General features: G+C 47.7%; 1 protein-coding gene across 3 annotated transcripts; it reads left to right on the forward strand.

Moving 5' to 3' along the window:
- Positions 1-6,760: 6,760 nt before the first annotated feature.
- Positions 6,761-60,163, forward strand: CMTM8 (CKLF like MARVEL transmembrane domain containing 8). 3 transcript variants are annotated; one of them, XM_064169813.1, is made up of 4 exons: positions 6,769-7,122; positions 44,906-45,079; positions 54,602-54,718; positions 59,791-60,163. In XM_064169813.1, the coding sequence occupies exons 1-4, from the start codon at positions 6,952-6,954 to the stop codon at positions 59,872-59,874; spliced, it is 546 nt and encodes a 181-aa protein (XP_064025883.1). In that variant the 5' UTR covers positions 6,769-6,951; the 3' UTR covers positions 59,875-60,163. The 3 variants fall into 3 exon arrangements, with proteins under 3 accessions (XP_064025884.1, XP_064025885.1, XP_064025883.1); XM_064169814.1 differs by lacking the exons at positions 54,602-54,718; positions 59,791-60,163 and adding an exon at positions 54,075-54,569 and having other exon boundaries at positions 6,761-7,122; XM_064169815.1 differs by lacking the exon at positions 44,906-45,079 and having other exon boundaries at positions 6,767-7,122.
- The last annotated feature ends 785 nt before the right edge of the window (positions 60,164-60,948 follow it).

Genomic DNA, 60,948 nt, shown 5'->3' on the forward strand with positions numbered 1-60,948 from the left:
CGTGCTCTGCCATTCTATTCATGCCTGCTGTTGCCTGCTGCCATTGCTTACTGCCTTATTGTTTGCCTGGAAGCTCCACTGCCTTGAGTTTACCAGGAACAGGCTCTAAATGCCTGCACATGTTCAGCCTGCATAGCCAGTGTGACATCGTGCTGAGACTGCACTTCACAAGACATCTGCCTGCTCCTGAAAGCCTCCTGCCAAGATGGGAAGTCCTGGAGATGCACAGACCATCCAGAGGAGCCAGGAGACAAGGTCAGAGATTGTCTGCCTCCTTTCCCCAGAAGCCTGGGAAGAATCAAGTCTCAGCAGCTGACAAAGCAGAGTTCCCTGAAAGCGTTTGGGTACTGTCTGGGGCTGTGGCTGGCCCCACGAGTTGGTAATAATCATTTTGTGAGCTAACACTTAAATGCCTCTTTGTAGTTCACCATTGCCTTCTGCCATGAGCGGGAAAGGGCTCCTTGAGTCCATCTAGTGGGCAAGCAGTATCACAGTATCACCAAGGTTGGAAGAGACCTCACAGATCATCAAGTCCAACCCTTTACCACAGAGCTCAAGGCCAGACCATGGCACCAAGTGCCACGTCCAACCTTGCCTTGAACTGCCCCAGGGACGGCGACTCCACCACCTCCCCGGGCAGCCCATTCCAGTGTCCAATGACTCTCTCAGTGAAGAACTTTCTCCTCACCTCCAGCCTAAATCTCCCCTGGCACAGCCTGAGGCTGTGTCCTCTCATTCTGGTGCTGGCCACCTGAGAGAAGAGAGCAACCTCCTCCTGGCCACAACCTCCCCTCAGGTAGTTGTAGACAGCAATAAGGTCACCCCTGAGCCTCCTCTTCTCCAGGCTAAACAATCCAACACAGTACATTGACTGCAAGTGGTATTTGGCTGTAAGAACATTCTCTTCCAGCTCAATTAACGGTTATGTATTTTGCTGGTTATTACCAGATCTAGTCATTATCTGTAAAGTGTTTCCATGCCTTTGCAAGAACTGATTCTTATTATTAAATTAGTGGTCAGGGGTGGTGAGAGCTCTGAATATCAAAAGTAATAAACAAGATTAATTTTGGACAATATAATCTTGCATTAACTGATTTCCCCTTCCTAACAAACATGTACACTGAAAGGCTGTACTGCTTTTTCTGATCACGGTTTGTTTCATAGTAGCTTACAAACAGAGGTTACAAATGACTGCTCTTTAAGAGCTTCACCAGTCCTCCCCTGAAAAGGTTAATTTAAAATTCAGGAAATGGGCCACCTTCTTCTCTCCCAATAGTTCTGAAATAAAAGGTTGATTGTTCAAGTAGCAGCATTGAGTTATTTTGCTTCTGATGCTATCTACATGTAAAAATATCTAGCTTAAGCTTGGAAGGTCTGTGTAGGCTTTCCAGTTCTAGCCTTCGGTGCAAGGATGCAAACCTGCAAACCAAAAACAATCAGAGCCTCACAATTAACGTTCAAAATGTAAGCTATTATGTTGTCAACTTAAAGAATGGAAATTGCTTCCTGGAATGGCAGTGATATAGAATAGATTCTGGAGTGTTTGCCTTTTTTATTTCAAGTGAAACTCACTCTTTGAATATGTTTGCCAGGGATTAATGTGCTAAGGAAGTCAGAGTGGCAGCCAGTGCTCAGGAAGGTGGCTCAGAAATGTAGCTGTCCAGTTCCAGTAGCATGGGTTTAGGAAGAGCAGGTCCTGCCTGACCAACATGATCTCTTTTATGATCAGGCTACCTGCCTGGTGAATGTGGAGCAGGCTGTGGATTTAGTCTGATTTGACTTCAGCAAAGTCCTTGACACTGTCTGCCACAACAAGCTCCTGGCACAGCTGGCAGCTCCTGGCTTGGACAGATTCACTCCGAAATGGGTCAAGAACTGACTGGAGTGCTGGGCCCAGAGCATGGTGGTGAATGGTGCCACATCCAGTTGGCAGCTGTCACTGGTGGTGTGCCCCAGGGATCAGTGCTGGGCACAGTCCTGTTCAATATCTTTATTGATCTGGACCAGGAGATTGAGTCGAGCATCAGTGAGTTTGCAGATGACATCAAGCTAGGAGCAGCTGTGCAGCTGTTGGAGGGTAGGAGAGCCCTGCAGAGGGACTTGACCAGGCTGGATGGGTGGGCGGAGGCCAATGGGATGAGACTGAACAAGACCAAGTGCAGGGTTCTGCACTTCAGCCACAACAATCCCAAGCAGAGAAGGGAGACAAAGCTGGTGAGGGGCCTAGGAGCACAGCCCTGTGAGGAGAGGCTGAGGGAGCTGGGGGTGTGCAGCTTGCAGAAGAAGAGGCTCAGGGCAGACCTCACTGCTCTCTACAACTACCTGCAGGGAGGCTGTAGCCAGGTGGGGTTGGGCTCTGCTGCCAGGCAAGCAGCAACAGAACAAGGGGACACAGTCTCAAGCTGTGCCAGGAGAAGGTTTAGGCTGGATGTTAGGAGGAAGTTCCTGCCAGAGAGAGTGATTGGCATTGGAATGGGCTGCCCAGGGAGGTGGTGGACTCACCATCCCTGGAGGTGTTGAAGCCAAGCCTGGCTGGGGCACTTAGTGCCATGGTCTGGTTGATTGGCTAGGGCTGGGTGCTAGGTTGGACTGGATGAGCTTGGAGGTGTCTTCCAATCTGTGTGATTCTATGATTCTGTTGAATTAGACATGATACTAGGCCTCTATAACAGACATTGAAAATATACTATATGAGTAGATTAATATTGTTGAAAGAAAAAACAAATATTTTTCTGTGTTTTGGTTTACTTTTCTTCCCACTCGGCCTGGGATGCTCATATGATAGCTGTGCAGACCAAGAGTGATGAAATTGATTGTTCAGATTGTGATAGTCAAAAGAGAAACAACACTGACCTTCAGAAGTTTAGCAAGCAAAATAAACACACAATTTTTGTGCTAGTTTGAGGCAAATTGGGATAATGAGAAAAAATAGATTATAGGCTGTGAAAAGGAAACAATGCTGGTGTCTACTTCACTCATAGGCTTGCTGAGATGTATAAAAACAAAACCACAAAACACAGGTAAGACAGAGTGGGAGGGACAGTGTCCGTGTGTGTGTGTGTGTGTCTGTCACAGCTGGTGTCCTGGGCTGCTTCTGTGTAATCCTTCTGCTTTCTAACATCCCTGGCTGATCCTCCAAGCTCACCTGGCATATCAGCCAAACTCTGGAAGAAGGTAGAGGGGTGGGGAGAAGGTGGAAGGGTGGTTGGGAGCTCCTCCTGGGCACTCTGGTTTCTGGCAGGGCTGTTGTGTTTCTGTGTTATCTTTACCTTGTCTATTTCTGTCTGTAGCTGTAACTGTTGTAACTCTCTGCTTGTATCTTGTGCTGAGCTGTGAATACAAAGCTTCATTCCTTAACTTTCCAGCTGGTTGAGCCTAGTCTGGGTGATTTCATAAGGGGGGTTTGGAGGAGATGACTCCCAAACCATCACAGTTTTAGCACCGTGCATTATAGCTAGGACTACTGAGTAACATCCTAGAGACGTGGTGAGAACCAACATCCAGTGAAAAATAAACTGCTTCTCAAAGGGCAAGTGATGTGAACGTCTCACACCATTTGAGATGTGTGTCAGTTTTGCTATTGGCATGGATTTTAGCCCCATATTTACTCACTTTTGCTTACTGATCTTTTAGGTGGGATCCTGAAAAGATGAGTCTTTCAGAGGTGAAAGTCAATACTGTTACAATGGATCCTCACAAACAGCAGTTCAAAGCAGACCTGGCATTGGAAGGAGGCTTGGCAGTGCTGAACAATCAGATAAAGCACTTTTTAGTTACAAGTTGGCTGAAAAAGACCAGTGCACAGATGTGTTCTCTTCCTTTAAAATCTCAGCTCTTACTTCAGCAAAAGGACTAAAGCAGCAATGCAACTGGCAGAGAAATGCTGGTGACTCCACCAAAACACATGACTTTGCCGAAACATGTGAAGTTCCTCTTCCATGACTGAGATGTGTTGAATGATTTGTGTTGTTTGGGTTTTTTTTTCTTCTCATAAGATGAGATGCCAAGTGGCTGGCATCTCAGCTCTGATGCCCTGCAGTTCATCCTTGTAAAACTCAGCCACTTTTCTTCTGCCGTTTTAAGTGCAGAACGTCTTGCGTGCGTCTGAGTATATGGAGGCTCCGCAGAGACAGAGCAACACACATCCCAAGAACTGCGTGGAGCCTCTGCTGTGACACATACTGTGAATGAAGACACAGTCACACACAAGGACCAGTTTCTTCCTGTATGGGAGCCAGCAGTGTGCCCAGGTGGCCAAGAGAGCCAGTGGCATCCTGGCATGCATCAGGAATGGTGTGGTCAGCAGGAGCAGGGAGGTCATTCTGCCCCTGTACTCTGCACTGGTTAGACCACACCTTGAGTGCTGTGTTCAGTTCTGGGCTCCCCAGTTTAAGAGGGACGTTGAGATGCTTGAGCGTGTCCAGAGAAGGGCAACGAGGCTGGGGAGAGGCCTTGAGCACAGCCCTACGAGGAGAGGCTGAGGGAGCTGGGATTGGTTAGCCTGGAGAAGAGGAGGCTCAGGGCAGACCTTATTGCTGTCTACAACTACCTGAGGGGAGGTTGTGGCCAGGAGGAGGTTGCTCTCTTCTCTCAGGTGGCCAGCACCAGAACGAGAGGACACAGCCTCAGGCTGTGCCAGGGGAGATTTAGGCTGGAGGTGAGGAGAAAGTTCTTCCCTGAGAGAGTCATTGGACACTGGAATGGGCTGCCCGGGGAGGTGGTGGAGTCACCGTCCCTGGAGCTGTTCAAGGCAGGACTGGACGTGGCACTTGGTGCCATGGTCTGGCCTTGAGCTCTGTGGTAAAGGGTTGGACTTGATGAGGTCTCTTCCAACCCTGATGATGATACTGTGAAATTCTGCCACCCTCCTCCTCCCTTCTCACATAATTCCAATCAACCAGGCCATGGCACCAAGTGCCTCATCCAGGCTTTTCCTGGACACCTCCAGGGACGGTGCCTCCACCACCTCCCTGGGCAGCCCATTCCAATGCCAATCATCACTCTCTCTGTGAAGAACTTCCTCCTAACATCCATCCTAGACCTCCCCTGGCACAAGTTGGAGTAGATAATCTCTAACATCCCTTTCAATCTAAGATGCTCTGTGATTCTGTGATACTGTGAACAAAACGTCAAACACAGATAAGCAGGAAAAAAAATGTTAATCTTTATTAATTATTAGGTACAATGTATTTAGACTAATTTACTGTTACAAAAAAAAAGTTTTAGGAGATGTCCTGGGTTTGGCTAGGATAGGGTTAAGGTTTTTTGTTTGGTGTGGCTTTTTGTTAGTTTATTTTGTTAATCCACAAGAAGCTGGGAAGGGGCCACAATATGAGGTGTTCAATACCATACTGATGTCATGCCCACTATATAAGGGAAGGGCTGTCTGGGGCAGGCATGGGTGCTTTGAGCGGGATACTGTGGTGGTGGTGGGTCAAGAATCAGAAGTCAGGCAGCTGGGCTAGGCCATCACAGTCAGTGCTGTGGTTTGTATCTCTCACAGTATGGACTATTCCTTCTCCCTGATTCTCACTGTATCCTTGTGCTGTTCTATCAAAATTTCCTTATCTCAGCCTGCAGGGTTTTGCCTTTTTCTCCCAGTTCTCCTTCCTATCCCATTTAGAGGGAGGGGAGGGGCAATTGTATGAGTGGCTGGCTGGACCCAAACCACAACAAGAGAACTATGTTCAGCCATAGAGCCTAAATTGTCTGTTCAAGCAAAGGCTGGATGAGGCACTTAGTGCCATGGTCTGGTTGACTGGCTAGGGCTGGGTGCTAGGTTGGACTGGCTGAGCTTGGAGGTCTCTTCCAACCTTGTTGATTCTATGATTCAATCCCTTGCCGAAAGCTACCACTGCAAAATGCATCCTTTGTCAGGCAGTAGGAGAGCAGCAGTAAGCTATTCAAGAACAACAGCCCCCAGACACACGGGAAACGTTTCCACCGGGCTGCCGCACGCAGGTGTTCTGCTAATGCACCCGGGTCACTGAACGTTGAACAAAGAGCTCCAAGCTGCTTGCTTGTTGAAACAGTAGCCTTTTTGTGGAGCGCAGCTCCACTTTAGAAGCTCTTAGGTGACTCAGAAATGTATGGGTCGTTGGCTGCTTGGTTCGGTTTTGTGCTTGTTTAAGACTACTCTGGAGAGGTACTAAACCGTACTATTAGGGAACAGCTCAACGCTGTCGGGTAGTAGGCTAGCGACGACCTCGTGCTTTCGACTTTCAGTGACTTTCGTGGCTTATAAAGTCTTTCACACCAGGGAGATGGCAGCTAAATCCCCGATTTTCAGCTCAGGGAGGTCTGCGGTACCTCCTCGCCTCTCCTTCCCTGCCTGGGGCACTCGGCGGCGGCTCCGGGCGGCGGCAGGAGCCGGTGTGTCCCCTCTGTGCCGCCCGCGGGGCCGAAGGCGACGCTCTAGATGGATGGCGATGGCAGGTGGCTGGGGCGGACCTCCCCACGCCGTGCTCACCTGTGAGGCTGCGGCATGGCTTCCCGCGGGGTTTCTCCAGAGAGCGGCTGGCTCAGCTTGGCTCTTCGACCACGCTGGAAGCCGATGTGACCCCAAGGGCTTCGGGCGCACGGAAGTCCCAGGGGTCAGGATATGGCTCCAGAGGACCCGCGATGCCCCCGCAGTGGAACCTTATCTCCCGCTGGGGATCCCCCTCCCCACCAACCGCGGGCCGCGCTGCCGCACACTGCCCGCCGCGGGGGCAGCTACGTGAGGGCTCCTGGGCTGGCGGCGCCCCGCCGGGGCCCGCCCCTCCGACAGGGGCCGGCCCAAGCACCCTCCCCGCGGCGAGGCGAGGGGCTGCCGCGGTGCCGCAAGCACACAAAGCGGTGCGCCGGGACCCCGCTCCCGCCGCCGGTGAGGAGGCAGCCGTCCCTGTCTGCGCCCCGCGGCCGGGCTCGGCGCTGGCCCGGGCGGCTCGGGGCAGCCCCACGGCGCCGACGATGGAGCCGCCGGTGCCGCCGCCTCAGGAGCAGCCGTCGCGCCCTCGCTCCCACACGGTCACCACCACCAGCAGCTCCTTCACCGCCAACCTGTCGGCCAGCTCCAGCACCCTCGCCTACGACAGGGAGTTCCTGCGGACTCTGCCCGGGCTCCTCATGGTGACAGAGATCGTGAGTGACCCCGGGCCGGCGGCGACCCCGGCGGAGCCGGGCCTGGCCTGGGGGTGGTGGGGCCTTGGGCGGGTGCAGGGCGCTGAGGCGGGTTTTAGTCACCGCGGTGGAAAGGTCTGGCTGTGGTTTAGAGGCTGCTCTGTCCCCACGCAGCTGAGCGGCGGGAAGGGACGCTGGGGAGCAAGGGCGGGATGCGGGGGAACGCTCTCGTCCTGCGGGGAGCTATCGGCTCACGCCGGAGGAGTACGGGGCACGTCCATCCGTAACCCTGGGTGGTGTCTGTGGTGTCATCAGCTCTCCTGGCAGGAAAATTAGCTTTGGCAGATTGGCAGCTGCTTTTTGGAGACTTTGCTTTAGCTACACTGGCTGCAAGCGCTTCGTACTTCACAGAGCAGCATTGATAACCGCGATGTGAGCTGCTGCCTTCATCGGTGGGGAGTAAAAACTTACTTCCTTATGCCTTGCTGACTGGATGCACCTGTGCAGAGCGGCGTATCAGCGAACAGCCTTTGGCTTTGACAACGATTTCATTTTTTGCAGATGCTTTTGGAGGTGCCAACGACTGTAGAGGCGGCCAGGCAGTGTAGGTTCAGCCATCAGTCGTATGGCAGACAGTGACAAACACAACGCTGCGAGTCCTCTGCAGAGCTGCCTGCTCTCAGTGTGCTAAGCATCTCCCCTTCAAACTGCTTTTCGTTTAAGCCCGCTGTTAATAGTTAAGGAGCTGGTTGCCACAGCTAGGTTTTTGAGTGTCCTGTGCGATGTTTTTGCTTTGATGGTGCAGCAAGGATTAATTTATCCGAGCAGATTAATTTCCAAGGCTTGATAAGGTTGTGCTTCACTGGAGCAGTGGAATGGCTGTTGGTTTTGCTGACTTCAAAGTTGGAACAACCAAGCAAAGCTTTGGGCAGACGTGCAGCATGGGGCTTCTGTCAGGAACGGTGCCATGCGAGAGGGGATGGCTGCTGTGTGGGCAAGTAGTGGCGCTGTGTAAAGTCAGAGCCTGCTGTTAGTTGGTGTGCCGGCTTGGGTGGGAGTTCTGGCAATCTTAGGTGACTGTAAGCTCTTTTCAGTTGTAAAATACAAGAGATGCTTCATTGTTAGGGTTGTGGTAGATCTGTGAATAAAGTAGTCAGGTTTTGGAATAAAAGTGGCTTTCTGTGTTGTTGTTTTTCAGTTATTAATCACAATAGAATTGCAAACCTCCTTGGACTTTGTCTGAAGCATGATCTTACTGTAGATTGTCAGAGAGGTGCCCAAGGCTTTTCCCAGCCCCTTCTGGAATGTCATGTATTCAGCCTGGCTTTGAATACTGCAGCAGCTGCCCTTACTTACATTGAGCTGCATGGCCATAGGGCATGCACAGCCTCCTGCTTATATGTTGTTGGAAGGGTGCTTTCTAGGTTGTGTTGAGCAGTGAGAGTGTTTGTGTAGCTTTCCTTTCTAAACAGAATGGTGGTGATTTTTCAGGTGTGCTTGGTTTCCTATCAGCCATTCCTGCCTCCTGAAGTAGTTATAAGATTCAGTCACCGTTTTTACATACTTGAGTCCTTTAATATTGACATTTAGAGCCGGCTTTTGTTTAAGTTTCATAAGTACTTAAGTGAGAACACTATTACCAGCTTTGGAAAGAACCTCAGTGCACTAGAACTTTGTAGACCAGTGTAGAATTGTGTCTGCACTACAGGCTTCCACAAAAGTATGTATTTTTATTGATCAGCAGATGTGCAGCTCCTGGCCAACTGAAAGGAGCCGACAGCAGTCTAATGTACTTGGACTTACAGTGGTTTGTGATGATGTAATTTGAGCGAATGGAGGACAGTTAATACGAAGTCAAAGGCAGTAAGGGAGGTCCTACAGAGCAGAGTACTGCTAGATACTGCCTTGGAGGAAAAACTTCTTAATCTTCCTTGTTTTAAAGCTGGTAGAGTAGCTGTTCTATGAAATTAAAGGGGAAAAAGCAGTGAACACCTTGATATAGAACTGAAATAAAGCCAGTTATTAAAATAAAACAAGTGAGTTTACTTGTGTGTCTATCTATCTATCTGTGTCTATATATGTATGTCATTGATTGGGTTTTGACCAAACCTTTTTCACCAGTTTTGTGTGTTCTGGGCTGTTGTTTGGGTTGGTTTTGTTTTCTGAAAGAGTGCTTTAAGAGAACATGACTAATTTGATACAAGATGTCTATTTCAAAACCGGCTGTGCATATTCAGCAGTAATGGAGCTGCTGTTCTGATCGCCCTCTATATCTAAAAAACTGGGGTTTGCCTGCACAAATTAGCTCTTCAGTGTTTTTCTGATCCTCAGTACTGATCCTTCAGGTTCACAGCACAGTCCTTCCACTGAGAATCTGCAAATCTGTAGCTGGGACAAACTCCTCTGTGTATCTGTATTTCAGTCTTAGGAGTTTGCAGCCTGGTAGGTCATTTTCAGTCCTGACACCAAGCTCTAAAGTGCAACAGCTGTGCTGAGAGAACCCTTTTGCTTCTCCTGCTCCTGCTCTGGAGACATCTGTGTGGCAAACAAGAGAAGAGGACTGTTTTCAGTAATACACGTTTATTAGGGTACTGTATTAAAGCTAAGATAGGAGTGTTAAGCAATAGCAGTACGTGTTCTGAAAGTTCTCACCGTGGGACTGCTAGGTGTTTGGTTCTCACTGCTGTTTGCCAGTGACGTGCATGCAGCAAGAGGACTGCATCCTGTGACTCCTGACTCGGAAAACTGAACTCTTCACTTTGCAAAGGGCAAATTGTGCTGTTCTCCAGCCAAAGAGAATAGGAAAGCACAAAGTTACTACATAAATCAAAGCTTTCTGTCCTTGAAAGGAAGGATTTACCATTGCAATGGGCTGCCCAGGAAGGTGGTGGAGTCACCATCCCTGGAGGTGTTCAAGAAAAGACTGGATGAGGCACTTAGTGCCATGGTCTGGTTGACTGGATAGGGCTGGGCGATAGGTTGGACTGGATGAGTTTGGAGGTCTCTTCCAACCTGGTTAATTCTATGATTCTATGATCTCAATTGGGATTTACTCTTCCCTAGTTTGGGTGCTGTGAAGGTGAATTAAGTGCTGGGTGGATTTCCACATGCGCTGGTAGCCAGCCTGTTTCTGCACTGAGGCTGTGCTTTAATGACACAATAAATTCAGTCTAACAGCTCCTATCAGGAGATTGTTGCAGTGGTGCAAAAGTCTGGTCTGTCACTAAGTCAGGATGCTCTTTCATCTTTGTCAAAAGGAGTTAGCTTTCTCAGGACAGGTTTTATGATGGATCAGGGTTATCTGTCCTTTACACAGCTGCTTTAAAACCAGTACAGATCTGGGACATGGTTGACTTTGGTTATTCTTCAGTAAAGGGGTCATGTACCCAAATGTGCTTCATCTTAATTATGTAATACTGTTTGGTCTAGCACTACACAACATCTAGCATGAATGAACACAGAACTGCAGTCTGAATTACCTGGTGCTGACAGATTTCCATGTTCTACGTCTGTCTCTGTGACCAGAGAGCATGCAAGGTTTCCTGCTGCTTACTGGGGAAGGACTGGAGTCAGTTTATTACAGTACAAAGAGCAAAATGGAAAATGCCACTAGACTTCAGAAAGAGTCCTTTGGAAACTCACATAAACCACAGCTTTGGTGTGTGGAAGCTATATCCGGATTGCTTGTACAAAGAAGGAATGCCGCTTGTTGAACAGGGCAGGGGCTTCTGACCTGAGAGACTTGAATTCACTGGTCTTAGTTGGCTGCTAACACCTCTGAATGACTTTGGCATTGGTGGAATATGAATACATATCTTTGTAAGGCACACCAAGCTGAAAAGTAGTATATAAGATACAAAGTCATGTTACATGGCCTTTAATTCAGATGTCAAACACCCGAGTTGACACTGCAGTAAAACTATATCCTAAAGAAAATAACTGATGCTTATTAGCATAGTGTGACTCACATGCCTACCCCCCAAGGAGGATTTATGTTTTCAAAAGTGGCAAGTTTAGCACTTTCCAGAACTCTTTTGACTGTTTCCTTTCTGTGTAATGGTAGCCCAGGTATTTGTCTTCCTGGGGATTTTATGGACAAGAAGAATGACCACTAGCGATACCTTCTCAGAGCTTCACATCAGCTTCTAAGTCAAGCATCATAAATCACTTTGCAGAAGTGGAGAGTTCCGTGGTTGCTATAGATATTTGAACAATATTTACTGTCTAGCAGAATGGCATTGATTCTTTCAGTGTGTTGCTTCATTCCACTGTGCTGTTAGATACAGTTTCTCTTCAAAATCACCCTGCTGATTTTAAGGCTTGTGATGGTTGTTTGTCCTTAACAAAAACATATACTACACAGCTTGTAAAGGTTTGGAAGGTTATTTTGCTGCTGCAAATGACACTTTCTGATGGTGTAAATCTTAGTAAATCATAATTACAGTTGCATTTCTTGCTGTGATTCTATGCAGGTTATTCTTTGAGTGAAATACTCAGAGTAAGACCTGTATTTGCAATAGAAGCCTGAAGTAATTTACTTTATTGTCACCACGTAAAATTCTGTTTTGAAATTACATTTTTGGATAACTAAAAATATAATTTAACAAAAAAAATCACTACTTTGTTGTTCTTCAATCATAAGACCTTTGAAGGCCTAGCTGAGAAAATAAATCTTGGGGAATTAATTTATTTTAGTAGAGTGGTTAGCTGTTGAAATTTGTGTCAGGTTTAAATTAGATTGCTGAAACAACTGGACATGTCCAAATATTTGCTCAATAGTCTTTTCTACTCTTTTCTCAGAGATGCATCACAGTTGCCTACAGATACTTAGGTTTTGAATTAAGTTAGCTGTGAAATCGTGTAAGTGTTAAGGCAAACAAAAGTAATACAGTGGGACCATCTACTGTGAAAAGGCTAAAAGACAAAATTGTACTTAATTTTTTAAGCTCTTCTTGCATTTAACTTTTCCCTTTAGTCTTATGCCCACTCTGAGTGCAGTTCAGAGTTTTGCCTATAGATCCCATGTGCCACTTGCACCCCTTGCACTGGCCCTCAGAAACATGGAAGGAGTTTCATAAAGCCCTTTTTCTCACCTGAGTAGCAGCAAGACTTTCTTTTTTTGTGAGGAAGGCTTTTTTTCTTGGTGGCTTTTGTTTGAGGGTATTTTTGGTAGTGCTGTTTGGTTTTGTTTCTTCTTATAATACATATTTCAATCCAGTCACAGTATGTCTGCCTGCATGTAGCTAACAACACTGAGCTATCTTCCGATGTGTTGAAAAAAGTGCTTTGCCCAGAGCAGGGTCTAAACATGGTTTTAAACTGATACACTTTGAATTACTGAGTATCCTCTACTCCACAAGTCATTTAATCCAGTAGCTTCATCTTCCCATGTATAAATGAGATAAAGCACAATGTAAAGTTGAAGCTCTCTCCTTTGCTCTTGATCAGACAAAACTCTAACTGAAGTCAGGTTTCTGTTCTCCCTATTTAAGTGCTGTTGTTCCACTGACAACCTTTGTGAAACTGTCCTTAGTGTAGTGGGGGTACACACCCACATGATTTCCATCTTCCCCTAGGATCATATAACTGTTTAAAGTTCTGTTTCCGTAGAGGTCTTTGGTCTCCTGAACGTTATCAGGGTGTTTCCTTGGGAAGAGGGAACAGTTTGGGGAACACGAGAAAGCAGAAGCTTTGAAAGGTGCTGTCTTGAATGTGCTTCAAGTGCAAATGAAAACAGTATTAGGACTGACAAAGTGAGAGGGTGAAAATACCTCTGAAACTGAATGTAGGTGTTTCACAAAAGGCCAAAAGTGCAAAATCTTCTCAATCACTCAAGGTTTAGGTGGAGTATGTAAGAAATGTCTTTAGCTCTTCATGGGAAGAGTGCTTTGATGGCAATCTTAAATGTCAACTTCGTTCTTGGGTGGTTAGTCAAAGTAATTCTTCTCCCTCACTCCTCTCAAACTCTGGAAACAATTTCTTTCTTTTTCACCTACAGAAATTCTTATACAACCCAAAGCTAATTCCAAATATGTTTTTTGTGTTCAGTAGCCTGTGTCTGTCTGTTGTTCAAGTGTGCAATGCTCCTGTTACTGCTAATGCAATAGGTGTAGCTTCCAGGTGCTGTAGCTGGGTGAGGATGAGTGCTAAGCCTAAAACTCACGGTCTGATGACAAAGGTTAATGAACCAGTTACAAAGAGCTTTGGATTAGATCCCTGAAAGCTGTCTTTTTCCAGCTAGGCCTGTTAGTCAAATAACAAAACCAGGAATGCTTTGGAAGACTTTTTTTTTTCCTTTCTCCTGCAGAAGTCCCACATGCCATGGTAATTATACCATGGGGACCGAGTTGCTTGTGAAGACAATAGTACTGTAAGGTACAGCAAATAGTGGAGGTGTTTGATCTTCTGCTTTGTCCTAGAACGAGTCCAGATTCCTGGCCCTCTTCTTGGTAATTGTTGTCTTGTCTTTCTTTTGTTTTGGTTTGGTTTTTTCTCCCCTCATCTTTATATATATATATATATATATATATATATATATATATATATATATATATATATATATGTATGTATATATTTAACCTCTTTCCACACTGCAGTTCCTGCCTTCTCCCTGGAATGATTTATTCCATGTTGTTAAGCCCTGAAATGAGAAGGCTGTGGAATCCAGTCAAAACCTGCGTGATCATGTTATTTTTATCAAGAAACTTCCGTCGCAGTCACTGCACAGGAGAGCTTTTCTGGGAGTTACTGGGATGTTGTGCCTGCAGCGCTGGAGGAAGGCATGTCATGAGTAAGGAAAGGGATTATTCAAAGAGAAAGAGTGGCCCCCTGCCTAATTGCTTCCTTGGGAAATCTGATTGTTATCTTCTGCTTGCACTATAGACAAGTAAGCCTGGCATTTCGAGTGAGCTCGTTTTTTGTCTTCTTCTCTGAATCTCCTGCTTTGGGTCTGAGATGCAAAAGAAATTCTTATTTGCAGCCGTAGTTGCTATGTAGTTGTAGTTGCTGTGTAGCTGTAGTTAGCAGTTGCTATGTTCTGGAGAGGCAAAATGCAGTGCCATGGCAAGTGCTGGGAGGGAAAGGGTTTTCCAGTGAAGTTTGGCAAGAAGTACTTTTGAGCATAATTTTAGTGTGCCATCTGTGAAATTCAGACACTACACCTCTTTATCTCACAGAGATGTGAGATGGTTTACTAATGACCTGTGAGATAATTCGGTTAACAAAGCATTTTTAATGAGCCTATGTGCATACAGTGCCCTGAGTTGCAGGCAGAGAAAGAGTCTGCTGGCCACACATGTAAGACAAAATAGGAGAAGGCATTAGTAGTGCAGAAGGCTCTCCCCTCTGTTGGTGCACACAGGTGGTGATGTGGGGAAGGGAGAAGTATGTAGTCATGTAATTACAGACTGTATGTAATACATACTTGCTTGATGCTGGAATTAAGATGTGTAAATACCTTCATTTTTGGTGTTGTTGCATAGTAATGGAAAATATTTCAACACATGCTTATGCCTGTCTCTCTTGTGCACTCTTTTGTCTCTTGTCACAAGACTTATCTCTCCAGCTCTTGTGGGTGCTGGTTTGTTTGGGTTTTTTTTGTCATAGAATCATAGGATCAACCAGGTTGGAAAAGACCTCCAAGATCATCCAGTCCAAACCAGCCCTATCCAGTGCACTAGACCATGGCACTAAGTGCCTCATCCAGGCTTTGCTTCAACACCTCCAGGGATGGCGACTCCACCACCTCCCTGGGCAGCCCATTCCAATGCCAGTCACTCTCTCTGCCAGGAACTGCCTCCTAACATCCAGCCTGGACCTGCCCTGGCACAGCTTGAGACTGTGTCCCCTTGTTCTGTTGCTGCTTGTCTGGCAGAAGAGACCAACCCCACCTGGCTACAACCTCACTTCAGGTAGTTGTAGAGAGCAATGAGGTCTCCTGTGAACTCCTCCAGGCTGCACACCCCCAGCTCCCTCAGCCTCTCCTCACAGGGCTGTTCTCCAGGCCCCTCCCCAGCCTTGCTGTCCTTCTCTGGACACCTTCCAGCACCTCAACATCTCTCTTGAATTGAGGGGCCCAGAACTGGACACAGCACTCAAGGTATGGCCTGAGCAGTGCTGAGGACAGGGGCAGAAGAACCTCCCTTGTCCTGCTGCCCACACTGCTCCTGAGCCAGCCCAGGATGCCATTGGCTCTGCTGCCCTCCTGGGCACTGCTGCCTCAGCTTCAGCTACTCTCTACCAGTACTCCCAGGTCCCTCTCCGCCTGGCTGCTCTCAGCCACTCCTGTCATTCCTTCAAGCCTTCTTTGACTAAAAGCTCAGGTTAACTTGCTTAGGGCCTATTTTGCTTGATCTTAACCCAGACTGCTCTTCTTCAGGCTTGACACAGATAATCAACACAGAAGATTGTAAATGAGGGTGTTATGAGAAGGAAGTGTGAGGCAATGGAGAGAACAAGCTCTGTTCAGTACAAGACATCCATCTTTAATGGTTTAATGAAGAACAAAGCTATGAAAAAACATGCCATTTCAGAGGGATATTAGGAATAGTTGCACTGGTACACTAACTTGGGAGGTTATTGTTGACTATGGTGACGTGTTTGGTTCTTGCATTATGGCAGGTGCTTTCTTTTTCAACTAATGCTTTTAGCTGAGACATGGACATAGAGCAGGTTGGACACACTTTTTTTTCCGGCCAGACCACTGTCTTATGATGAGCTCAGTGAAAGGTTTTAGAAGAAGCCTGGAAAGTTCTTCAGTATGAGAAATTCAGAATAGGTGGGAAAGCAGGATGCCTGCTAGGGTTTCTGGTTTGTATTTCCAAGCCTCACCATGTGCATAAGCCATGTTCATTGCATTGTGCAATACAGTTAGAGCACATTCACTCTTGTGGATTGCCAGTTGGCCTCCAAGATGAAAATATTTCTGCTTCCTTGTGATCAGCTTGGATCAGCAATGGTGTGACCAGCAGGAGTAGGGAGGTGATCTTCCCCTGTACTCAGCACTTGTGAGACCACCCCTCAAGTACTGTGTCCAGTTTTGGTCACCACAGTATAAGAGGCACATTGAGGTGCTGAAGCAGTGCAGAGAAGGGCAACGAGGCTGGGGAGAGCTCTGACAAACATGGCCTGTGAGGAGTGGCTGAGGGAGCTGGGGGTGCTTGGTCTGGAGAAGAGGAGGCTGAGAGGGGACCTTAGTGTCCTCTCCAACTACCTAAAAGGAGGTTGTGGTGAGGCTGGAGCTGGTCTCTGCTCCCAAATTACTAATGCTAAGAGGAAATGGCCTCAAGTTGCATCAGGGCAGGTTTAGGTTGGCTGTTGGGAGGAAGTTCTTTCCTGAGCAGGTGGTCAGGCACTGGCACAGGCTGCCCAGGGAGGTGGTGGAGTCACCATCCCAGGAGGTGTTTAAAGGGAGAGTGGATGTGGCACTTGAGGCTATGGTCTGGTGCTGAAGGCTGTTGGGATGAAGGTTGGACTGGATGATCCTGGTGGTCCTTTCCAAGCATAGTGATTCATAGTGATGAGATATTGTGCTGAGGGCTTTGGGTTAGTCAGGGACTTGTCAGTGTGAACCTAATGGTTGGACTCAAGCTTGAAGGGCTTTGCCAATCTAAGAAATTCTGTGATATTACAAAGATACAGCACAGTACAAATGAATATAGTATTGGTGTGGGTTTTGTTCTCCAAATGCACAGAAGTTTGGCTAATGTTAGAGGCTGGATGCCACGTAAGACTGTTGGACAGTAAAATAGTAGTCATTGAGTAGTTATTATATTTAGTTTTGAAAGCCCACAAATGTCATTTTACTGGTTTAGGTAGATTCTTGTATTAATGAGACTCAGCTTTAAAAGCAGTGTGCAACATACCAACCTACTTGAAAAGATGTTTTTTTCTGTTTGAATGATGACCTCCATCTGAAGATGTAAAACCAAATTCCAACATGTCACATAGGCTTGCAGAACTGTAATTGAATGATGACATTTACCAAGACTGGAATAATGATAACTTTTTATATTACTAAGTACATCTTCATTGTTCCATTCAATATATATAAAGAGTTTTCCTGGTTTCATTTCTCAGCAAAAAGGGTATGAATCTTAGCCAGGGCAATAAAGTTTCTCAACACTTTGTTCAAACTTGGAATTTCTTTCTAGACTTGGCAGTCATGAAACATGACCAGACACTTAGACAAAGAACTTTACATTCTCTTTATGCAGTAACAGAGGATTATCTAGGAAATGTTTGCCTGAAGCAAGCAAGTCAAGATAATGTGTTAAAGGTGAAATGAGGTGTCTTAGAAAGTGTTAAACAGAGTACACAATAATAAATGAGATGGAATTCCTTAAGGCTTGGTTACATCCAATTTTCACTTTCTTATTAGGATGAACAGTGGAATGCTAGCCTGAACACCCCTGCCTCCCCACTCCCCCAAATAACACAGTATCACCAAGGTTGGAAGAGACCTCACAGATCATCAAGTCCAACCCTTTACCATAGAGCTCAAGGCTAGACCATGGCACCAAGTGCCACGTCCAGTCCTGCCTTGAACCCAACAACTCTACTCATCACCACACCTCAGAGTCCAAACCAACCTACATCTTATGCAATTTTCACTCTAAGAGTTGAACTTTCTTTTGAAATGCCTCTTGTTTTAGAGAAATGGTGGTGGAATGCATGACATAACTTTGAATTGTGGCTGCTCTTTCTGTAGGAGCACACAAATGAGATGACCCCAAGAAGAGGTGCAAGTAGAGTCCACATGAGTTGATGGGAATGATGTCTGACTAAGAATTAATGTACACACCGAGTATTGTTATAAAGAGAAGGTTATAATGAATCAGAATTTGGTGCTATTAAAGCCAGTTACACATTAGCCATTGACTTCAGTCATCCCAACATACCCACAGACAAAACAAGAACATGAAAGCCTGCCTGCCTGCCTACCTACCTCGAAGTCTGTACACACTAATCAGCGCTCACATTGTTTGCTGGGCTCTGAAAGATCTACAGCTCCTTTCCACGAGTCGTTTCCTATCCATTTGTTAGCAGTGGTGAAGGGGTGGCTCTTTTGTTCTTCTCTTCAGTCCTAAAGAAAAGTGCTTGCCCCACCTGCTGCTGCTGCTGCCAGTTCCCTGGGTAAGTCTAATAAAGAGGTCACCTCTCTTAAGGCCTTTCCCATACTGTTGTGCAGAGTGCTTATTGGCAGAATAGGCTGAGATTAGGAGGAGCTTAATTAACACTTTGTACCTCTTTTTTTGTTTTATGTTGACCTACTGTGCTAAAATTGACCTAGGGAAAAAGAAAGGCACAGTCAACCCACTTAGTACCAAGATTCCCCCCTAATTCCTTCAAAGTGCTGTTGTGCTATCAGTTGTTTTACCTCTTTCATACACGGGTTTTTTTTTGCCTTAAGCAGAGTAGATGGTGGATGATAAATGGGGAAGCTATGCAGATCTATTACTCAGAGATGCCCTTTTATAACCTATATGTCTAATTTACATATCACAGAATCAGAACGTCAGGGTCTGGAAGGGACCTCCAAAGCTCATCCAGTCCAACTTCCATGACAGAGCAGGATCTCCTAGACCAGATCACACAGGAACACATCCAGGCAGGTTTGAATATCTCCATAGAGGGAGACTCCACAACCCCCCTGGGCAGCCTGTGCCAGGGCTCTGTCACCCTCACAGGGAAAAAAATCCTCCTCATGTTTATATGAAAATTCCTCTGCCTCAGCTTCCACCCAGTGCCCCTTGGCCTGGCACTGGGCATCACCCAGCAGAGCCTGGCTCCAGCCTCCTGGCACTCACCTGCACATATTTATAACCACTGCTGAGGTCACCTCTCAGTCTCCTCTTCTCCCAGCAGCACAGCCCCAGCTCCCTCAGGCTCTCCTCCTAGCAGAGCTGTTCCTTTCCCTTCAGCATCTTTGTGGCTCTCTGCTGGACTCTCTCAAGCAGTTCTATGTCCCTCTTGAACTGGGGAGCCCAGAACTGGACACAGTACTCCAGATGCAGCTTTACCAGGGCAGAGTAGAGGGGCAGGAGAACTTCTCTCTACCTACTCACCACAGCCCTTCTAATCCACCCCAGAATGGCATTGCCCCTCCTGGCCACCAGAGCACATTGCTGGCTCATGGTCACCCTCCCATCTGCTAGGACCCTCAGATCCTTTGCTTCCTTCCAACAGCTCAGTCCCCAGCCTATCCTGCTCCCTGGGGTTGTTCTTTCCCAGGTGCCAGACTCTGCACTTGCCCTTGTTGAATTTCATTCCATGTCTCCCTGCCCACCCCTGCAGCCTGTCCCAGTCTGGCTGAATGGCAGCACAGCCTCTGCTGTGGCAGCCTCTGCACCCACTTTGGTGTCAGCAGCAAACTTGCTGGCAGTGCACTCTGTGCCCTCAGCCAGGTCATTGATGAATATATTGAACAGAACTGGTCCCAGTACTGACCCCTGTGGGACTCCACTAGTCACAGGCCTCCAGCTGGACTCCATCCCCTTGACCCCAACTCTCTAACTTCTTTCCCTCAACCATTTCCCAATCCACCTCACTCTCTGATCACCCAGATTGCACTGCCTCAGTTTAGCTGCAAGGATGCTGTGGGGGACAGTGTCAGTTGCTTTACTGAAATCAAGATAAACCACATCCACTGCTCTGCCATCATCAATCTACCTGGTTATGTCCTCATAAAAGACTATCAGGTTGGTCTAACAGGACTCCCCCTTGGTAAAACCACCTTGACTGCTCCTAATGCCTCCCTTGTCCTTGATATGCCTGAGGACAGTGCTGAGGATGAGTTGCTCCATCACCTTTCTGGGGATGGAGGTGCAGCTGGCAGGTCTATAGTGAGTTGTCCTTCTTACCCCTTGTGAATTCTGAAGTGATGTTTGCCCTCCTCCAGTTCCCAGGCACCTCTCCTCTCCACCATGACTTACTGAAGATGGTGGAGAGTGCTCTGGCAGTGACCTGTACCAGCTCCCTCGGCACCAGCAGGTGCATGCCACCAGGAGCCATGGACTTATGGATGTCCAGATTACTCAACTGTTCCTTAACCCAGTCCTCATCAACCAAGGGAGGACTCTGTCATGCTTTCCTCTGATGCCTCAGGTGTCAGGATCTCCTGAGGACAGTCTCCAGCAGCAGAGCTGAAGATGAAAAAGGTGTTTAGTAACTCCACCTTCTATGTGTCCTCTGTCACCAAGGCACCCGCCTATCCTTAAAGCTCCCTGTCACACATCCTAGTAGAAGATATCTTATTTGGTGATGAAACATTGCTCACTTTGTTACATGTTACCTATGCTTAACTCTATCCATGGCTGAACTATAGCAGTTGCTCTATCACCTGGTGACTCCTCCCCAGCAGAGAAGGAAGGTGAGGAACAGGAGAGGAGACCCGAGGTTTGAAATGAAAATGTAGCTACTAAAGCACCAAAACTGATACCAATGCCTACATAAAGCATACAAAGCTGTACTCAGTTCAGCAAACGTATGGCAGTGACAATGAACAGGAAAGCAGTCTTCAGGACCAGGAGAATAAATAGGAGGAACCTGACCAGGAGGAGCTCCAGGAGTAGCTGGTCCCTAGGCAGGAGGCTCCTTTCTCAGCAGACTTCGTCCATACTATTACATTCATGGGCTGAAGTGCTCCTGTCGTCAGCTCAGGTCAGCTACCCTGGCTGACTCCAAACAGCTGATGGGCTGCGGCCCCCGGCTGGCCTCTGATTCTGTCCCAGCAAACCCAGGAAGCATCCACATCTCTGTAACCTCGTGATGCTCTAAGTCCTAGGTGGCAAAACAGCTCAACATCATGAATGCCAGTCTAAAAGTGTTTCTTCAGTCTGGCAAATGACCCTGTCCAGTAGCTTTCCTGCCTTATAACTGGACTGTCAAACAACCTATCTCCCGTATCGAAGGCAAACTGATATGCATGTTGTGTTCTTTTTCCCTCTGTGTGGACTAGCAAAGCTCCCAGATAGTGATGTCCTCCAGTGACCTAATTTCTTTCTATTAGTTTTTGTTTGCTAAAATCCATAACAGCATCAGCAGCAGGAGATTACATTTCTTGCCTCTCTTTGTGCCCACTTCATCATCAAGTTCTCAGTGTATGCAGATTTGAGCATTTTAATATAACAAGAGTGTAGTTGGGACCTTGAAGAGAGGAGTACCTGCAAAATACTGCTTTTGTAGTCAGATTTGTTTTCTTTTTAGTTCTTAAAAAATGTTTCCCTCTTTGATTTGAAACTACCAATATCCTGGTTGGAGGGGGAGGGGAGGTGAGATGGACAGGGGGGTGGGGCAGGGAATGCACGCAGGCTCTTTAGACAAAAAGTCACCACATCATTAGACGCTGCTTACAGCTTTCCCTTCCCCCATCAGTGGGAAAACAGGAACTTCTGAGCAGGAGGCAAATAGCTGAAATACTCCACAAAGAGTCTTTAAACAAAGACTGGGAGCACCTCTTTGTTGTATCTGCCATATTGTCATTCCAGGGAAGAAAATGCTGGGCAGAAGAAAGCTGTGATCCAAATCCGGGGAAAGAGAAAGGGGAAGAGGTGTGGAAGTTAGCTAAGTAAATAGAATTTAGTTGGTTGTATATACTCTTAATGGCATAATATAAACAGAATTGCAGGAAGAGACTTGGAATGTTCAGAAGAACCATTTGAGTGGGAAGTGAGCCTACTGCCAGCAGAGAGCATAGCCCCAGCCTGTAACCCTCTCAGCTCCTTGCCTGTCGTTACCTTAACTAGAGATCTCCTCTTTGTAACTTGGCACGTGTGCTGCATCACTTGTTGCTAGTAGACTGCAGGTCAGATGCAGATAGCTTTCAACAAAGCCCAGTTGCTGCATTTTGGAGCATTGGCACTGTCAACTGACCCCTGATCCACTGACCCAGTCACAGTTCCTTTGGCCTTAAACCAGGATCTGTGACCTGAGTGCTGCAGAGGCAGCTGGCTGGAAAGCAGTGCTGAGGGCTGCTGGCAGGGTGACTGCCCACTGTACCCTTGTCCTCTCTGTGCCTATGCAAGAGACCATGCCCTGAGGACAGAGAAGGTGTCTGATCTGCAGACTCATCTGGTAGGGGATGCAGGCAGGTTGGATGGGATGGAGAGTGTGCAGAGCTTATATCTTAGACCAGTATTTTGATACGATGAGGAGATTTGCCTGAATTTTAAGACAAAATGCCAGTCTGTGCTAAGAATGTGCTTAGAGTTTGCTAGGTATATCTGGGGCTTGTACCAGTTTTCAGTCTGGCATGTTTGGAGATGAGAGGAGAATGTTGTGAGAAATACCATTCCACTGTTGGGAGTAATTGCTCCGAACACTTCTCTTTCAATCACGGAATATCCAGTAATCCATAGCAATCCCTGTAGTTTGCAGCAGTTCTGACATCTGTGAACTGTACTGGCAAATCAGACTTAGAGAGAGAAATGGAACTGAGTGTGCTCTAAAACCCCCAAATCTATCAGCTGTACTGTGGGGACAGAGTGTGCAGTGTCACAGAATTGTAGAATCAACCAGGTTGGAAGAGACCTCCAAGCTCAACCAGTCCAACCTAGCACCCAGCCCTAGCCAATCAACCAGACCATGGCACTAAGTGCCTCATCCAGGCTTTTCTTGAACACCTCCAGGGACGGTGCCTCCACCACCTCCCTGGGCAGCCCATTCCAATGGGAAATCACTCTCTGTGTGAAGAACTTCCTCCTAACATCCAGCCTAGACCTGCCCTGGCACAACTTGAGACTGTGTCCCCTTGTTCTGCTGCTGCTTGCCTGGTAGAAGAGCCCAACCCCACCTGGCTACATCCTCCCTTCATGTAGTTTTAGACAGCAATGAGGTCACCCTGAGCCTCCTCTTCTTGGCAGCTAAGAAAGATCTGTCCCTGCTTGTTCCTTCTGAGTTTATGTATTGTAAGAGATGATACAGAAGTTCTGATTTCAGGCTGGTAGCTCTTAAACAGAGCTGAAAAGAGCCCCACGCAATTCACAGTTTAGCATATGGTGATGCCTCAAAGCAGTGATTTGTTTACCTCAGATAACACCGGCGAGCAGAGTGTGTTAATTCAGAAGCAGCTTTGTATGCAGCCACCCTTGCAGAGCGACAGCTTCTGGCAGAAAAGAAGAGCTTTTGACTCATTTCTCCTCAGTTACTTAAATCTGAATGTGCCAGTGTCTTCAGGCACCGACACACTGGCTTTTTGATTGGAGACTTCTTTCTTTTCCCCTTGCACTGACATTTGCAAGCTGACATTTGTAAGCTGACATTTGTAGCCAGTTGTTCTGCTCTTTGTTTACACAAGGCCCATTGAAGCAGTCGGAGAGCAATTATATCCTGCCTCACACACAGGCACATATACTTAATTTATGACTTTGGTAGTTTGAATTTCAAGTGTCAGGTATCCCACGGAGCTTTTTGCTTTGTTCTCTTATGCTGCATACACCACTTGCCTATTTATTATGGAGAGCAGACAGGCTGTGGGAAGCCCTTCAGGCTTGTGGGCTCTTGAAAATGAAGGTACAGAGCACAGTAATAAAGGCTTCTCTAAATGGATGACTGATCTGCAATGGATTATTATATGCTTGTCCAATTTTTTTTTCCTTTGGTATCAATATTTTCACTTGCATATGATCCTTCATCTTAAAGTTGCTTTGACACCCTAAACTTATCTGTGAATGTTGTCATGACTGTTCCATCATTAACTCCTAATAATTCTGAATTCCTGATTGTTATGGGGGTGTGTGATTAATTAATGCAAGATTATATTTTTCCTAAATTAATCTTGTTTATTATTTTGATCTTCAGAACTCTCACCACTCCTGACCACTGATTTCAACAATAATGGGTTCTTTACACGGTCATGGAAACATACAGAGGCATAATCAGATCTAGAAATAACTTGCAAAAATATATAAGCATTAACTGAACTGGAAGAGAAGGTTCCTGTGGTCAAATACTCCTTGGGTACTAGATGGACTCAAGGAGCTCCTTTCTGCTTATGGCAGAAGGCAGTGGTGAATTCCAAGAGGCTTTAAGTATTTACTCACAAAATTACCTCCCAACTGGCAGGGCTGGCTACAACTTCAGCCAGCACCCAAACGCTTGCAGGGAATTCTGTTACTATCTTGTGAACCACTGAGACTTCTGATACTTCCCAGGCTTCTGGGGAAAGGAGGCAGGCAATCTCTGGCCTTATCTTGGCTCCTCTGGATGGTCTGTGCATCTCCAGGACTTCCCATCTTGGCAGGAGGTTTTCAGGAGCAAGCAGGGTGCCTTGAGATGTGCAGTCTCGGCACAATGTAGGGCTGGCTGTGCAGGCTGATTGCATGCAGGCATTTAGAGCCCTGGGAAACTCGAGGCAGGCAGTTTCCAGGCAATTCAGGATGCAGTGAGGCAGTAAGCAACAGCAGCAGGCAACAGCAGGCACAAATACAGTGGCAGAGCACACTGCATTACCTGCTCAGTGCTTTTATCAATACAGCCTGAGAGGCCTTTGGACACAGAACAGCCAATCAGAATGGCAGTTAGCCAAGCTTGACCATATCAGGTGAAGCCATAGGTTTGCTTTACCCAAATTTGGGAAAAGCATAGGCCTTGCACAAGGCAGGCACAAGCTAAGTGTGTGTACCTTGTGTACCACAGGAGCAGAACAAGTCTGGGCAGGCCAGAGTCCTTAGACTCAGTGGCTCCAGGTTTTTTGTCCTCTTTCCTGTGGTTGCTTCTCTCCAAAACAGAAGGAGGGAGAGCAAAAAAAAAAAACATGTCTGGGCAAGCCAGGACGTGTATAAGCCTATTTTGGGCTATCAGGCCTACCACGACACTGATTCATTCAAAATAAACTCTTTCTGCTACTTCCACAAAAAGAAAACAAGAGGGGCTTGAAAAAAGGGCCAAAAATGTGTAGCTTGTTATCCAAAGTAGTGTTAGTATTTGGTTATCTGTTGTTCACTTATGTCTTGTCAACAAGTTTAAATATGGCTCTCAGTACAAAGTGGTCTGCTGTATCAGTGACAGATGGAGGCTTATGAAAAGAGCATACCTGGAAGCTGACTTCAGGGAAATTCAGATGAAAAGCTGGGCTGAGCTTTTTTAGCAAGGGGAGTACTAGGCATTATGGCAGCTTATTTAGAGACAAGATGAATCTTAGTGAAGTGTCAATGCCAAGGCATCATCTCTTTCCAAAAGCCACCTTATAGGCTGGAAGGTGTGTACCATTGCCTACATGGCCAAAATGTCCTTTCTGGCTGTGAAGTCTGTGAACACAAGTGCCTGCAGAATCCTCAGTGTTAAATATTTATAGGCATTGTGTTTTCCTGATGTCTTAATGCAAAATGCATTCAGGAAAGAAAACAGTTCTTCCAGAGAAGGAAAAAAGTTTTTTCAATGAATTACTTGGAGGCTCAGGGGTGACCTTATTGCTGTCTACAACTACCTGAGGGGTGGTTGTGGCCAGGAGGAGGTTGCTCTCTTCTCTCAGGTGGCCAGCACCAGAACGAGAGGACACAGCCTCAGGCTGTGCCAGGGGAGATTTAGGCTGGAGGTGAGGAGAAAGTTCTTCCCTGAGAGAGTCATTGGACACTGGAATGGGCTGCCCGGGGAGGTGGTGGAGTCGCCGTCCCTGGAGCTGTTCAAGGCAGGACTGGACGTGGCACTTGGTGCCATGGTCTGGCCTTGAGCTCTGTGGTAAAGGGTTGGACTTGATGATCTGTGAGGTCTCTTCCAACCCTGATGATATGGTGATAACATGTGAGTCAGTCTCTGCAAAGTCTTCAATCTTTACATAAAAACATGGATGATGATTCCTGGAGTTGAACTTTTCATATTTGGGACTTTTTAGAGAAGTACTTCGATAAGTTTCTAGGCAGACAACAACAGATCTAGATGCAGATTCATTTTCTCATGTCTTCTGTTTGTCAGGTAAGAGAATTCTTCCAGCTTTTAGTGAGTAGAGGATTTTCACAGTATCCCAGTATCACCAAGGTTGGAAGAGACCTCACAGATCATCAAGTCCAACCCTTTACCACAGAGCTCAAGGCCAGACCATGGCACCAAGTGCCACGTCCAGTCCTGCCTTGAACAGCTCCAGGGACGGCGACTCCACTACCTCCCCGGGCAGCCCATTCCAGTGTCCAATGACTCTCTCAGGGAAGAACTTTCTCCTCACCTCCAGCCTAAATTTCCCCTGGTGTAGCTTGAGGCTGTGTCCTCTTGTTCTGGTGCTGGCCACCTGAGAGAAGAGAGCAACCTCCTCCTGGCCACAACCTCCCCTCAGGTAGTTGTAGACAGCAATAAGGTCACCCCTGAGCCTCCTCTTCTCCAGGCTAACCAATCCCAGCTCCCTCAGCCTCTCCTCGTAGGGCTGTGCTCAAGGCCTCTCCCCAGCCTCGTTGCCCTTCTCTGGACACGCTCAAGCATCTCAATGTCCCTCCTAAACTGGGGGGCCCAGAACTGAACACAGTATTCAAGGTGTGGTCTAACCAGTGCAGAGTACAGGGGCAGAATTTTGCTCACAGCTAGAAAAATATCTGTATTATATAACACCAGTAGATGTTGTGTTCAGCTGTAGGTGAAAAGATACTGAATTTCTAATAGATTTTTTTTTTTTAATGATCATGTTTAAAGGGATGCAGAATGCACCAATAGGCTTTCATGGCAGATACCCATACAGCTTTATGACTGTCCTTCCAGTATCTGAAGAGGGCATACAAAAAAGCTGGGGAGGGACTTTTTAGGATATCAGGTAGTGACAGGACTGGGGGGAATGGAGCAAAGCTGGAGGTGGGGAGATTCAGACTGGGCATGAGGAGATGTTTAATGCCAGACTGGCTGAGGCTCTGTCCAGCCCGATCTAGGGTAGGGCATCCCTGCCCAAGGCAGGGGAGTTGGAACTGCCTGATCCTTGTGGTCCCTTCCAACCCTGAGTGATTCTGTGATTCTATAGGACCAAACAGAAGTAATTCCCAAAGAAGTAACAATGCTTCTAGCTTTCTATTTCAGTGTAACAGCTAAGATTTGTGAAACAATGCTGCGTGGCTGCTAATTATAGGCATCACTATTTACACGGCCTAACAGGAAGATGGAGATGTAAAAATAGCACCAAAGAGCCACTGACATTATGAAGAAAGCAGCTGTGCAGAGCATTGTTCTCTTGAAGAACGCAGACAGCATTTAAACAATGTAGTCTGCATAAATATGAAATCATACTTCATAGGTAATCATTGTTAGGAACTCTCTTTCAGAAGCAGTTTCCCTTAGAACTGGGTAACAGCAGAGTAACTTCTTTTGGAGGGTGAGTTTCACATGGGCACATGCCCCAAATGTTCCAAGTAACCTGTGCCAGTCATTGCCCCTTAGTGAGAAACTGCTGCTCTTCTGCCCTCAGCAACTGTGTGCCTCCAAGGAAGACAGGAGGAAGGAATGTGGAGTGCTGTAAAACTTCTTCCACAGGAGAAGTTTGTGCATAGATAGAGGAAGCAAGATCAAGGTAGAAGAGCGTTTTTCATTGATGTGAGTCTGTGAGAACAAAAAGTCAACCCCCCCCTTCCACCATGTTCCATTAAGGAGCAATGGTACTGTTAGTAGTTGCTTGAGCTCAGGGTCAGCCTCTCAGCTTTTTCCAGTTGAAATAGTAACATCTAAAGCCAAAAGAGATTACTGACAGAGATTCCTGAAGCAAATAATTCTTCTTTCTAATTTTTCTGTGCAAGGAAATAATTTCCCCACAATGCAGTTCCCAAAACTATGGAGAGAAAGTTGTATTTAATGGGCATCAGGTTAACCCCCCATACTCACACTTTGTGTGTGCTTTGTGAAGGAGAACTCCCTTTCAGAGCACAGGGGCTATAGCAGGGCTCTTACCTCCAGAAACGCATTTCTGCTACTTGACTTGAAAGCCTGTGGCCTTTGTGGGGAAAAAAGCCATCAAAGCCATCCATTTGTGAACCAGTTGATACATTTGTGCCAACAAAAGGTGGTATGTTCAGCTGGTCACCTGCCTCAACCAAGAAACGCCACTCAGGCCCCCTAAACTGGAAGGAGGCAGACCCTCCCTGGATCACAAACTGCAGCTGCACTGCTGAAACCCTTTCTGTCTTGAAAAGAGAGATGAAATTAATCATGGATTGAAATTGGTAGTGTGAGGAATCATCTTCCTTTGTGCAAACCCCAGCTTGAAGCCTCACAATAAGAATTCCAAAAGCCTGCCAGTACGGTTTTCCCTTTTTCCCCCTTGGAATTTAAATGGCTGCAAAAAGCCCTTTTAAAGTCCTTCTACCAAGTCGTCGATGTTCCTTGCTAATGTGAGCTCCCATATCTGCACAGGCTGTATAGTATGAAGGCCTTTTAAAATTGAAATCAATGCAATCATATGGCATTGTATGAAATGGATGATTTGGGATTCAACTCCATGCACTGCATCTCACATGGGTCCTATAGGATATATTTTTGCTTTTCTACTGCCTGTACAGGAATGAGACTGTTTAGAGACCAACTCGTGAATGCTCCTTCTAATGTTGTATCTTGAAGACATCAGCTACAAGTTCTACTCAGAGCTCCAAAATGCAGTAATATTTGAATGTTAAGTACAAACCCATCAAACTGTGTAGTTTCACCTCTCTTGATGACACATACCCAGGGTTTTGAAAAGAAAAGATGTTTGGAGTAGGGGATTTATTGGCTAGTTTGAATCTAAAGGTATTTGTACTGAATCTTTTAAGTTCTCACCATCCTTCACAGAACCCTCTAGAGGCAAAAAAGTCAACCAGTAGGAAAGGAGGAGATGTGCACCCTGCACCACGTGTGTCTGTGTGGCTGCTTTGCTTGGTAGTTGTCTTCTCTAAACCTCACAAGCATTGTTCAGTGAAAAATTCCTCAGAAAGTGGCTGAAGAGGCAGGTTGGGTTTTGTTTGGATCTAACAGGCTATAGTTTTACATTTTCCTTTCTCTGCTGCCGAAGAGCAAAGCATAGCAGGAATTCCAGCGAGAAATTCCCAGCTGGGTGATAGTGCAGTGCTTGCTGTAGCAGTACCACTTCTCCCAGCTCTGCCAGGAAACTGTTGAGACTGCATTTGAAATGCGCAGCACTGCTGCACAATAGCAAGGTGTTTCTGTTGGGGAAATGCTAGGTGGTGGGAGTAATCCCTGCCCTAGCCAAGCCTTACTGAAGTGGAAGGAAAAGGGAGCAGCAGTGTTCCTTTTATTCACATCCCTCATGATTGCCAGATAAGAAGCCAGGCAGTCTCCTTGCACTGAGGTCATGTTTAGAGATTAAGCCCTGTGGAGACCATTGCATTCCAACTGTTTCACCGCCTGCCCTTCCGGAGAGGTGAATAAGTGTTTTCCAGGACAAGTTGTTTGTCTCCCCTAATGTTTCACACCACCTCTCTTCTTATTTTTACAGTAAACTCTGGCCTAAATTGAGCTTCTAATAGCAGTAAGCAGTGTGTCAGCTGCAGCAGCTCTCAGTCTTCCTCCCGGGGTGGGCCCATCACACTGTATTCTACAGATAGGTACTGTCATCAGATACTGCCTTCTGGTCAGAGATGACTTCTGCTGCAACTGTGCAGATAAAATGATGGGTAGCACTGTGTTAGCAAGGTTGCACAAGTGAATATATGCGTAGTGCAGAGTCACCTACATAAATATCTCTCTGTGTGCAGATCCTCAGGCAAAACACAAGTGTTGTTAGAGTTCACAGGCAGCAGCCAACAGTAGGGTGCTCCTGAATGCAGCCTTCAAACATTAAAGCATTTAATGTGGAAAGTGCCCTGGGACAAGGACCAATCTTTCTGCTTTGTACACATTTTAATGACCTGTTAATGATCAACCACTGCTCTGCCTAGAAGATAGATTTTATAATGATATGATTCAAGCTGGTCTCTTCACTTAGAGATTATTCCATGTAATTCTGCTTTAGAAACAAGATACATGGATCTGGCTTGTAGTCATCCCATCCTATTCTATTAATATTTCTGTAGCTTCCAGGAGTTGGTTGCCAGGATCTCCTGCAGGAAAATAAGGCAAATTAAACCCAGAAGTTGCTAACTGTACTTGTAAAGGATCTGCTCCGTGGTCTGATTAGTCCAGTGTTCAGTCTTTGATAGTGACTGATACTGAGAACTTAGGGAGCAGTGTAAGAAGGAGCACACATGGCAAGATCCTTCCCTGCTCTGGAAGTTCCTAAACGTGCAGTTGTCTAGAAGCTAGACTTCAGACTTTTTTTGCTGCTTCATTCCCTTCCTAAGTTTCTAATCTTATTTTGTGACATTTGCAAACAAATTTGTCCTATTTTGAGTTTCCTGTCTGAATACCCACTACCCTGCTTCTGGTAATTCTTTTCAGACAAGACTTCCTGAGAAACTGTAAGGAATAAAGTCTCTTTTTTTGTAGTGATGCTATAGCTTTGGTGGGAGATGAGATAGCCTGTGTTTTGTCTTGCTTTATTTGAAACAAGACCAAGTGCAGGGTCCTGCATCTGGGTTGAGGGAATCCCAAGCACAGATAGAGGCTGGGAAGTGAGTGGCTGGAGAGCAGCTCTGAGGAGAAGAACTTGGGGGTGCTGCTGGAGGAGAAACTCAACAGGAGCCAGCAGTGTGCACTTGCAGCTCAGAAAGCCAAGCAGAGCCTGGGCTGCATCAGGAGAAGTGTGGCCAGCAGGGCCAGGGAGGTGATTCTCCCCCTCTGCTCTGCTGAGACCCCACCTGGACTACTGCATCCAGTTCTGGAGCCCCCTATTCCAAGAAGGATGTGGACATGCTGGAGTGTGTCCAGAGAAGGGCCACTGGGTTGATCAGAGGGCTGCAGCAGCTCTGCTGTGAGCACAGACTGAGAGAGTTGGGGCTGTGCAGTCTGCAGAAGAGGAGGCTCCCAGATGACCTTCTTGTGGCCTTCCAGGATCTGAAGGGGGCCTGTAAAAATGCTGAGGAGGGACTTTTTAGGCTCTCAGAGAGTGCCAGGACTGGGGGGAATGGAGCAAAGCTGAAGATGGGTAGGTTCAGGCTGGATGTGAGGAGGAAGTTGTTGAGCATGAGAGTGGTGAGAGGCTGGAATGGGTTGCCCTGTCCCTGGAGGTGTTTCAGGCCAGGCTGGATGGGACTGTGGGCAGCCTGCTCTAGGGTAGGGTGTCCCTGGGCATGGCAGGGGGGTTGGAACTGGCTGCTCCTTGTGGTCCCTTCCAACCCTGACTGATTCTGTGATTCTATGAAATCTAAGCTGCCTGCTCTAGGTCTGTGTTTGCTGATGCTAGCTCTGAGCTCAGGCATTCCATGTGTATGTTGCAGGTGAAGCAGCATTTGATCATTGTAATACACTGAGGTGGACAGTATGGTTTCTCTTACATCTTCTCAGCTGCAGTGAGGCAAAGTCCCACGCCACAGACAACTCCTCACACAGTACTTTCTGTGCTGCCAGTGAAGTCAACAGTGGTGGGTAGAGAATGAGTACCTTTGTGATTTATTCCTTTCAGACCGTAGACTCATTAGGGCAATAGGAAATTGTGGTATGCTCCTGCATCTTGCTCAGGTACTATCATCTTTGTGCCTAGGCAGTACTGCAGTATTGCAGCACCCGTTCTTATCAACAAAATAAGTGTCCTGCTTGCATGCCAGCCACTAACTGCCTTCCTCCCTCTGCTCTCCGCAGTAAGACTTCATCATTTTTTGGGCACTCCTGCAAACTGGCTCAGCCTCTCAGTGTGAATCCTTTTGTAAGTGCAAGCTGATACTCATATTGACTTGTGCTGCAGCCAGCTGAGTGTATCCCCACTGCTTGCTGATCTGGAGAATGAATGTCATGGTCCAGACATTAGGAATTAGGCCTTCTTTACTGACTCGGGGGCAGAGAGGTCTGGTCACTGTTTTTGTTTGGTGAAGGTGCTCTTGGAATCTTTCCTGAGGATCTGGAGTAGATGTGGGAGGACTTTGCTGCTCCAAGGAGCCATTGGATCTGTCACCTGTCTGAATTCTTACCCCAGAATAGGCATGCTTGAGATTGAATGAAATCTCTACCAGGGCACCTTGACCCATTCGAAGCCTGAGTCAGGAGGTTTCTCTGTGCAGGTTCTTCTTGTGGTAGGATTTCTACTAAAATACTGAGTAAGAATCATAGAAACATAGAATCAAGCAGGTTGGAAAAGACCTCCAAGATCATCCAGTCCAATTTATCCCCCAGCCCTATCCAATCAACTAGACCATGGCACTAAGTGCCTCATCCAGGCTTTTCTTGAACACCTCCAGGGATGGTGCCTCCACCACCTCCCTGGGCAGCCCATTCCAATGCCAATCACTCTCTCTGCCAACAACTTCCTCCTAACATCCAGCCTGTACTTTCCCTGGCACAACTTGAGACTGTCCCCCCTTGTTCTATTGGTGGTTGCCTGGGAGAAAAGGCCACCCCCCACAATGCTCCTTTTGAGCATATTTTGCTACTTTCAGTAGTTTTCTGGGTTAGCTAACTAAAAACAACCCCGTGGGGGAGTTCTCTCAAGTGATGGCTGGTGCTGACAGTGCTGTGAACCTGTGATGAGAGGTGCTTAGGGGTGCTGGCAGAGTCAAGAGCATGACAGTTTGAAGACTGGTGGGAGGACTCAGTGCTGGGACTGGCTGCTTGAAAAGCAATTTGAAATGTGTTCAGAGAACTTTAAGGAATTGTGTGAGAAGAGAAGTGGCTGAATGTTGCAGGGGTTTTGTGAATGGAAATGCTTTCACAGGTAGGAGAGACATGAGATCTGTAGCTGCTACTCAGTTTGACACAGTTCCATTGTACCGTGTGAGCGATAACATTCCTTGGTACGTCCATGATGACCACCGTGAGCATTGGGGGGGGGTTATATTTCAGTAGGAAGGCAGGTGTGACACTGGCAAAAACATGCAGAGGTCAAAGAAAGATTTGCTTATGAAGAGCCCAAGTTCTCACCTATGGGACTGTCTCACAAGAAGACAGTCCAAGTGAATCACAAACCTTTCCTTCACTGAGCAGCTCTTAGCAAAATGAATGCTTCCAACTTCCGATGACACCAAATGCTTATGGGGGAAAAGGGATATGCACTGTTTTCAGTCATGAGGAGGAGGATGGTAGTGACTGGCTGATGACAACTTGGGTAATGCTTTGTTTCAAAGCAGTGAGACTGTCAAAGAGAAACAGTAGGCTAAGGCAGTGTAGTGGTGAGGTTATTGAACAATATATTAAACACGGTCCTTGAAATTCTGAAGACACTTAAGAAGGGATCTTTTATCTCTCAAAATGTAGCTGAAAGATATTTTCTTTGTTTTCTTTTCATCTTTACTCAATATTAATAGAAATCATAGAATCATAAAATGGTTTAGGTTGGAAGGGACCTCAAGGATTATCGAGTTCCAGCTCCCTACCAGAGGCAGGGACACCTTCCCCTAGAACAGGTCACTCCAGGCATCATCCAACCTGGCCTTGAACACCTCCAGGGAGGGAACAGCCACAGCCTCCCTGGACAACCTGTGCCAGTGTCTCACCACCCTCACTGCAAACAACCCTTTCCTAACATCTAGTCTAAATCTCCCCTCTGCCAGTTCAAACCCATTCCCCCTTGTCCTGTCATTACCAGACCTTGTCAATAGTCCCTCCACAGCCTTCCTGTAGCCCCCTTCAGATACTGGAAGGCCACTCCAAGGTCTCCTCAAAGCCTTCTCTTCTCCAGGCTGCACAGCCCCAACTCTCTCAGCCTGTCCTCAGAGCAGAGCTGCTGCAGCCCTCTCAGCATCTTGGTGGCCTCCTCTGCACTGGCTCCAACACTTCCATGTCCTGCTTGTGTTGGGGGCTCCAGAACTGCACCTAGGACTGCAGGTGGGGTGTGAGGAGAGCAGAGCCAAGGGGCAGAATCCCCTCCCTTGCCCTGCTGCCCACACTGCTCTTGCTGCAGCCCAGCACAGGGTTGTGTCTGGGCTGCACTCACCCTGCAGGCTCCTGTGGAACTTTTCATCAGCCCAGACCCCCAGGGCCTGTTCCTCAGGGCTGCTCTCAGCCATTCCCTACCCAGCCTGGAGCTGTGCTTGGGATTGTGCCCACCCAGGTGCAGGACCTTACACTTGGCCTTGGTGAATGCCATGAGGTTGGCCTGGGCATATCTCTGCAGCTTGTCCAGGTCCCTCTGGATGGATCCCTTCCCTCTAGCAAGTGGACTGTGCCACACAGCTTGGTGCCACCTGCAGCCTTGGTGAGGGTGCACTGATTCCTCTGCCCATGCCACTGACAGAGCTGTTGAAATCTTTTTGAAGTTTGAATACCTCTGGTTTGAAAAGTTAAATTTTAAATCACATTTGTCACCCTGGGGTTTTTTTTTGCAGCACAAGCAAGACTTTAATGTCTTATATGTTAGTCTGATTTGATACTTGACTTATTTATCCAGTACTTGTATTTTTCCTTAGGCATTTTTCTCTCTGAACATCAAAATGCAATTTTCTAAATAACAGGGAAGAGTTTTGTGGTTTGGGTTTTTCAAGACTGGTTTTGTTTGGGATTGGTGGGGCTTAGTTTATATTTAGGTTGGTTTGAAGTAAAACAATTTATCCTTATTTTTAGTAGTTTGTGGATAAACCTGCATCTGATATTGCTGTGGTACCCAATACAGAAGTAAACTATCAAAGTTGCAGACACTCTAACTTAACATAACTCATGTGAAAGATTTCTGTGCGCGTTTTTGCTTATTTAGAAGGTTTCCTTTCAACCTGCAGGGCTTTGGAACTGCATGCAGATTGCCAGCTTGATGGTTTTACTTAGTATCTGAAGCCTGAGCGGGTGCCCTCCTCTGAAAAAAGCAGGGATGGTTCTCTCTCTAGTGGCAGAAGGCAGAACTGTTGTATGGCACTTCAGAGATACCGTACGGGAGCACAGAACATCTGATTGAAAGATGTTAAGTGCAGTGTAAACATTTACTCCATTTAGCCAGAAGGACAAACCCAACTCATTCTGTGTCTGTCAAATACAAGACACTTAAACCTGCCTGTTCTTACAACTAGCTGGCCTGGACATGGCTCACAGGAACAGTAGAGGAGGAATGTCCTGGTTTCCCCGTTTTACTCTTCATGTAACTTCTCCTCCCCACCTCCTGATACTCAGTATAAGTTCCTGAGTCTTGGTGTGTGATCCATGTCATAACAGGTTTGGGAGTTTGTTAGTCTTACCAAATGCTTCTGAACACCCAAAGGTTGGTTGTGTAATTCAGCATCAAATAAAGGGGGCAGAGGGGCTGTAGTGCTGAGCTGCAGGTCTGGCTGCCCCCAGGGATTCTCACCTTCTTGGTGCATGATGAAAAGCATTTCCAACCTTGGCTTCCAAAGGGCAGCAAAAGGTGAGATAAGAGACTAGGGAGCATGCATGAGAAATGTTCCTGCTCTTCCTGCCCATGAGTCTCCCTGGGGTATTTTTGTCTGCAAAATGTAGCCAGTGGAAGAAAAGGTTGAGACATTCACAGGCTGCTTGTGCTGCTACTACCACAGCTTCTAGCTTGTGATTTAGTAGTGAAATAATAATGTGCACTAATTTAGGTTGGTCTGTTTCTTCTAGTTGTAAATAGCCTTTAATGGGAGAGAGAAGCAAGGTGTCTTGCTTCCTGCTTGCTGCATTGTCTCCGTGTTTAAGTGACGTGAATACAGCAGACAAAAGTTGCTGCAAACATACAACACTTCTACTCTCCTTCTACCAGCATTTCTGTGTGTGCCAGTGGCAGCTCTGTGTGAATCTTACAGTACTTAGGTATACAGAGAACTCAAATTGTGCCAGGGAAAGTCTAGGCTGGATGTTAGGAGGAAGTTGTTGTCAGAGAGAGTGACTGGCATTGGAATGGGCGGCCCGGGGAGATGGTGGAGGCACCATCCCTGGAGGTGTTCAAGAAGAGATTGGATGAGGCACTTAGTGCCATGGTCTGGTTGACTGGATAGGGCTGGGGGATAAGTTGGACTGGATGATCTTGGAGGTCTCTTCCAACCTGGTTGATTCTATGATTCTATGAACTGCAATGGTCCTAGGGAGCATCTGTAGGATAAAGAATCTGAAAAGCTTTAAGCATATATGCCAAATAGGTTTGCTGGGGGGTGTGTGTGGTGTTATTATTATTTCATGAAGCCTTGGATTTTTAATCCCAGTCAGCTTTGCCACAGTGAGCCTTCCTTTTCCCTTGAAAGGGTTGCATAAACATTTTCAAGTCTATTGCTGAATTAACCACTCAAGATGAAGGCAGCAGAATTTCTAATGCTGGTGTCACTGGAGAGGAGTCACAACACTATGAGCTTTTGAAATGGCTTGCAAGTATCAATTAAATTCTGCAGTTCTTAAGCTGCTTCAGAAAGCAAACCTGGATACACAGATTAAAGATCACACCTGCTGACGTGTTCCCAGTGACAGGAGACAAGCTGAGACTCATCTGCTAGACAGCAAAAGCTTTGTTTTTTAAGTGACTAAATTGTCTGATGCTTTTGAAGCACTTGGCACTGCAGAAAAATTATGCCTCTTATTTAAGAGTTTGAATATGAAACTAAGCATCTAATTTTAAACCTGCACAGTCGATAATATTGAACCTCTCTGCAAGTTTATTTCCTTTTTATGCATCTGCCAACTGCTGAAGTATGCATTAGTGCCTTTGGCAGGTGAATGCGTTCTAGCAAAGGAGGTACCTAAGCAAGGGACACCCAAATGATCACAAAATAGATGTCCAAGGTGAAACCAGAGACTGCAGTCATCAAAGGAAAATACTTGCCCTTGTCATTGTGATGGCCTGGGAGTTCCCCACCCCCCCACTCTTATGAAATCACCCAGGCTAGACTCAGCTGGCTGGAAAGTTAAGGAATGAAGCTTTATATTCACAGCTCAACACAACAGACAAGCAGAGAGTTACAACAGTTACAGCTACAGACAGAAATAGACAAGGTAAAGGTGATACAGAAACACAGCAGCACTGCCAGAAACCAGAGTGCCCAGGAGGGGCTCCCAACCACCCTTCCACCTTCTCCCACCCCTCTGCCTTATCCCAGACTTTGCCTTATGTTAAGGTGAGCTGCAAGGTTTGGCAAGGAGGGTTAGAAAGCAGAAGGATTAGTTACACAGGAGCAGCCCAGGGAAAAAGCACAGGCTCCAACAGAGACACACAAACACTGTGTTATCCGTGTTTTGTGTTCTTGTTTTTATACATCTCACAAGCCCATGGGTGCAGCAGACACCAGCATTGGTTCCTTTCCACAGCCTAGCATCTATGTTTTATCACTAAAACATTCCCATTAGCATAAAGCCAGCACAGTCATGTACCAACAGGTGAAGTCATCTGACTTGAAAAAATAGACACAGCTAGTGGAGCATCTTTTAGTCCCAGATCTCAGCATCTGCTTTTATGGATTACCACATGCATGATTTCCTTGATGAGTTTTCCTCCCTTTCTCAGAGTATTTTTGATGGGATGTTCCTGTAATTCTTAATAAGCATATTCTGATTTGCTCATAAACTAAAGTCAAATATTTAGCTGTTACTCTAGCATGACTGCTTAGAATCATAGAATCAGCCAGTTTGGAAGAGAGCTCCAAGCTCAGCCAGTCCAACCTAGCACCCAGCCCTGGCCAATCAACCAGACCATGGCACTAAGTGCCCCAGCCAGGCTTGGCTTCAACACCTCCAGGCACAGTGCCTCCACCACCTCCCTGGGCAGCCCATTCCAATGCCAATCACTCTCTCTGACAACAACTTCCTCCTAACAGCCAGCCTAGACCTGCCCTGGCACAACTCCAGACTGTGTCCCCTTGTTCTATTGCTGGGTGCCTGGCAGCAGAGCCCAACCCCACCCGGCTACAGCCTCCCTTCAGGTAGTTGTAGGCAGCAATGAGCTCTGCCCTGAGCCTCCTCTGCTGCAGGCTGCACACCCCCAGCTCCCTCAGCCTCTCCTCACAGGGCTGTGCTCCAGGCCCCTCCCCAGCCTTGCTGCCCTTCTCCCAACACCTTCCAGCACCTCAACACCTCTCTTGAACTGAGGAGCCCAGAACTGGACACAGCACTCAAGGTGTGGCCTGAGCAGTGCTGAGCACAGGGGCACAAGAACCTCCCTTGTGCTGCTGCCCACACTGCTCCTGAGCCAGCCCAGGATGCCATTGGCTCTGCTGCCCACCTGGGCACTGCTGCCTCCTCTGCAGCTCCTCTCTGCCAGCACTCCCAGGTCCCTCTCTGCCTGGCTGCTCTCAGCCACTCTGGCCCCAGCCTGTAGTGCTGCTTGGGGTTGTTGTGGCCAAAGTGCAGAACCCTGCACTTGGCCTTGTTTGGTCTTATCCCATTGGCCTCTGCCCACCCATGCAGCCTGGCCAGGTCCCTCTGCAGGGCTCTCCTACCCCCCAACAGATCCACAGCTGCTCCTAGCTTGATGTCATCTGCAAACTTACTGATAATGATAATTACTGATAATGATAATGAGGCACAGGCCTTTCCCAGTTGCTGAGTGAAGCTCTCTCCCTGTCTTTCAGCTGACTTGAAGCACTGAAGGTAGATGTAGACTGTGCACACCAAATTACTGTGAGCACACCCCAGGTACTGCTGCTGCTGCTCCTTGCTTTACAGTACTGCATACCTAGCACTCACCAGATTCTGCATACTAGGTGCTCATCAAGATGTCATTTGAGTACAGTTATTCCCCCTGAGGAAGCTTGTTATCCAATCAAGAGGAGAAGTGGCATTCTCAGCTGCAGTAGATGCACAAGTGTCATCCAGTTTGCGCTCAGCTGTCGAGCGGCAAACGTGCAATGTAAGGCGCAGTCAGAATATTAGGAGGCAGGCTTTTGGCATGGCAGAAGCTCTCAGTATTTCACATGCTGAGAAGACAAGCTAATCACAAAGGACTTGTCTAGCTGTCTGTGTTCCTTGGACTTGGTAGGTGTCTTGCAGATGCTGACAGCCAGTGTGAAGTTCAATGTGTTGTGTATGTTTACGCATGCAGTAAAACCGTTTGCTGTGCCGAAGTGAATTGTTTGCCCTGAGACCATCTGACCTTTGCAGATCTAATCAAGAAATCTGAAATGTTAGCTCAGCCTCTCAGCTGCAGTAATACACAGCAAGAATACATCTAGGTCTAACTGAAAATGTCAGATGGGCTCTGGTATCCAACCCATCAGAGTTCCCATGCATACAAACCAAGAGTTGGTTGAGGCTATAAATCTGTAAGGTCCGTGGTGCATCTCAATTGCTTAGGTAAATTGTTCAGCCATAGCTACAAGCTAAAGCATGCATTAAAGGCAGTTCTTTGGAATACAGCTGTTTGCATATTAGAATCAGAGAATCATAGAATCAACCAGGTTGGAAGAGATCTCCAAGATCATCCAGTCCAACCAATCCTCCATCCCTAGCCAGTCAACCAGACCATGGCACTAAGTGCCTCATCCAATCTCTTCTTGAACACCTCCAGGGACGGTGCCTCCACCACCTCCCTGGGCAGCCCATTCCAATGCCAATCACTCTCTCTGCCAACAACTTCCTCCTAACATCCAGCCTAGACTTTCCCCGGCACAACTTGAGACTGTGTCCCCTTGTTCTATTGGTGGCTGCCTGGGAGAAGAGGCCACCCCCCACCTGGCTACAATGTCCCTTCAGGTAGTTGTAGACAGCAATGAGGTCACCCCTGAGCCTCCTCTTCTCCAGGCTAAAGGATTTTCAAAGGGGGTGGGTGGGGGGTGGGGTAATAAGACCAGGGTAGAATGCTTCTGGGAGAAATAGTGACCAGGGAGAGTACCAGAGCTCCAGTAAGTGTCCTGCCAGCTTTGTTGTGTGGTAATGTATGCTTAGTGGTCTCATCTAGCCTCTTTATCCTAAGGAAATGGAATTTTGGTGTCTAACCACTCCATTGAGATTGTTTAATCTTAAAGCAGGCATTATGCTAAAAGCCAGTTGCTTTTTAATCTAATCATGGGCAGTGCCTGCAGTTTGAGGCATTATTAACTGAACTGCTACAGTTAGTAAAATGTGGTTGGAAACAGAATTAAATTGAACTATTGGAACAGTTGCTGAGCTGATAACTTTGAATTAAAGAATAGTCTGTGTTTTAAACGACCTAATTAATGCCGTCTGAAGTGGCTTTGTGAGGTAATGCTGCCCTCCCCTGGTGTCCTGCAGGAAGTAGGAGCAAGTTCTAGGGGCTCCTATCAAAGAGAAATTGCTGAATTGGTGAAAACGTTAGAAAAACACTTCTTTGAAAGACCTTTCATAGAATCAGCCAGGTTGGAAGAGACGTCCAAGCTCATCCAGCCCAACCTAGCACCCAGCCCTGGCCAATCAACCAGACCATGGCACTAAGTGCCTCATCCAGGCTTGGCTTCAACACCTCCAGGCACAGCCACTCCACCACCTACCTGGGCAGCCCATTCCAATGCCAATCACTCTCTCTGGCAGGAACTGCCTCCTAACAGCCAGCCTAGACCTCCCCTGGCACAGCTTGAGGCTGTGTCCCCTTCTTCTGGTGCTGGGTGCCTGGCAGCAGAGCCCAACCCCACCTGGCTACAGCCTCCCTTCAGGTAGCTGTAGACAGCAATGAGCTCTGCCCTGAGCCTCCTCTTCTGCAGGCTGCACACCCCCAGCTCCCTCAGCCTCTCCTCACAGGGCTGTGCTCCAGGCCCCTCCCCAGCCTTGCTGCCCTTCTCTCAGCACCTTCCAGCACCTCAACATCTCTCTTGAATGGAGGAGCCAAGAACTGGACACATCACTCAAGGTGTGTCCTGAGTAGTGCTGAGCACAGGGGCAGAAGAACCTCCCTTGTCCTGCTGCCCACACTGCTCCTGAGCCAGCCCAGGATGCCATTGGCTCTGCTGCCCACCTGGGCACTGCTGCCTCCTCTTCAGCTACTCTCTCCCAGCACCCCCAGCTCCCTCTCTGCCTGGCTGCTCTCAGCCCCTCTGTCCCCAGCCTGTAGTGCTCCTTGGAGTTGTTGTGGCCAAAGTACAGAACCCTGCACTTGGCCTTGTTAAATTTCATCCTTATGTGCCCAGGGAGGTGGTGGAGTTGCCATCCCTGGAGGTGCTGAAGCAAAGCCTGGCTGGGGCACTTAGTGCCATGGCCTGGTTGTTTGGCTAGGGCTGGGTGATTGGCTGGAGCAGATGACCTTGGAGATCTCTCCCAACCTGGTTGATTCTATGATTCTATGAAATTGCCACATTCAGGCAAAATTTTCCCAGTTTGGTTTGCTTGAGGATTTCTCTGGAGTGTCAGTTCTTGTCTACTACTTAAGGGAAGGTTGCCTGGGAGATGTTTTAAGATCTGTGTGACATAATGACATTGACAACCTGACATGTTCTGGTCCAGCAGCACGTTACAATGGTGGTGGCTGTTGGTATATTTTACTACTACCATTTATGGAGCACCTCTGCTATGAGGACAGGCTACAAGAGTTGGGGCAAAATACTCTGTTCCAGCCTAACTCCAGCTACCCTCTGTTTTTCAATGGCCAGCTTAACCTTTACTTTTTCCCCACAGCAAACTGCTGGCTAAGCTGTCAGCCCATGGCTTGGATGGCAACACTCTGTGCTGGGTTAGGAACTGGCTGGAGGGCTGAGCCCAGAGAGTGGTGGTGAATGGTGCCACACCCAGCTGGCAGCTGTCCCTGGTGGTGTCCCTCAGGGATGAGTGCTGGGCCCCATCCTCTTTAACATCTTCATAGATGATCTGGATGAGGGCATGGAGTCAGTCATCAGCAAGTGTGCAGATGACACCAAGCTGGGGGCAGATGTGGCTGGGTTGGAGGGCAGAAGGGCTCTGCAGCAGGACCTTGACCGCCTGGACAGATGGGCAGAGGCCAATGGGATGGGGTTCAATAGCTCCAAGTGCAGGGTGCTGCACTTTGGCCACAGCAACCCCATGCAGAGATACAGGCTGGGGTCAGAGTGGCTGAGAGCAGCCAGACAGAGAGGGATCTGGGGGTGCTGATTGATACCCACCTGAACATGAGCCAGCAGTGTGCCCAGGTAGCCAAGAGAGCCAGTGGCATCCTGGCCTGCATCAGCAATGGTGTGGTCAGCAGGAGCAGGGAGGTCATTCTGCCCCTGTACTCTGCACTGGTTAGACCACACCTTGAGTGCTGTGTTCAGTTCTGGGCCCCCCAGTTTAGGAGGGACATTGAGATGCTTGAGCATGTCCAGAGAAGGGCAACGAGGCTGGGGAGAGGCCTTGAGCACAGCCCTACGAGGAGAGGCTGAGGGAGCTGGGATTGGTTAGCCTGGAGAAGAGGAGGCTCAGGGCAGACCTTATTGCTGTCTACAACTACCTGAGGGGAGGTTGTGGCCAGGAGGAGGTTGCTCTCTTCTCTCAGGTGGCCAGCACCAGAACAAGAGGACACAGCCTCAGGCTGTGCCAGGGGAGATTTAGGCTGGAGGTGAGGAGAAAGTTCTTCCCTGAGAGAGTCATTGGACACTGGAATGGGCTGCCCGGGGAGGTGGTGGAGTCGCCGTCCCTGGAGCTGTTCAAGGCAGGATTGGACATGGCACTTGGTGCCGTGGTCTGGCCTTGAGCTCTGTGGTAAAGGGTTGGACTTGATGATCTGTGAGGTCTCTTCCAACCCTGATGATACTGGGATACTGTGATACTTTGCTCCACCCTGTGTTGCAAATCTGGCTGTAGTAGTTTGAAAGTAATTTAGCAGGAAGGCTGGGGAGGGACTTTTGACGAGGTCTCGTAATGACAGTATGAGAGGGAATGGGTTTAAACTGGCAGAGGGGAGACAGAAAGTAGATGTTAGGAAAGGGTTATTTACAGTGAGGGTGGTGAGACACTGGCACAGGTTGCCCAGGGAGGTTGTGGAGCACAGAATCACCCAACGTGATCTTTGATCACGTTGGGTGATTCTGTGCTCCACAACCTCCCTGGAGGTGTTCAAGACCAGGTTGGATGAGGCCTTGAGTGACCTGTTCTAGTGGGAGGTGTCCCTGCCTATGGCAGGGGCTTGGAAATGAATGATCTTCGAGGTCCCTTCCAACCTAAACCATTTTCTGATTCTCTAGAAAGGTTCTAGGAGTTGCTCTGTGTCTGTGGTTCCTGCCAGTCCACAGAACAGGCTTGGAACATTTGGAGATAGACCTGCAACTATTCAGTTACCTGTAACTGTGGCAGATGGGACCTGAAGATCCCACTGGTCCTTCACACACTTCTGTTTTCTGAAGTTATTTGGCTGTTGGCACATCAGTAGTATTTACCTGCGTAGGCATAAGCTGGTGAACCACAATAAATAATCCTTTTGAGAGCTCACTGTCAAACCACTGCAAGTTTGGCTCCCTAATAGTTAAAGGTGAGCTGAATCAGCACTGACATGCTGCATTCTGCCTTTCTCTTTGTGACCCTGTCAGAGTAAAATCAGTTTTATTTGTTCTTCCCTGTTGTTAGATTAATATTCTGTCAGTGTAACTTCCTAACTCAGCTCATCAAATGCTTGTGTGAATGGGAGCAGTAGGTCATGGAACAGGTCATCTTGGGTGCCATCACAAAGCACCTGCAGGATAGCCAAGGGATCAGGCCCAGCCAGCATGGGTTTAGGAAGGGCAGGTCCTGCCTCACCAACCTGATCTCCTTTTATGATCAGGTTACCCGCCTGGTGCATGTGGGGCAGGCTGTGGATGTAGTCTACTTGGACTTCAGCAAAGCCTTTGACACTGTCTGCCACAAGAAGCTCCTAGCCAAGCTGGCAGCTCATGGTTTGGACAGATTCACTCTGTGCTGGATCAAGAACTGGCTGGATGGCAGAGCTCAGAGAGTGGTGGTGAATGGTGCCACATCCAGTTGGCAGCTGTCACTGGTGGTGTGCCCCAGGGATCAGTGCTGGGCACAGTCCTGTTCAATATCCTTATTGATGACCTGGACGAGGGGATTGAGTCCAGCATCAGTAAGTTTGCAGATGACACCAAGCTAGGAGCAGGTGTTGATCTGTTGGAAGGTAGCAGAGCCCTGCAGAGGGACCTGGCCAGGCTGGATGGGTGGGCAGAGGCCAGTGGGGTGAGATTTAACAAGGCCAAGTGCAGGGTTCTGCACTTTGGCCACAACAACCCCAAGCAGCACTACAGGCTGGGGACAGAGTGGCTGGAGAGCAGCCAGGAGGAAAGGGACCTGGGGGTACTGATAGATAGTAAGCTGAAGATAAGCCAGCAGTGTGCCCAGGTGGCCAAGAGAGCCAATGACATCTTGGCCTGCATCAGGAACAGTGTGGGCAGCAGGACAAGGGAGGTTATTCTTCCCCTGTACTCAGCACTGGTCAGACCACACCTTGAGTACTGTGTCCAGTTCTGGGCCCCTCGATTCAAGAAAGATGTTGAGGTGCTGGAACATGTCCAGAGAAGGGCAACGAAGCTGGTGAGGGGCCTGGAGCACAAATCCTATGAGGAGAGGTTGAGGGAGCTGGGGGTGTTTAGCCTGGAGAAGAGGAGGCTCAGGGGTGATCTTATTACTGTCTACAACTACCTGAAGGGGCATTGTAGCCAGGTGGGGGGTGGCCTCTTCTCCCAGGTAACCAGCAATAGAACAAGGGGACACAGCCTCAAGTTGTGCCAGGGTAGGTATAGGCTGGATGTTAGGAAGAAGTTCTTCACAGAGAGAGTGATTGGCATTGGAATGGGCTGCCCAGGGAGGTGGTGGAGGCATCGTCCCTGGGGGTCTTCAAGAAAAGCCTGGATGAGGCACTTAGTGCCATGGTCTGGTTGATTGGATAGGGCTGGGTGCTAGGTTGGACTGGATGATCTTGGAGGTCTCTTCCAACCTGGTTGATTCTATGATTCTATGATTCCTTGCCCTTGAACAAATGTGTGACTTCTAAGACTGTAACAGTTTTCTTTCTTCTCCATAACTTTTGCAGGTGTTGGGGCTGCTGGTGTGGACCCTGATTGCTGGGACAGAATACTTTCTATACCCAGCATTTGGCTGGGTGATGTTTGTAGCTGTGTTTTACTGGGTTCTTACCATCTTCTTTCTGATCATCTATATGACTATGACCTACACCAGGATTCCCCAGGTGCCATGGACCACAGTGGTAAATACATCCATTCTTTTTGTTTTGTTTTACATGTGATGGGATATGAAAACAACAAAATCTCAGTGCATTCTGGAGTTGTAGTGAACTGGCTGCACTTGTGCTTTTTGCACATTTCCCCCCAGTTACTGTGGCTAGATACCAGCAGCATTTATCCTTCTTGCTAACCTGACCCTACTGAGATAGTTTTTCACAGTGTCACAGTATCCCAGTATCATCAGGGTTGGAAGAGACCTCACAGATCATCAAGTCCAACCCTTTACCACAGAGCTCAAGGCCAGACCACGGCACCAAGTGCCATGTCCAATCCTGCCTTGAACAGCTCCAGGGACGGCGACTCCACCACCTCCCCGGGCAGCCCATTCCAGTGTCCAATGACTCTCTCAGGGAAGAACTTTCTCCTCACCTCCAGCCTAAATCTCCCCTGGTGCAGCCTGAGGCTGTGTCCTCTTGTTCTGGTGCTGGCCACCTGAGAGAAGAGAGCAACCTCCTCCTGGCCACAACCTCCCCTCAGGTAGTTGTAGACAGCAATAAGGTCTCCCCTGAGCCTCCTCTTCTCCAGGCTAACCAATCCCAGCTCCCTCAGCCTCTCCTCGTAGGGCTGTGCTCAAGGCCTCTCCCCAGCCTCGTTGCCCTTCTCTGGACACACTCAAGCATCTCAACGTCCCTTTTAAACTGGGGGGCCCAGAACTGAACACAATACTCAAGGTGTGGTCTAACCAGTGCAGAGTACAGGGGCACAGTTCACCATTTCCTTCAGCAGCTGATGTGCTGTCTTGACTTTTAATGATGTCTGTGGGGCCCCCTTTAAAGCAGGTATGCAGGGAGTGGAGTGATGCAGAGAGATGCAGAGAAAGAGGAACAGGCAGTCCCTCTGCTTTTATGGGACAGGAAGGGGGGGGGAGTGGGCTAACCATCACCTGGTGGTGTTCAGACTCATCCCTGGGGAGGAGTCAAAGCCCTAGGGCCAGGTTCAGGGTTACTCCCCCTGGAGTGTTAACCCTATACACTGTGTGACTGATACTCAAGCACAGGGGCTTCTTTTTCTCCCTGTACTACTTGGTTCCTGTGAACAATTGGTCTGTTGCTGCCCCTGAGGTAACAGACTTGGCCATATGGCTTAAACAGCAGAAATGCCTACTTGACTAAACACCATGTGTTGGAAGTGGGACCCTGGCCCTGAAAACGTGAGTCTGCCTCTGCTAAAGTAACAGCAGAGTTGGTTCAGAGGCAGCAACGGTCTGACAATCCATGTGTGACTTACTGTGGTGCTGAGAATTAGTGTTCTATACATGCAAAATGTGGGCCATGCCATCCCTTGCATTTATCTCAAGACCTAATGCAGATCAGATAAAGAGCTAATGTAGTCACAGGACAAAATCTCAGCTTTTGTAACCTGACCATGCCTGGCTGGTTGTGCCTCTCAACAGTGTAACTTGGGCTCCCCAGTTCAAGAGAGATAGGGAGCTGCTGAAAAGAGCCCATCCGAGAGCCATGAGCATGTCTGGGGGCCTTGAGCATCTCCCCTACGAATGGAGACTGAGAATCCTGGGGCTGTTTAGTCTGGAGAAGACAGAGGAGATCTTATCCATGTGTACAAATATCTGTGGGGTAGGTGTCAAGTGCAGGGGCCGATCTCTTTTTGGTGGTGTGCAGCAATAAGACAAGGACCAACAGCTACAAACTGGAACATAGAAGGTTTCACCTGAACATAAGGAGAAACTTCTTACAATGAGGGTGACAGAGCCCTGGAACAGGCTGCCCAGAGAGCTGTGGAGTCTCCTGGAGACTTTCAAAACTGGCCTGGATGCATTCCTATGTGAACTACCTTAGAGGATCCTGCTGGGCAGGACATAATGGCCTCTAAAAGTCCCTTCCAACATCTAAGGTTCTGTGATTCTGTGATTGTTTGCATGAATTTTATAACAGGATGGTGTTCAGGTTAATAGATTCTAAAAGTCATCTCATCCAAGTGGCTACTTGTGACCAATTAAAGAATTACTATGAATTTTAGTCTTCTGTTTGTCTGATACAGTAAAGTACGTTGGGAGGGGTTGCCCCTTGTTTGCTTTTTGTTTTGTTCTAGCTGAAGATTATGGACTAGGATTATTGGCTAGGATTCTGTTCTATTTATGATAAAATATATTTGAGTTCTGTGTTGCAAATAGCTTCTTATCACCTCTGTTGTGTACAGGAAGGAGACTCGTCCTGCCCTTTGCTGCTTTAATAAATAGCCAACTATAGCAACTACTAAGAACAACCAGAATCATGTTCAGATAAAATCATAGAATCAACTAGGTTGGAAGAGAGCTCCAAGCTCATCCAGCCCAACCCAGCACCCAGCCCTGGCCAATCAACCAGACCATGGCACTAAGTGCCCCAGCCAGGCTTGGCTTCAACACCTCCAGAGATGGTGCCTCCACCACCTCCCTGGGCAGCCCATTCCAATGCCAATCACTCTCTCTGACAACAACTTCCTAACAACATCCAGCCTAGACCTCCCCTGGCACAGCTTGAGACTGTGTCCCCTTGTTCTGTTGCTGCTTGCCTGGCAGCAGAGCCCAACCCCACCTGGCTACAGCCTCCCTTCAGGTGGTTGTAGTCAACAATGAGCTCTGCCCTGAGCCTCCTCTGCTGCAGGCTGCACCCCCCCAGCTCCCTCAGCCTCTCCTCACAGGGCTGTGCTCCAGGCCCCTCCCCAGCCTTGCTGCCTTTCTCTGGACACCTTCCAGCACCTCAACATCTCTCTGCAATGGAGGAGCCCAGAACTGGACACAGCACTCAAGGTGTGGCCTGAGCAGTGCTGAGCACAGGGGCAGAAGAACCTCCCTTGTCCTGCTGCCCACACTGCTCCTGAGCCAGCCCAGGATGCCATTGGCTCTGCTGCCCACCTTGGCACTGCTGCCTCATCCTCAGCTACTCTCAGCACCCTACTAGCACCCCCAGCTCCCTCTCTGCCTGGCTGCTCTCAGCCACTCTGGCCCCAGCCTGTAGCACTGCTTGGAGTTGAGGCCAAAGTGTAGAACCCTGCCCTTGGCCTTGTTCAATCTCATCCCATTGGCCTCTGCCCACCCATGCAACCTGTCCAGGTCCCTCTGCAGAGCTCTGCTACCCTCCAACAGCTCCACACCTGCACCTAGCTTGGTGTCATCTGCAAACTTACTAATGTTGGACTCAACCTCCTGGTCCAGATCATCAATAAAGATACTGACCAGCAATTATCATTAAGGCTACAACACTGCTATATAAATGTTGGGTTATTTCCATTACAGCAGTAAACATTTACATTTAAAGGTGTGGGTTTCTTCCCATTGCATTAGATGTAAGTAAAGTACCTTCAAAGAGAAAGCATCTTTGTATCCATTTGGATGCAGCTTTAGGCATCACCCTTTTTCACCAGTTTAACACTGGTACCAGACAACAGCTGCATGTAAATAAATTGCCTCTGATCTATGTGGTGGACAAGCTTGGAGTGTTTGACTTGTTTCTACTTCATATTGAGTGCACTTGGTGCCATGGTCTAGCCTTGAGCTCTGTGGTTAAGGGTTGGACTTGATGATCTGTGAGGTCTCTTCCAACCCTAATGATACTGTGATACTGTGAGTGTATTTCTTGCTCTGAGCTACAAAGATGCTGTAGATAAGGCCACATAAACGTAGGTTCAAAAGGTAGTCTTCTTTTATAGTAAAGGTAGTAGGAAGAGAAAACAAAAGCAAGATAAATAAAGGACACCTGCATTCCAGCTTCTTTTGCCCTGAGGTATTAAAAGAGCTGTTGGGAACACGTCTGGCTGGCCAAGAGGAATGTTTGTTCTCTTTTCAGAGACATGTTGTTGATGTCTTAGTTCAAGAAAGCATGGACACACCTTTGTGAGTGAGATTACACCCACCTAGTCTGATGTATCCTGAATTTCAGTCTCTGATAGTTATTGCTCTGCCTCCTTAGGCCACAGTTATCTCAAGCTGTGCCTACTGAATGCAGTATCCAAAATTCCATGTGGATTCCTCTGCCATAAATTAACTTTCTGCAGGTTAAGCACATCACCAGATTGCTTGAGATGCAGTTATTTTTACTGCAAATGAACCCAAAGGACATACTTCCAAACTGACTCTACTAAATAGTGCAAGTTCTTTGCTAAAACAATCAATGGAAGCTTTTAAAATCTGGTAAATTGGAGTTTAAGAAGCAGATGGTAATTTAGCATGAACCATTTGGTTTGAGTAATGCACTGGCAGTAAAGGCCCAGTCAGCCTGCACTGCATTCCATCTTCCCCAACAGTGTTATTTCCCAGGGCAGCACTTCTCAAAAATTATGTGCTTTTATCTTTTCTACATGACAAGGTAGTGCAGGGCTTTGTAGCTTCCCAGGGTAATTGAGTCTTTTTGGAATGGGAAATCTGAAAATAACAACAGTTTAGGCAATCACATTTGGAGTTTGGAAATCAGCTTTACAGAAGTGCTTGGAACTGGCGGTTGTTGGCATCTCATCCTGAAACCAAGCTTGATGGTTTATTGCTGCAATGTCCAGGTGAGATCTGGGGGTACAGATAATACCTTTTGCTAGGTCCACTTGATGGTAACAAGTGAGATAAGCCCCACTCTTTTCTAAGTGCATGAACAGCTCCAAGTGCAGGGTGCTGCACTTTGGCTACAACAACCCCATGGAGAGATACAGGCTGGGGTCAGAGTGGCTCGAGAGCAGCCAGACAGAGAGGGATCTGGGGGTGCTGATTGATACCCACCTGAACATGAGCCAGCAGTGTGCCCAGGTGGCCAAGAGAGCCAGTGGCATCCTGGCCTGCATCAGGAATGGTGTGGCCAGCAGGAGCAGGGAGGTCATTCTGCCTCTGTACTCTGCACTGGTTAGACCACACCTTGAGTGTTGTGTTCAGTTCTGGGCCCCCCAGTTTAGGAGGGACATTGAGATGCTTGAGCGTGTCCAGAGAAGGGCAACGAGGCTGGGGAGAGGCCTTGAGCACAGCCCTACGAGGAGAGGCTGAGGGAGCTGGGATTGGTTAGCCTGGAGAAGAGGAGGCTCAGGGGAGACCTTATTGCTGTCTACAACTACCTGAGGGGAGGTTGTGGCCAGGAGGAGGTTGCTCTCTTCTCTCAGGTGGCCAGCACCAGAACAAGAGGACACAGCCTCAGGCTACACCAGGGGAGATTTAGGCTGGAGGTGAGGAGAAAGTTCTTCCCTGAGAGAGTCATTGGACACTGGAATGGGCTGCCCGGGGAGGTGGTGGAGTCGCCGTCCCTGGAGCTGTTCAAGGCAGGATTGGACGTGGCACTTGGTGCCATGGTCTGGCCTTGAGCTCTGTGGTAAAGGGTTGGACTTGATGATCTGTGAGGTCTCTTCCAACCCTGATGATACTGGGATACTGTAATTAGACCTCATGTGCTAGGCTTTGGGCTCCATCTAAGCGTTCAGGTACTGCCCACCACTCCTCATGGAAAGATGGGGAAGTGGCCTAGTTCTAAATGCCCTAAGGGCTCAAGGGCTTAGGAATGTGCATGCCCTTCAGCCTGCTCTGAAAACTCAAAGAAGGCTTTCTGCATGGAAAGTCTTCCATAGGCAGTGATGGCCTGGAGGTTGGCCTGCTGACAGAGGATGGCACAGCATGCTGCGTTCTGGAGGGACCTGCACTTGGGAAAGCAGGCTTCCCTTCACATGGCTGTGAACTCTGTGCAGCACTGGAGCTTGTGGCACTGAGTCTGAAGTGAACTCTGCCAGCATCAAGTGCCCTGGAGATGGACTACCTTCCATACCAACATACAACATAGAATCAGTCAGGGTTGGAAGGCACCACAAGGATCAGCCAGTTCCAACCCCCCTGCCATGCCCAGGGACACCCTACCCTAGAGCAGGCTGCACACAGCCTCATCCAGCCTGGCCTTAAATACCTCCAGCCATGAGGCCTCCGCCACCTCCCTGGGCAACCCATTCCAGCCTCTCACCACTCTCATGCTCAACAACTTCCTCCTCATGTCCAGTCTGAGTCTCCCCACCTCCAGCTTTGCTCCATTCCCCCCAGTCCTGTCACTTCCTGATATCCTGAAAAGTCCCTCCCCAGCTTTTTGGTAGCCCACTTCAGATCCTGGAATGCCACAAGGAGGTCACCTGGGAGCCTCCTCTGCTCCAGCCTGCACAGCCTCAACTCTTTCAGTCTGTGCTCACAGCAGAGCTGCTCCAGCCCTCTGAGCATCCACTCAGTTCAAAGTGTTGCTCCATGCTTTGGTGCACTGAGGGAATTTGTTGATGTGGATATAGTTTGTCATTGCATTCTGAACTCTTCTTGGGCTGCAGCTCAGTTTTGAGGTTTTGCCAGAGTTGGTGACTAGTGGATTCAGTGGGCATGTATACCCAGTATCCACTGGGTCACTGTTATGGAGGGTAATTATGGGTTTAAACTGGCAGAGGGGAGATTCAAACTAGATGTAAGGGAAGGGTTCTTTACCTTGAGAGTGGTAAGACACTGGCACAGGTTGCCCAGGGAGGTTGTGGAACACAGAATCACCAAACACGAGATCACATTTGGTGATTCTGTGCTCCACAATCTCCCTGGAGGTGTTCAAGGCCAGGTTGGATGAAGCTTTGAGTGACCTGTTCTAGTGGGAGGTGTCCCTGCCTATGGCAGGGGCTGGAACTGGATGATCTTTGAGGTCACTTCCAACCTAAACCATTCCATGATTCTCTAATGATGCAAGATAATATCTTCTCAAAATTAATATTGTTTATGAATTTTGCTCTTCAGGAGTCTTGCTGCCCACTCAGTCATTTTTAACAATAATATCAGGTTCTTTGCAGTGGTTGTGGAAACATTATATAAAGGATAAAGAGAATCTGGAATGCTTCAGAAATAATCAGCAATGGTACAAACATTAAACTCAGTTGAACTGGAAGAGAGGCTCTTGCAGTCAATTTGACCGCTTGCCCACGAGATGGGCTCAGGAAGCTCCTTTCTGTGTAAGGCAGAAGGCTCTAGGTGGATTTACTTACAGTTTTGCTAAAGATTTGCTAAAGAGACTATTGAATCTTTACTCACAAAAATAAAAATCTCTGGATTTCCCAGGCCTAACTACAGCTTCAGACACCACCTAAACACTTGTAGGGAGTGCTGTCGGTGTCTTGTCAGCTGCTGAGGCTTCTGATCTTTCCAGGTTCTATCAAGAGTGCGTGGGAAAGAGGCAGACGATGTCTGACCTAGTCTAGGTTCCTTTTGGACAATCTGTGTCCCCTCCAGGGCTGCTTGTCCTGGCAGAAGCCTTGCAGGCAGGATGTCTTGCAGATGTGCAGCCTGGGCACAACATCGCGCTGGCTAAGCAAGCCTATCGCGGGAAGGTATTTAAAGCCTATTCCTGGTCAACTCGAAGCAGTTTCCAGGTAGACAAACCCAAAGCATCAGGGCTCGTTATGATGCAGCAGGGCTAGGTTATAGCTTAGCAGAGCATGGCAAGTACAATGGCAGAATCACTGCCAGAAGCAGAGAGCATGTTAGGCAAAAGCAGTGGCAGCAGCAGCAACATGTTGTGTTACCTGCTCACCTCTTTTATCAGTGTAGCCCGAGTCCAGTGGATCTCTGGACACAGATTAGCCAATCAGAATGGCACTTGGCTAAGTTTAACCATATTAGGTGAAGTCAGGGCTTGCCTTTACCTTTTAGGGCAGAACTCAAACAAGTGTATAAACATGAGTGGGTACCCTGTAAACAAGTTTGGACAGACATGGGGCACCAGGCCCTTTTGTCTTCCTTTCTCCCATCAGCAGAAGGAGAGAGAGCAGAAGAAAGTCTGGGCAAGCCAGGACATGCTCAGGCCTAATTTGGGCTATTTTTTGCCTTCCACAACAGTCACACCATGGAAATTAACTTGGAGCTGCACTATTATGGCAACATTTAGAGGCAATTGGAACAACAGAGCTAAAGGCTATGATATTTGCATGGCACCCTAGAATGCAAAGCTCAGGGCCAGAAACTAAAGGTTAGGAAGTGGTTTAAATTGAGTTTCTGGTTCCTGCAATTTTAACTGTGTGCAAAGCATGTCATGAGTATTCCACTTGGCACCAGTGAGCTAAAAGTATATTTCTACAGCCAAATTAATATGTATTAAACAAGTAACAGGGTGGAGTTGGGGGGTGGTTATTTTTAAAACAGGAATGGACTTCCTAGTGAGTAAGAGACCAAGTATTAAAATTAGATACTTTAAAAGATGTACAGGGGTTTTTTAAAGGCTTTCACCTTCTTGCAATTCTGTTCTCCCTCCCTTTTCTGTTTTCTGTCACAGGCAAAACCTGAACAAGTAGGGTTTTTGTCCTCTGTGTTATACAATCAGTATTATGTGCTTTGCTGCTTTCTTAGTAATGATCACAGATACCTTGAGACAAGAGAAAACACAGCATCTGTCACATGTGAGTCTTGCTGACCTATGACCTTGAGTGCTGTGTCCAGTTCTGGGCTCCTCAGTTCAAGAGAGATGTTGAGGTGCTGGAAGGTGTCCAGAGAAGGGCAGCAAGGCTGGGGAGGGGCCTGGAGCACAGCCCTGTGAGGAGAGGCTGAGGGAGCTGGGGGTGTGCAGCCTGCAGAAGAGGAGGCTCAGGGTAGAGCTCATTGCTGCCTGCAGCTGCCTGCAGGGAGGCTGCAGCCAGGTGGGGTTGGGCTCTGCTGCCAGGCAAGCAGCAACAGAGCAAGGAGACAGAGTCTCAAGCTGTGCCAAGGGAGGTCTAGGCTGGATGTTAGGAGGAAGTTGTTGTCAGAGAGAGTGATTGGCATTGGAATGGGCTACTCAGGGAGGTGATGGAGTTGCTGTCCTTGGAGGTGTTGAAGCCAAGCCTGGGTGGGGCACTTAGTGCCATGGTCTGGTTGCTTGGCCAGGGCTGGGTGCTAGGTTGGACTGGCTGAGCTTGGAGGTCTCTTCCAGCCTGGCTGATTCTATGATTCTACGTAGTCCGTTCAGACTGTTCTCCTTGGGTTCATCTGTATCTTTCTCCTCTCAAATACAGGCAGAACAGAAAGGTCCTGAAAGATTGAGGAGTACTACTGAAAGAAATGGCACCTTCTTTATCTTCTTCAGAAGCAAAGAAAACAAAGTTTTAGAAGCTTTGTGAATATTCATCCTTGATTCCTCCCGTGAATCTTTATGTAGATTAGAAATGTACTTTCAGCTTCGTGGTTCAATGTAGTGTCGTATTCCTACCGCCTAGCGCTTTGTGATTGCCAAACAGTGTCCTTAGTTTCACTTTTGGGAAGTCACAGCACACCAGCTTTAGGGGTTTTTCTGCATTCAGTGTGGTGAAGAGAGCAGTTTGCCCCAAAAATTGAAGATCTATAAACATTAGAACAAAATAAGCATTTCAATTTAATCTTACAGAGAGAAACTTGAAAGAAGGTAAAAACAGTTAGACTCACCTCTCTTGTGCAGATTGAATGTGTACCTTGGATTGCAGAGGAGGGCTTTGTAGTGTTGCAACAGAAAACAGCAACAAATGCATTTACATATTAACACTAACACTGTTTTGTGTATCAACAGGGTCTGTGTTTTAATGGAAGTGCCTTCCTTTTGTACCTCATTGCTGCCATTGTAGATGCATCTTCAGTTACCAAAGAACTTGACAGTCACAATTACAACAGCTGGGCAGCTTCTTCAGTGAGTTCCTGTTTTGTTTAAATCTCTTCTGTGTCCAGTGCAGTCATAGCAAGAGGCAGCTCGCTGGCAGGGAGGGTGACATGCCCGTGTTTGTCTGGGTTTTCGGGGAAGGAAATACGAGGCTGAATTAAAACAAAAAGTTTAAACTATTTAATATTATATACACTAGGAACCCCCCTCCTGTGCTAGTTAGAAGCAAGCTGGAATGTTTTGGTAGAAGAGCTTGATAACAGGCAGTGAAATGAAAAACAATTGTGTCTCCTTCTCTCACAGTCATGCTGAGAGCTCTGGGAAGAAGAAAGACTTTTTCTCCATTTTGTTTTTTTTCTCTTCTGCCTTTGCCTTCAGACCTGGTCACATCTCATTAACCCTGCTCCCACTAACCTTGCTCCCTAACCTCTTGGCTGCACTTCTCTTCTTCCTGAGAACTGGGGTAAGGTTGAGAGGGCAGGGAAGGTGTTGGGGTGGTTTGAGAGCCCCTCCTGGGGACTCAGGTTTCTGGGAGGAGAGTTGTGCTTTTGTATTGTTTATCCTTTGTATATTTCTGTATATAATTGTATATAACTGTATGTATTGTAAATAGCTGCTTGTAAATTCTGCTAGCTGTAAATAAATTGCTTCATCTATATTCCCAGAGGCCGTCTGAGTTAGCTGGGGCAAATACAAAGTGGGGGGGGGCGGGTAAGAGCCCAAACCATCACACCTCCCCAGCCTTATTTACAACTACCCCACGTAAGTCCTTCGTAAGCGGTTTGTGAATTAAATCACAGAATGGCTACGTATAAGAAATCAGGAATTTAGCAACAGTGTGAAAGAATTTAGGAAGAGAGTCTGTGGCGTGAAAGAGTTCCACTGGAAGGCTTTAGATTGTTCTGGCTTTAGAGCAAGTTTTCTCAGTTACTCACTGTCCGAATTCAGTCCTAAAAGTCCTAGATGTCGTGGATCGGGGCGCGCTGCCTGAGCTCCCGCGGCTCCGAGCCAAGCTGGGCGCTGGCGTCCGTCCGGAGGCTGGCGCTGATCGAAGCGCTGGCGAGTCGGCTGTAGCTTCGGTGCTGCAGTGCGAGTGCCGAGCTGTGCCGTGCCTCTGTGTGTGTGTGTGAGAGAGAGTGAGCGAGGGTACCCCTTTATTAGGATCATGCAGCATCTTAAATACTGTTCAGAAGAGGTGTGCCAGCCAGACTTGGGTCAAGTGGACAATACAGATTGGCTCAAAATTAGGTGTAAGGCACAGATAGGTTATTTTCTTACCGAAACAACCTGTGGCACCACCCCATCAGCCCCCAGCAGGTGTGCGTAGGGTGCTCACAGTGTCTCAGACCCAAGGTCCTTCTCCCAAAACAACGGCTCATGTTTACAGCTTATTCTCCTCTGGGGGAGAAATCTTCCCATAGCTAGGAACGGCGGCTGGGACAGCGGCTGTAGTCATGCAGGCAGATGGGAGCAATGTTTTGACTCCTTGATTGATGGTCTTTGAGCCACAATTCTGTCCAAATGAGGGCTTTGCAAGAGGGCTTTGCAACCCTCCACCACACCGTGTTCTGAAGTGTTAGGAGCTGCAGCTACAGGAGCTCACACACAAAACATTGGCGTTATCACCTGCAGGTAATCTAGTCCCTAGCTTTTGAAGGTGACTAGAAATTCCACCAGGAGGACATCAGAAACGGCTGCAATATGTTTTTTCCCCTGCCTTATCTGTCACCTGCTTTCTGGCAGAAGTTACAGCCTGCATGTCAGAACAGACAAAACACACTGAGTGACCACCAAGTCACCGTGACCCACTTGGACAGCCTCAAAGGCAGCTTAGCTCAGCTAACTGCACACGTGTGGATAAGGTGCACCAAGCACCATTGGGTAGTGTCTTGGGTTCTAATCCAAATTCCCAGAGACTGTAGTAAATTTGATAGACCCAATAACAATTTGTAGGGTGCCCTCCCCTCTTCCCCTTCTTTCCCAAAGGAAGGGATTAGATATAGGGAGAGAGAGATAAGCACACCCAAATAAATCAATCTCACTCGATTTGGAAGTCAAAAGGAAAAGTTTAACAATAACTTAGAAAGGCATTGGAGGTAGGGAAGTTTACAAAGGATAGGGAAGGGAAAATAGCAAAATACACAAGGTACAAATACAACCCGAGTGTGTGCTGGTGGCTTTGGCTGCCTCCTGTCTGCCACGGGGTATGCTGGTATGCGGGCAGAGATGTGTAGAGTGTGGTGTGTGGTGAGAGAGAGCAACAGGAAGCCTCTCTCCCTTATAGGACAGGAAGGGAGGGGCAGTGGGCTAACCATCACCTGGAGTGTGACCCACCCCTGGGGAGGGGTCAAAACCCCTAGGGTCAGGTTCAGGCTTACTCCCCCTGGAGTGTTAACCCTATACAGGTAGGTCCTGAAGCAGTATTACCGTTTCTGCAGTAACCTTCCTGGTAGAACCTCAGCTTCTGGCAGTCTTTTTTTCTGAGTTGGGTGGAGAGTGCTTAAACATCAAGTAATTTTCCAGCGTTTTAAGGTGGATGCAAGTCCTGTTTTACTGCCTTGCCACTTGAATTTGGAAGTCTAAAGCAGTCCGTCGGAGCGGCTGAAAAGCAGCTTCTTTATTTTAAAGAGCCTCGTCACCGAGCAGGTAGAGGCTTTCTCTGTTTCAGTTAAGGGAGTCACAAAGGGATTTTTGTGCTTGTTGTGGCAACAGCAGTCAAATTCCCTACAGTGATTCCAAATAAACACTGCTTCACTGACTGTTCATGCTCCTGCAGTTCTCCTCCCTGGGCTAGTCACAAATCCTCTCATCTGTCCGAAGCTTACTGTGTACAGCCATCAACCCCTGCTCTGTTTTTGTCCTGGGGTTTGGATGTGCTCCTGTCGTTTCAGTGGTGTTCAAGGCCTTTTCCCCCTGGCAGTTTTTAGCTATTGATCTGTTAGCCACTGCTGTTGACAGGAACTTGCTTACTGCTAAATAAGCTTCCCTCCTGCTTCAGGCTTTATACCAAATGCATGAATGCTCAGCGACTCCTGGGACGTTTGGAATCTCTTCCAATGCCTCCTCAGAGTGTTTATCTAATGTGTTGTCTAAACAAACTAATCAGTGTAGATTCTTGCTTTCTGAACTCGTGAAGGATTTCATGGGTAGATGTTTGTGAGAAGGCAGCAAATCATCTCTCCCCAGCAGTCATTCCTTGCTAGAAAGATTTTACATTACAGATTTTTTCCCATAGAAAATAGTATTACTGGAAAATAAGAATGCTACAACTTCAACATCGTCAGCTACAGGTTTTTGTGCCACAGAACACTTCAGAAGGGACTCACCAAGAGTTCTCTGTGGAGGGTTTGGGTTGCTTAAGAGTGCCCTGTCTCAGAGCTGAAGTGCCTGCCTAGCCCAGTGGTGGTATGCAAGCTAGAAACATTGGTGCAATCATAAAGTATTTGTAGGCTGGAAAGTGCCTCTGGAAGTAATCTGGCCCAAGCCTCCTCCCCCCACCCCCCACTTAAACCAGGGCTAACTCATACCAGGCTACCAGGGCCTTGTCCACGAGTTCCAAGTATTTCTGAGGATTGCCATTCCTGAATGACTTTGGGCCTCCATTGCCATGTTTAATTACTCCCTGTGACTGTATCCTTGTTTTTTCCTCTCATATCTAATTGAAATTTCTCTTGCCAGTTTCATTTGTTCTGTCTTGTCCTGTCATTGCTCACTCTAACAAAAGGAGTGTTAATGCTATTTGCAGTGTCACCTTAATTTAGTTACCAGCAGAAAACATTCTGGTCCTATCATAAGGCCATTTTGAGCATTATCTGTTTGAACGTGCAGTAATTAACAGGAGCCCAATCAGTGGCACTGAACTGGACTTCATCAACCCAACTGCAAGAGCTGACAGCTGCTCTGGCTTCTGGCTCTGTATACTGCAAGGCCTGTGGAAGCAGCACTACTGAGACTCTGTAGTTTTAATGTTTTAACAAGATAAACCTGCCCTGCTTCAGAAGGTTTACTCTCTAATCAGTCTCTGCTGATGGAGCAATATCTCAGTGTGGCTGCTGTCACTGCTGCTTGCTTTGAGGACCTCTGGAATTGGTACCCTCATCAGAACTGCTGTTTGAGAATGTCTGGGCCTGCATTTGGCTCCAAATTTTCCCTGTGAACAAAGGCACTTTGGTGCACAGTGTGCCTTGGTGAGGGACAGGTGGGCTACAGACAATTCCTGGAACACAGCAGCAGTGCAAGAGTGTTAGCTTCAGCGCACAGTGTCCCATGGACTGTCCCTGTCTTTACCAGCAGCAGGTATTGCCTAGGTGAGAGTACAGTACCAAAGATTCATACTGGGGCAGTATAATGTGGTGTGATGGTTTGGGAGTTCCCTGCCCCCCCCACTCTCATGAAATCACCCAGGCTAGACTCAGCCAGACGGAAAGTTAAGGAATGAAGCTTTATACTCACAGCTCAGCACAAGAGACAAGCAGAGAGTTACAGCAGTTACAGCTACAGACAGAGATAGACAAGGTAAAGGTAACACAGAAACACAACAGCCCTGCCAGAAACCAGAGTGCCCAGGAGGGGCTCCCAACCACCCTGCCACCTTCTTTCCACCCCCCTGCCTTATCCCAGAGTTCGCCTTACGTGCAAGGTGAGTTTGGAGGATCAGTAAGGGGGGTTAGAAAGCAGAAGGATTAGTTACACAGAAGCAGCCCAGGGAGACAGAGAACAGACTCTGACAGACAGGGACACTGACTCCCCTACTCTGTCCTGTCTGTGTTTTGTGTTCTTGTTTTTATCCATCTCAGCGAGCCTATGAGTGCAGCAGACATCAGCACTGTTTCCTTTTCACAGCCTGTAATCTAATTCTTCTCACTTGCATATTCCAGTTAGCCTCAAACTAGCACCAGTGGAGATGTCAGTCGAAACACACCGTGTTTAGTCTCCTAGGCCTGTATTTCTAGGTGGGGTATAAGCTTACTTGCAGAGTGTTGACTGCAGTGAGCACACCAGTAGAAGGAGGTGACAGTGCCATTTCAGGCAGTGGTCTCAAGTTTGGTGGGGTTTTTTGGGTTGGTTGGCTTTGCTAACACATTTCCCCCCTCTCTCCACAGTTCTTTGCCTTCGTCGTTACCTCCTGCTACGCTGGCAATACATATTTTAGCTTCATATCTTGGCGCTCACGAACGTTGCAGTGAGGGTTTGGCTCCAATGAACTCTGTGGAATCAAATGCCTTGTGGGTTATACCCTTCTGGCAGAAGAATGGAAGAGGGACCAGGTCTTTCCAAACGTTTCTATTAGAACCGATGCGATATTTTTTGTCAGAGGAGATGAAAGAATCATTTCTAATACCATCCTTAGAGACATCTAACACCAACTCTGTACTGTGTCATGGAAGTTCACACTGCTCCTTTTCATGTATTTTTCTGTACCTTGTATAGAAGTTACACTAAACTTTAAATAAATCTGACCTGGACAATGTGCCAGTTTTGTAAATGTAACTTGATTTGATCACAGAATCACAGAACCAACCAGGTTGGAAGAGAGCTCCAAGCTCAGCCAGCCCAACCTAGCACCCAGCCCTGGCCAAGCAACCAGACCATGGCACTAAGTGCCCCAGCCAGGCTTGGCTTCAACACCTCCAGGCACAGCCACTCCACCACCTCCCTGGGCAGCCCATTCCAATACCAATCAACTCTCTCTGTCAACAACTTCCTCCTAACATCCAGCCTAGACCTGCCCTGGCACAGCTTGAGACTGTGTCCCCTTGTTCTATTGCTGGTTGCCTAGCAGAAGAAACCAACCCCACCTGGCTACAGCCTCCCTTCAGGTAGTTATAGACAGCAATGAGGTCTGCCCTGAGCCTCCTCTTCTCCAGGCTGCACACCCCCAGCTCCCTCAGCCTCTCCTTGTAGGGTTTGTGTTCCAGGCCCCTCACCAGCTTTGTTGCCCTTCTCTGGACACCTTCCAGCACCTCAACATCTCTCTTGAATTGAGGAGCCCAGAACTGGACACAGCACTCAAGGTGTGGCCTGACCAGGGGCAGAATAACTTCTCTCGTCCTACTGGCCACAGTGTTCCTGAGCCAGCCCAGGATGCCATGGGCTCTCTTGGCCACATGGGCACACTGCTGCCTCATCTTCAGCTACTCTCTATGATCCTGGGTGCTGCAGATCCAAAGTAAGATTGATGCTGTCTCACTGTTGTTTATAAAAAGGGACATTGTGCAGAAAAATAAACCACCCCAGGCTCTGAAAATAAATAACTGATT

This window comes from Pogoniulus pusillus, chromosome 32, assembly GCF_015220805.1.
Source record: "Pogoniulus pusillus isolate bPogPus1 chromosome 32, bPogPus1.pri, whole genome shotgun sequence".
Lineage (NCBI taxonomy): Eukaryota > Metazoa > Chordata > Aves > Piciformes > Lybiidae > Pogoniulus > Pogoniulus pusillus.

Excerpts from the sequence above, each read along its gene's own strand:
- CMTM8 (XM_064169813.1), top strand. The coding sequence starts at position 6,952 with ATGGAGCCGCCGGTGCCGCCGCCTCAGGAGCAGCCGTCGCGCCCTCGC. Across the intron at positions 45,080-54,601 it reads AGGTGCCATGGACCACAGTG|GGTCTGTGTTTTAATGGAAG; the intron begins GTAAATACATCC and ends GTGTATCAACAG. Across the intron at positions 54,719-59,790 it reads ACAGCTGGGCAGCTTCTTCA|TTCTTTGCCTTCGTCGTTAC; the intron begins GTGAGTTCCTGT and ends CTCTCTCCACAG.